At 45.0% G+C, this 72,089-nt stretch overlaps 1 protein-coding gene and 1 pseudogene across 1 annotated transcript; one reads left to right on the forward strand and one right to left on the reverse strand.

Annotated features, from left to right (window-relative positions):
• Nucleotides 1-24,650: 24,650 nt before the first annotated feature.
• AMER1 (APC membrane recruitment protein 1) lies at nt 24,651-58,696 on the reverse strand. Its single transcript, XM_075323888.1, has 4 exons — nt 58,552-58,696; nt 42,895-43,045; nt 36,470-36,544; nt 24,651-30,992 (listed from the first exon to the last, which is right to left on the reverse strand). The coding sequence occupies exon 4, from the start codon at nt 30,904-30,906 to the stop codon at nt 27,655-27,657; it is 3,252 nt and encodes a 1,083-aa protein (XP_075180003.1). The 5' UTR covers nt 30,907-30,992; nt 36,470-36,544; nt 42,895-43,045; nt 58,552-58,696; the 3' UTR covers nt 24,651-27,654.
• LOC142250511 (small ribosomal subunit protein eS1A-like) lies at nt 53,326-54,304 on the forward strand (annotated as a pseudogene).
• Nucleotides 58,697-72,089: the final 13,393 nt, after the last annotated feature.

The following is a 72,089-nucleotide window of genomic DNA, read 5'->3' on the forward strand; positions in this document are numbered from 1 at the left end:
GGGCACATTCAAGAAAATGTATCTAACATACAAATGTATATATTTGAGGGCATGTAAAATTTGTACATTTTGGCGGGATAGGTTATTAGCTTTATGCTTTGGAAGAGGAACACCGTTAGAATATGCACCAACCATACCCCTTCAAACAAGTAGGTAGCCTACTCTGGTATACATGGCATTGCTAATATTGATCTCAAAAACTGAACAAGATACGTCGTCCTTGGATTTTTTTTTTTTTTTCAGTTTAAAAACCTACCATATGATTCCAGAGATATAGGTCTTTTAATTTAGTGCGCCAAATAGGCTAATTTTTAATGATCTTTACTAATTGGGCATTTTCTCATGGAGTAATAAATTACAGCAGCCTAAGAACACACTCCCTTAAAAAGACCATAAAAAGTAGTCTATTGGGTGCACTAAATAAAAGGCTCATATCTTTGGAACCAAATAGTGGATTTTTAGACAGAAAAATGGAATATTCCTCCCCAAAAAAGCAGGAAAAAATAAAAGCATAATCTGACCACGTCTGTTCTGTTGTTGGTGACAATTCCTGTTTGAGTTTAATGCAGTGATAGGACAAGTTTACCAACCGCTGTAGATAAAAAAAATATATAATCAGAACTATGTGGATTACTGTTATATATAATTGGCCAGTTTTGTAATCTAAATCCTTTTGTGTAATAGTACGTAGATCGAGAATATTCCGACACCACATCCCTGATCGTGGGTGGTATGGTCAATACATTCAACTTCATAGCCTCATGATGGATCTGAAGGCGCTTGTTCTTCTTATTGACCCAAATCACACTAATGAATGAAATGTATGGGAAACATCATTCTTTGGGGTATAACATTTGGTTAAAATCTGCACCAATCTCTCTGTGATTAACTGCCCCCATTAATCCTTGACAGCACGGGATGATCTTTGGCCTTTTTCCTTTATCTTCATGTTCCTCATGCATTTCCCAAATTGAATTTCATTTAATCAGACTGGACCAGCCATGAAACAATTGGCTGTTGTGGTTTCCTAACCTCCAGAGGCTTAGTTCTCTTTTATTAGTGATGGGTTATTAATTTCAGTGCTGGTGGCAGGTGCTGGCTTCTACTTAATTAGCCGCTTCGATAGATCTGAACGCAAATAGCGTGACGATATGTGTATCAGAGCGACCCGGCATGCCCGTTTCTATCCTTTGTTAGTAGTCATTTATATTCTGATCCCCCACTGAGTAATCAAAGCTTAGGCCTCCAAGAAACTAACTGATACTACCGAATGTTCATGATTATAGGCATAAGACTAAGCAAATATTTTACTTAAATCTTAAGCACAAGTATATGGCTGTTTGAAGCAACATTAACGACTGCCTAAATTAAATATATTTCCAATATGCAAATATTTTGAATAACAAGATTTTGGTATTTCTTTATTACTTCTCATTGCTCTAATTGTATCCTAATCCTTGTAGTAAATATGGAGGCAAATAAGAGCTTTTCTGCTAGAGTATGATCAATATAGAGTTCTTTTCATGTTTTTAGGGCAGTTTTTCCAACAAATTGGTGCAATTTTTTTCCTACTTGACATAAAAACAATGGTTTAAATTGTATTATGCATGAGTAACAACACAAAATTCCAACTGAGCCCAATTACAGGAGCGTATATAGAAATCATGGGGCCCCATAGCAGAAGTTCTAATTGCCCCCTTTCCCTCCAAAATATTAAATATTCAGCTGGGTCAAATAAGGCTATACCTCACAATTTTACAGCTCTTACAAAGTAATTTTCTTCCTGTTGAAGCGGTTAGATTCCCCTCTCATTGCACCCATAAAGTATGAGGAAAATAAAAGTGCCCCAAAAACACTATATGATACTTCCACAGTACTTTCCACAATCAGAGAATGATGACCCTACTGTACCCTCCTCAACTACTCCAGCAAAGTATGGTGACCTCAACACAGTAAAATCCCCAACTATAACCCTTACACAGTCCTCCATGCAGTATAAGGCCCCAAGCCGGCCCTCAAATACACCTCCATAAAGAATAAAGGCTGTCTGCTAGCCTTCCAAAAATATTGAGCCTCACATAGCCCTCCAAATATTATAATGGTCCGCACATAGCCTTCAAATAGTATAATTGGCCCTACATAGTCTTGAATATAGCATTACGCACCCCCATCATCCTGCATATAGTATAATGGGCCTCACATTGGCTTTCATAAAGTATAATGTACACTCTATAGTTCTCAATAAAGTATAATGCACCCCATAATCCTCCATATATTATAATGCACAACCCATAGTCCTTCTAATAGTGTAATGCTCACCCCATAGCCCTCCACTAGGACCCTCTCCTCTTTCGCCCGCTGCTCCGGTCTCTGCAGTGGCATGTTCTACAGCTCTGCACGTCTTGGAACAGCGATGACATAGTAAACCAAGAAGTCAGCGTGTAGACACTGGGAGAATGATGAAGGAGGGAGCGTCAGTGGACCGCACACTCTTTCATCATTGCTTTTCAACTTTGCTTTCAGCATCCATGATGCAAAGTACGATGCCTGACTGGGGGGATCCAGCGCTGGCACCGGGGACACCCCAACTCACAGCTCCCATAGTGCCCGCAAGGTCTGCCACAGTATATCCTTGCCCAAATTACATGTGGATTTTGTAGCAGAACATACTTATTTTCTAAAAAAAAAAAAATTATCCATGTGAAAAAGCTGTGCGTATATACCCTTTGATTTTAATCCCAAAGCACAGAAACAAAACAAAAAAATCCTGAATACCCTATAATTACAGAGGTATTCCAGGTTCGTGAATGCTTTTGGCCCTCACAGCATTGCATTACACACAGTAGTAGAATTGCAAAAACTGCAGACACCAAATTGGTGACTTGTAATGATAAGTAAGCACTACCATGTTCAGTTGATTGTTAGTCATAATGGGCAGTTGGACACTTGGTTGGGCTCGACTTGTGTACAGAATATAATGAAAATCAAAAGGAAACTCAAGCATTTTTCTAGCAGATTTTCTGGAAAAGAAAAATGCTCACGTTTACCATAGACTTCCATTATACTCTGTACACTAGCCGATGTGAGTGCTCATTACGAGTACAGAGCACCAAAGTATTCCAGTGCTTGCTCATCACTAGTGACTTGGCATTTGGCAGAAGCATCTATTTAACACATACGCCCCAGTAAATGCATTAGGCTTCACTCAGGCTACCACTTTTCACGTACGTGTTCTGTGTTTCTCACACATGGAACGCAAACCTATCACCTAAGGAGTTGATCATACACTTGTTTGTATATATATAGATATATACTGTATATATAGATATATATATATATATGTATATATATATATATATATATATATATATATATATATACACACAGTGGATATACTGCGTGTATATATATATATACACATATATATATATATATATATATATATATATATATGTGTGTGTTTGTGTATATATATGCTATATATATATATATATATATATATATATATACACAGTTAGGTCCAGAAATATTTGGACAGTGACACAAGTTTTGTTATTTTAGCTGTTTACAAAAACATGTTCAGAAATACAATTATATATATAATATGGGCTGAAAGTGCACACTCCCAGCTGCAATATGAGAGTTTTCACATCCAAATCAGAGAAAGGGTTTAGGAATCATAGCTCTGTAATGCGTAGCCTCCTCTTTTTCAAGGGACCAAAAGTAATTGGACAAGGGACTCTAAGGGCTGCAATTAACTCTGAAGGCGTCTCCCTCTTTAACCTGTAATCAATGAAGTAGTTAAAAGGTCTGGGGTTGATTACAGGTGTGTGGTTTTGCATTTGGAAGCTGTTGCTGTGACCAGACAACATGCGGTCTAAGGAACTCTCAATTGAGGTGAAGCAGAACATCCTGAGGCTGAAAAAAAAGAAAAAATCCATCAGAGAGATAGCAGACATGCTTGGAGTAGCAAAATCAACAGTCTGGTACATTCTGAGAAAAAAGGAATTGACTGGTGAGCTTGGGAACTCAAAAACGCCTGGGCGTCCACGGATGACAACAGTGGTGGATGATCGCCGCATACTTTCTTTGGTGAAGAAGAACCCATTCACAACATCAACTGAAGTCCAGAACACTCTCAGTGAAGTAGGTGTATCTGTCTCTAAGTCAACAGTAAAGAGAAGACTCCATGAAAGTAAATACAAAGGGTTCACATCTAGATGCAAACCATTCATCAATTCCAAAAATAGACAGGCCAGAGTTAAATTTGCTGAAAAACACCTCATGAAGCCAGCTCAGTTCTGGAAAAGCATTCTATGGACAGATGAGACAAAGATCAACCTGTACCAGAATGATGGGAAGAAAAAAGTTTGGAGAAGAAAGGGATTGGCACATGATCCAAGGCACACCACATCCTCTGTAAAACATGGTGGAGGCAACGTGATGGCATGGGCATGCATGGCTTTCAATGGCACTGGGTCACTTGTGTTTATTGATGACATAACAGCAGACAAGAGTAGCCGGATGAATTCTGAAGTGTACCGGGATATACTTTCAGCCCAGATTCAGCCAAATGCCGCAAAGTTGATCGGACGGCGCTTCATAGTACAGATGGACAATGACCCCAAGCATACAGCCAAAGCTACCCAGGAGTTCATGAGTGCAAAAAAGTGGAACATTCTGCAATGGCCAAGTCAATCACCAGATCTTAACCCAATTGAGCATGCATTTCACTTGCTCAAATCCAGACTTAAGATGGAAAGACCCACAAACAAGCAAGACCTGAAGGCTGCGGCTGTAAAGGCCTGGCAAAGCATTAAGAAGGAGGAAACCCAGCGTTTGGTGATGTCCATGGGTTCCAGACTTAAGGCAGTGATTGCCTCCAAAGGATTCGCAACAAAATATTGAAAATAAAATTTTTTTTTTGGGTTTGGTTTATTTGTCCAATTACTTTTGACCTCCTAAAATGTGGAGTGTTTGTAAAGAAATGTGTACAATTCCTACAATTTCTATCAGATATTTTTGTTCAAACCTTCAAATTAAACGTTACAATCTGCACTTGAATTCTGTTGTAAAGGTTTCATTTCAAATCCAATGTGGTGGCATGCAGAGCCCAACTCGCGAAAATTGTGTCACTGTCCAAATATTTCTGGACCTAACTGTATGTGTGTGTCATGAAGTAGTTTTAGGTATATGTAAAAAAAGAATACATAAAATTAAAGATGGTGTAAAAGAAAATCAGTGATACTAGTCTCATTTTTATAAATTATCAAAATGCAAAAATGAATGAACAAGGAAGAGCGAAAGCAAATCAATATTTGGTGTGAACACACTTTGCCTTAAAAACAACATCAATTCTCCTCGGTACACACAGTGTGATAGAACTAGGCAGGGGAGGTTGTGCCAAACATCTTGGAGAACTAACTACAGATCTCCTGTGGAAGTAGGGGAAAATATTTCTGTCTCTTCATGTAATCACAGACCACAAACTCAAAAAAACAGATCAAGATTAGATGAAGCGAGACTTTGGTATAAAGTAGGGCCTGGTTGGCTTCTCCCTATCACAGTTGGTTGCCAGGTCTTTCCCAAGTACATGCATAGGAGAGACCTGTCAATCAACTGGAGTGGGGTGGGAAGAAGGTGGCTGCGCCAGACTAGTAAGATTTCTCCCTATAGCGCTAAGATGGTTTTTCCAACTAGGTTTCCTCTGAAACGCCAGAATATTTCACAGTAAAACATACCAGGTTGCAAATGAGCTGCAAGGCTGATTCATGCTACCTTTGGTTGAATCTAATGACAGGTCCCCTTTAAAGCAGATACTGTGCTTTTTCATCTCTTGAAAATTAGACGGTCGTGTGGCCAACTAAAGAAGGCTCCAACAGCATTGTGCCTAAGTGGCATGAATAAAAAGGCAGCACATTTTCAGCTTCTAACAGGAAAAAAAAATTTTGGAGGGTGTAGGTGGTCAATTATTTTTTTCTCGAGACAGGTAATCTTATAGCTGAATTGATATTTTCTGCCAAGCCCAATAGTATAAATCTATAAAAAAAAATGTTATGGCCCAAAGAATTGAGGGATTGTCACAAGGAAAAGGTAATTACTTCTGACTTCACCACAAAGAAATTCAATTTGAACGAACAATGATAATAATCCTAGCACAGGATTAATGGAAACTATGGTTATAAAATACCAATTAAAAAGGAATTTTGCAGCAGGAAAATAGTATCCCTGTTCTGCAGTCAATAATCTTTAATGTCTAATTTAGTAACTTGGGAGTCAGTTCCCAGGGGTATACTAATCTGCCTCATCAGTGACAGTTCAGATACTAATTTGGCAGCTTGTCATATGTCACAGCTAATTAAGTCTTCTTCCAATTTCGCTTGTCTTTAAGTGCGACTCTTCCTCTTCTTACCCATCTGTTTTCCCTTCTCCTGGGACAGCACAGGTTCCAATATAGTCAGCAAAAGCTCTGTAAAAGATGTAAAGCTAATAGCATTGCATGGTAGAACAGTGTATCTCAGTACCTCTTGCTCCAAACTATAAAGAAGCCACCCCAACGATCATATAAAATACAGTACTGCAAATACGGTATTCAAAGAAAAGCATGAAGACAGTGCGAGTACTCCTAAAGACATGACGTGTAAACCATACCTACCAGGCTGACAAGGTATAAAGTACCCTTGTAATTTTTTATTATATATATCTTCACCTAAGAATTTCAGAAAAAAAATCAAATTCCTATTACTAAGTTCAGTTAAGAAATGTTTTCCTCAATATTTCACATGTTGGCCAAGAATAGGCAATGTCATAAAAAAATATAAAAAACGACCCTTTGATTGTATAGGCAGTTTTGCAGTGATAATTAAGTGTTGGAAACTGCTGCCCTAATAATACTGGAAAGAGAACAATGAGAATATTTTTAGGGTTAAACGAGAATAAGTAGAGTATATTACGAGGTGGGTAACCTGTAGATTTTGAAGGTTCAGAAAACAATACACAAAACCACTAGCGTTCAACCACAGAGTTGCTTTTTATTAGTATAAAACCGCTGGTGGAGGACAGGTACGGTGTCAGAATCTGTCAACAAGAAAAGGGGGGGAAATATATATTAAATTATACCGTGTTATTCCTAATTTTAATGCCATATTTCTTGGTTCAAATGGGTGTATTGTGTATAATTAAAATGGTGTAAGATATGAATCTATAACAGACTTTCCTGGGCAGGTTGTCGAGGAGATTGGCTCGAAGGGCAGTTGTATCATTCCTTTGAGGACAATATTGAGGTCCCAAGGAGGAATTAGATTGGGTTGCCTGGGTCAAAACCTGAGGGCTGATAAGAACCTTTTAATCCATTGATGGTTAGCGAGGTTTACATAAAAAAAAGAAGCTTAAGGCTGAAACCTACATTTGAGTCCCATCTTGAGTCCAGAATCTGTGATATACTGGGGAGGAATGGATCCAGCAGTTTGGATTTACAGAAGGAAGAGAATACTTTCCATACCTTCCAATAAAAGGCGTTGGTTACAGACTTCCTGCTCTGTTCTTGCAGGGTTCTGAAGACACTGTCAGAGGGACCTCTGTTTTTCAAGATCGCAGTTTCAGTAGCCAGGCAGCCAATTTCAGTCTCTGAAGGTCTGGATGACATAAGGGACCCTAATGAAGAAGATTGCTGATCTGGGGAAGTATCAGGGGACCTTCTTGGGCCAAACTGGTCAGAGCCTCGAACCAACTTCTTTTGGGCCACATGGGGGCAATCAGAATAGTGGTGACCTCTTATGTCCTGATCTTCTGTAGTGTTTTCGCCAATATGGGAATTGTCAGAAAGGTGTAGGCTAGTTGGAAAGTCCATGGGTGAGCGAACACGTCTACTGCTAGGCATTTGTCCTTTGGATTTAAGGAAAAATAGTGTTCCAACTTGCTGTTCTGATGGCATACGAACAGCTCCACCTCTGGACGGCCCTATTTTTTGGTTAGCATCTGTAATACCTCTGGGTTTAGGCTCCTGGGTGAATCTCTTGTCTGTCTTCGTGAATCTAGCATAACTCCCAGGAATATCTTCTCGGTTGTGGGAGATAGATCTGATTTCTGTAGGTTCCCTATCCATCCTAGGGACTGTAGGATCTCAAACGTTTTCTCTATATGGATTGTCAGATGAATACAGGGAGAGACAACTAGTAAGTCATCCAGGTATGGTGTGATTCAGATGTTCAGTCTCTTGCTAAAGAAAACAACTTCCGACATAATTTTGGTGAAGACTCGAGGGGTAGATGAGATCCCAAATGGAACTATGTTGTATTGGAAAATGTTGGACCTGTTGGTCCTGAAACACTGAAAACCTCAGGAATCTCCGTTGGGATTGATGGATGGGCACATGATAATATGTGTCTTGTAGGTCTATAATTGCCCTGACGATGTTTTGACAGATTAGTGGAATTGTGGACTTGATGGACTCCAGCTTGAAGTGCCTGTAAATGACATATTGGTTTAATGGTTTTAAATTCATTATTAATTGGTGGGAACCGTTGGGGTTTCTTACCAGGAAAAGGTATGAATAGTGACCTGTACTGAGTTTTGCCACTGGTACAGAGAAGATTACCCCTGAGTTTTGAAGGTTCCGAAGACTTGAAGATAGTAACTCCCTGGAACCCTGTGTTGGAAGTGAGTTTATCTTTAGGCACTGTGGAGAGTAGGTGTAATACTTTCTCATTTATTAAATGATTTATAATACATCTAAATAATAGATCTATTGAGGCAGGGCATAGATAAATGCTGACATAGTCTTGTCTATGTATATTCATCTGTGGTTACATCATGCGTACAGAAGAAATCCTTAAATAGCCTTTTGAGCAGCTGCATTGCACATATACTGTATACCATGACATATGCTGGGAGGGGGGCTCCGAAGAGTCAAAGCTGCAGCATGTCAGATGCACAGGAAGACCCATGATGGAAACACATGCAGGCCTACAGCATATTACCATGGCCTAACCATTCAGGAACCAGGGAAAGATGAATGAAGATTTCTACTGATTTAGTAAAGAAATGGACTATTATTGAACTCATCACGTAAGCTAACGAAGAATACTATTTTACATTTCTGTAATTAATCAAGCCTTCTATTTTTGTCAAACAATTTTACTCAATATAAAATTCATCTATTTATTTTTACATTTTTAAAGTCTATCTTTCTTATATTTCATCGCGTATATAAAGAAAAATATATGCAGGACATTTATTTTTTTACAGTACGTGATAAATTCTATTTTTAGGTCCTCCTGGATGGTATTTAGGACCAACTGTCTGGATGTTATTGTCTGCCACTGGTGGAAGAATACTGAAATCCAGACCCCTACATGGTTGGTGTCATTTGTCCTGATTGGGCGAGGCAAGGATATTTTTGCCCTTTCCTCCTTTAGAATAGTTCCAGAGTCCAGTTTTCTCTTTGCCTCTGTATGACTGAAACTGTTGCTGGGGTGGTTGGTTTGTTGGGGACGAAAAAAACGTTTCTCTTTTAGAGTCTTCTACTCTGGTAATGATTTCTTCTTGTCAGCGGCCTTCTCTAGAAGCTTATCCAGGGCTGAGCAAAAGACATTCTCTTTGGAAAGGAATGAAGTACAACTTCATCTTGGATGTTGCATCCCCACTCCACAGTTTCAGCCAGAGAGCTCGCCTTGTGGAGTTCTACAGAACTGACGACCTTGCTGCGACTCAAACGGATTCAGCAGAGGCGTCAGCTAGGAAGCCTGCAGCCTTTTATAGAATTGGGAGGCAGACCAATAGATCTTTCCGGGATGTGCTCTGGGAGAGGTCCTCCTCTAACTAGCCTAGCCAGTGAGATTAAGCTCTGGCTACACAAGTGGATGCTATGTTTGCTTTATGTAAGACCGTCGCTGTCTCCGAGGACTTTTTTTTTAGCAAGCTTTCTGTTTTGCGGTGCATGGGGTCTTTAAGCATCCTCAAAGGGTAATACTGTCTTTTCTTGCCACTTTTGCAATTTGGACATCTACTTTCAGGACTCCCCATCTAGAGGATTCTCCCTCTAATGGGAATATGTTTTTTTTTAACTCTGTTGGGATGCTTAGACGCTTTTCCAGAGCTTCCCATTCCTGTAGGATCAGACTCTGGATATTTTCATGCACTGGGAACCCTGTTTTCTTTTTGTCTTTTAGTCCCCCGAACAACGTATCCTGTATGGAGTGTGTAAGGTTTTATTCTTCTACTCCAATGGTGCATCTTATGACATCCAACAGCTCCTCCACATCTTTGGAAGAGAAGAAATATTTCTTCCCTTCGGTCTTTTTGTCTGAAACAAAGGCTATGTCCTCCTCTTTCCATACATCAGAGGCTGAGTCCTCAATAGAATCTGCATCTGATTCCTCTACTGTACAAATTGTCATTTTCTTGTAGGGTGTAGCTAGTAAGTACTGAGAAAAGGAGGCTATGCACGTCTGAACTTCCTGTCGGACTATTCCTCTGAGTTCATCTATTGGGGATGGTTGTTCTTCTCTGATGATGTTGTTGGAGCATGCCTGACAGTTTTTTCTTGTGTGAGGATGGGAGTCTCCTAAAGAGAATACAGCACATTTAAGGCTGGGGTTTTTCTCCTTCTTTTGTGCAGGAACCTTGTCTTCCTAAAATGAGGGAGAAAAGGGAATCACTTACTGAAGCAGGGACAGTGCAGAGTGAGAAGACGGTTCACCTTCCAAAACGGGGATAGTTTTGGTCCTACCTCCTGGAGGTGTCTTCATGGTCGGACACTTATAGGGAAGTGCCGGGCCCTCAGCGCAGCATCATCCAGTGTAAGCCTTTCCTCCCCGGGTCACAGAAGGGTAGGCCCAGAGATCCAGAGAGCACCATGTCGACCAGGGAGCCTGCTGCCATTTCTCGGACGGAAAGTGGGGAGAGACCGGCGTGCGCTGCACAGTGGAACACAAGAGACCGGAAGAAATGTCAGCAAAGCACCGTGACCATTTCTGGATGCATGTGATCTCAGCCTCCAACACGACGTTGGGGGATATGCTGGAGAGTGTAGAGAGGTCTCCAGTGGGGCGCCCCATCCAACTTTACCATCCGAGGAGGCGCAGGAGGATGGGGAAAGGTCCCGAATCCAGGAAGATGGGAGCAGCGGTAGCGGAGGAGGGCAGAGCTGACGACCTCAGCTGCCCAGCTAAGAGAGGATAAGTAGGTACTGTGCTTGCCAGCCATAGAGGACCACAGTAACCTTTTCATGCCCCAATAGGAACAGGAAAAATACTGGAAAGGAAGGTGGAGAGGGGCCTTTTAAACCTCTTTGTGTTTCCTGTCCCTATTAGGGTGGAGAGTAAACCTCCTGTGGTGCTGTCACGGAGGGTGACTGGTAAAAAAAACGATTCATCCAAGGGCAATGTACTGAACCGGTATTTGCCCTCATCCAACTTTATACCAAACAGTTTCAATTTTTAGAGACACATAATTATCTTGATTCTGATCAGAATAGAAAGTTTTAGACTTAATGTCGTTTTACACAGGAATAACTAGAGCAAATAGACATACAAGTTGTCCGAAGCTAGATTAAGGACCTTTTTACATGGAAGCCAAGTAGTAAAAATATATAATTTTATTACATTAAATATCCAAAATACATAAACAATGGATCAGCCCAGAAGGACGGATGATATAATGGGAGGCATAAGGCACTTGTTATAGAGTACCGGATAATCCAAAAACAGGTAATGCATATTAGATTATGAGCAGTCAATTCGGCTACTGCCCCATAGAGTGACTATAATAATTGTAGATATATCTGTATATAATCTACGGGACAGCAACCAAAAGCAGCATAAATGACAAATTGTATAAAAAGCAATTACCAATAAATCCGGGAAAGTAATAGTGTCTCAGCCGCTTTACTATTACTTTCCCGGATTTATTGGTAATTGCTTTTTATACAATTTGTCATTTATGCTGCTTTTGGTTGCTGTCCCGTAGATTATATACAGATATATCTACAATTATTATAGTCACTCTATGGGGCAGTAGCCGAATTGACTGCTCATAATCTAATATGCATTACCTGTTTTTGGATTATCCGGTACTCTATAACAAGTGCCTTATGCCTCCCATTATATCATCCGTCCTTCTGGGCTGATCCATTGTTTATGTATTTTGGATATTTAATGTAATAAAATTATATATTTTTACTACTTGGCTTGCACATAATTTTTTGGTGTCATAATCGTTGTTGGTGCAATTAAGCCTCCATATATATATATATACTGTGGTTTGGTTGGTGACCTTTTTACATGGGCCAATGCATCCGTAGAGGAAGGAACACTCATGTATATGATTGTTTGGATCCTATACAGTTTTCATATTTTTCAAAGGCAAATTTGTATAGGGAGTTGCACTGCTATCACTGTTTTTTATGTAACCCATAACATCCTGCTCACCTAAAGAACAAGCGATTTGGTTGGCTTTTGACTGTTCTCTGTGAAGATTATATGAGTCAATCAGGAACGACTGTTCTCATGAAAACGCATGCAGCCTATGAAAGACTCAAGTAAAGACGCCTTTTACTGGACTGAATACGTAAATATTAAATTAATCTACATTATGAGGTTGCTATAAAAAATTGACAACTGGTTGTTACCATTCTTCTTGGGAATAGGGTTGACAGTATCAAACACTCCTCCAATTATGAACACCCAGTTGTTAATCTATTCAGAAACATTTAGCATGACTAAGAGGAACAATACAACCTAGAGTTGTATGTAATGTTCCAGAATTTACATTTATTGGGTAATATAATTATTCACTAACAGACACGTCCACAAAACTTCAACTCTAAAATTAAACAGTACAGTGGAACCTTGGTTTACGAGAACAATCAGTTTTGGAAGTGTGCTTGTAAACCAAGTTACTCGTCTAGCAAAGCAAAATTTCCCATAGGAAATAATGCAAGCTCAGACAATTTGTTCCACAACTTCCTCAATGTCCCATCCTGGGCCCCTATTGTGCCAACATACACAAACTATGCTCACCTTACCTTCCGTTCTCTCGCTGGCCTCCCGGTTCTTGTAGTCTGCCTGTACAGTATGTGTATCGTGTAACCATCGCGACCGATGTTGGAGCTTCCGCTGCCAGCGTGCTGACGTGAAAGGCAGGAGCCGCTTGCCTCTGATTGGTCAGTGCGCTGCCTTTGAGTAGCGTCTGACAGCGGAGGTTCCTCCATCGATACACATTCTGTACAGTCGGACTTCAAGAACCAGGAAGCTGGCGAGGGAACAGAAGGTAAGATGAGCATAATATATGTGTGTATGTGCGTGCTTGTGTGGACTGCAAGAGTGGGTCAGAGCCCGGTGAATGTATGGAACCTGAAGTGTGTGCGGTGAGTATTTGCTCGTACAGCAAAGATTGCTCGTAAACAGAGTTACAAATTTACAACAAGCTTTGCTCGTATAGCGAAATACTCGCACACCAAGTTATTCATAAACCGAGGTTCCACTGTATTCATGTTCAGGGCCATGGTGAGGATAATAAAGTCAGTGTTACTCAACCTTCCTGGCTGGTCAGTCACCGTCACAGCTCTGGTCTTCATAGACAGCCTGCAGTGGTGATGCCAAGACTATAGGATAAGGGACCACTGATCAGAGTCTCAGCAGCTCATGCAGTCTATATAAACAGAACCTCTGAGCCCATCAGGGCAGTGGTAGAGATGCAGAATTGGACCAGGGGAGGGTGAATAACACCCATATATTTTAAACTAGCAAAAGTTGGCGAGGAGGGTAAAGTTCTGTGAGAAAATTCCTTTTATGATCTGTGCTCTTCTCAGGACTGGAAATATAGACAGCAGTGAAAAAAGTATTGAACATGTCACCAAATTTTTTTTGTAAATCTAATATATAAAGCCGAGTGTGAGTGTGTGTGTGTGTGTGTGTGTGTGTGTGTGTGTGTGTGTGTGTGTGTGTGTCCGCTAAAAGAATCTGCACCGTTGCATTTACAATCATGAAAAATTTGCACAGACGCCTCATGTGACCCAGGGAGCGTTGTAGACTATGTTTTAACAGAAAAATGTAACCCCACGCTTTACAATTAGTCTCTAAAATCCTGCCGCCATTACACTGAATGGAGGTAGGAGCTAAAGGTTATTAATAGCAACTGTCAGTGGTTACTATAGGAACAAAATAAACTGTCAGTTCAAGCTTATGCGTGAGGTTATATGATGCAAAGAGACAGCCGGGCAAAGGGACAGGACGGGGAAAGGGACAGGACGGGGAAAGGGACAGGACGGGGAAAGGGACAGGACGGGGAAAGGGACAGGACGGGGAAAGAGACAGCCCGGGAAAGGGACAGCCCTGGAAAGGGACAGCCGGGGAAAGGGACAGCCCTGGAAAGGGACAGCCGGGGAAAGGGACAGCCCTGGAAAGGGACAGCCCTGGAAAGGGACAGACCAAGACAGCCCAGGAAAGAGACAGACCTGGAAAGAGACAGATCTGGAAAGAGACAGATCTGGAAAGAGACAGATCTGGAAAGAGACAGACCAAGACAGACAGAAAAGAGACAGACGGGGAAAGAGACAGACACAGAGATAGAGACAGACAGACAGACAGAGATGGAGACAAATAGACTGATACAAATACAGACAGAGATAGAAATAGTCAGGCAGAGACATAGACACAAACAGACAAGGAAAGAGACAAACAGAGAGACAGACAGCGACACACAGACAGAGACTGGGAGAGAGACAGAGAGACAGTTACTATCCCGGGCAACGCCTGGGTACTACAGCTAGTCTAATATATAAAGCCGTGTGTGTGTCCGGGATTGGCATCTGCATCGTCGCAGCTACAGCCACAAAATTTTGCACACTCACACGACTGGACCCAGAGAGCGTCATAGGCTATGTTGTGAGGTGAAAATTTAACCCCGCGCGTTCCAGTTTACCAATCAATTTTGCCCCTATCTACATAATGGAGAAAAAGTGAAACGAAAAGTGTATCCGCACCGTCGCATTTACAATCACGAAATTTTTCACAGACACCTTATGTGACCAAGGGAACATCGTAGACTATGTTTTGACAGGAAAATTTAACCCCTCGTTTTACATTTACGCTCCAAAAAACATGCCTCCATTAAAGTAAATGGAGCCTGGAATTACAGGTTATTAGTAGGAGCTGTGATTGGTTGCTATATGAACAAAAGACATTCATAGTATAAGAAGCTTATATGTGAGGTAATAGGATGTCGGTAGGGAGACGGATAGAGAGAGACAGAGAGAGACAGACAGGGAAAGAGAGAGACAAACGGTGAAAGAGACAGACGGGGAAAGAGACAGACAGACCTGGAAAGAGACCGACGGGGAAAGAGACAGATGGGGAAAGAGACAGACAGACATGCAGACAGGGACAGAGACGGGCAAGCAGGAGACAGCCAGAGAGACAAAGATAGATGGGGAAAGACACAGACCTTGATAGAGAAAGATGGGGAAAGAGACAAAAATAGAGACAGACAAGGAAAGAGACAGACAGGAAATGACACAGACAAAGAGACGGGGAGAGAGACGGTGAAAGAGACAGACCTGGAAAGAGACAGATGGGAGACAGACGGGGAAAGAAACAGACGGAGCACATTACTTGTCCAATTTAGTTAAATCTGTGTGGAATATCTGGGGTGTTGAAATATATGTTGTGAAATGCTTCTATTAGCTTCGGTTTTGCCTTTTAATAATTACATTTCTATTTGTTTTGTGGTTTTTGTGTGCAGAATAATTGTTAATACATTCTATTTTGTTAACAGCAGTTATTAACCCGGATGAAGCTGGGTAGTACAGCTAGTACATTTCTAAAGGTGCTGTTGACATGAATTTCTCACCAAGTGTAGGTAACAACCCCTCCAATCCACACAGGCAAAGAAATCAAACCATAGATGTTCATAAATTTAGTGATGTGTAATAATAAGAAATGACATAGGGACAAAGAGGACATCTTCAAGGTGCCTCCTGTATGAAGAAACTAGTCACATACATTGCTCAGGTGTGATTTTGGGCCATTGTTCCACACAATCTCTTCAAACCCTGAAGGTACCGTGGTGTCCTATTAACCCTAAGATTTAGTTCCTTTTATAAAATGTCTATTAAATTCAGGTCAGGTGATGGTCGGGGCCATTCTAGCAGCTCTACTTTCTCTGAAACCAATTGAGTATTTACTTGGGTGTAGGTTTGGGATTATTGTCTTGCTGAAATATCTACCCTCTTTTCATCATCATCCTGGTAGTTGATAAATTTTTATCATGCATATTTCAATGCATTTGTCCATTCCTCCTTTCATCAATGACATGAAGTTTGCCAGTGCCATATGCTGCAAACCATCCCCACACCACGACGTTCCAACTAGAGATGAGAGATCCTGATAGGCAAAGATCGGAAAATATTAAAATCGTACGATCTTTGGCCGGATCGGATCATTTACTGCAATAGTCGGCGATCTTGCCAAGGATTGGTAACTGATTGGATGGCAAAAACCATCCTCTCCCTACCCATAACAGCCATGTCATGTATTGGCATGGCTGTGATTGGCCACTGTAATACTATAATAATAATAAAAAAAAAAAGCGTTAAAGCAGTACATACTTAGCACGTCTGCTACTCTACTTCCAGGTCCGACAATTATCACAAATGCATATTCACTGCTTTCCCCTTTCAGCTACGTCTCTGGCTGCCATTAGACCATGCCTCTGCCCTCTGAGACAGTGTCTGTCTTTGCTTAAGGCTGCTTTACACCAAGCAATCTATCGTGCGATAGATCGTCGGGGTCACGGTTTTTGTGACGCACATCCGGCATCGCTGGCGATGCCGGCCTGTGTGACACCTCCTAGCGACGCAGTATCGCTCACAAATCGTGAGTCGGGTACTGCTCGTTAGGTTCCATAATATCGGTTACTTTAGTTGACCATCGTTTCCGTGGTAGCACACGTCGCTCCGTGTGACACCACGGGAACGATGAGCAGCTCACCTGCCTCCCGCGGCCGCCGCCGTCTCTATGTGGAAGGAAGGAGGTGGGCGGGATGTTTACATCCTGCTCATCTCCGCCCCTCCGCTTCTATTGGCCGGCGGCCGTGTGACGTCGCTGTGACGCCGAACGTCCCTCCCACTCCAGGAAGTGGACGTTCGCCGCCCACAGCAAGGTCGCACGAGAGGTAAGTATGTGTGACGGGGGTTACTACCTTTGTGCGACACGGGCAGCGATTTGCCCGTGACGCAAAAAAGGACGGGGGCGGGTACGATCGATTGTGAAATCGCACAATCGGTCGTACCGTGTAAAGCAGGCTTTAGAATCACATATGGTGCCTTTGTCTTTATATTGGTGATAAATAAAACTATTGGCGTGCGGTCCCCCTGTATTGATACCAGCACAGATAAAGCATACTGCTACAGGCTGCAGCCCCCAGCCATGCCATTATCTTGGCTGTGTAAAATAAGAGAAACCGTATGCGGCTTTCTTTAAAAATGTAAATAAATATTTTTTTTAAAAAAACGACACAAAGTATTCTCAGGCTGGGAAGACCCATGCTTATTGGGAGGTCTCCAGCTTAAAAATAGCAGCCTGCAGCCGCCCAAGATTGTAACATCCATTAGATGTGACGATGGCAGCACTTTACCCAGCTCTTCCCAATTGTCCTGTTGTGGTGGTAATCAGGGTAATAAGGGCTTAATGACAGCTCACAGCTGCCACTAAGCCCTGTATTAATGATGGGGAGGGTCTATGAGGCACCCTCATCACTAATCCTATAAGTAAAAAGAAAAACACAAACTCAGAAAAAAATCATTGATTTAAAAAAAAAAAAAAAAATAAAATGTAAAAAAAACCCCCCATCCTTTCACCAATTTATTAACCCCCAAAACACCCAGGTCCGATGTAATCTACACTGCGAGGTCTCACAATGCTTCCAGCTCTGCTACATCTGAATTCACATTGAGCGCCATAGAACATGACTGACCACTGTGAGCTTCAGACGAAGACTGAGCTGAACAATCAGTGGTGATGTCACTTCGGTTATTTGCAGTCACAGCTGGATGTTCCTACGGCCCTCCACCTGTGATCACAGGTAACCTAACCTCAGGGGTTTTCAATGAACTCTCACTGAGTTCACAAACCTGCATCGCCTTGCAGAAAACTGTTTGTTTTTGCCAAGAGATGCAGATTTGGAGCTAAAATTTTAACACCATATTCCTGCATCCAAACTACACCTCCTGGCAAAAACAAAATGCATTACTACCGCATGCAGTATGAAGCAGTAGTGATGCTATTTTTTTTTGCCAGGAGGTGCTGATTGGGTGCACAAATAGGGTAACAAAATATCAGCACTGAATCTGCATCTCTCGGCAACAAAAAACCAACCTGTTTTTGATGCAGTTTCGGTACAGTTTTCTTCCAGGAGATGCAAATTTAGTGCCAAAATCTGTTGCAGTCATTTCAGCACCAAATTTGCACCTCCTGAAAGAAAACTGCACCAAATTTGCGTCAAAACCATTTTTTGTGCATTTTTTTTACCAAGAGATACAGATTGGTGCTGAAATTTTTATACCATATTCCTGCACCCAATCTAAACTTCCTGGCAAAAGAAAAAAAAAAGAAAAATAAATTGCATCACTACTGCATGTGGTAGTGATGAGATTTTTTTGCCAGGAGGTGAAGATTGAATGCAGGAATATGGTGTTAAAATGTTAGCACCAAATCTGCATCTCTTAGTAAACAAAAAAGCAGTTTTCTGCCAGATGTAGGTCTGTGAACTCCGTGAGCTGTGGGAACCTCCAGCTGTGCCGCAAACAACCAGAGTGACGTCACCACTGCAGCTCAGTCTCTGCCTGAACCTCACAGCGTTTGGTCATTACAGTCAGTAATGTAGCAGAGCTAGAATCATTGTGGGACCTTGTGTGGATTACATCAAACCTGGGTGTTTTGGGGGTTAATAAATTAGTGAGAGGGTGCTTTTTTGTCTTTTACATCAAATAAACACAAAAGCTGAAAAAAATCCTTTATTTACTTTCACTTACACATTAGTAATGGGGGGGTTTCAGGCAACTCACATTACTAATCTGTGCCTTGAAAGCTGACATTAACCCCTTATTACCTTGATTGCCGGGTAAAGAGCCGGGATTGTCACATCTAATGGATACAGCATTTCCTGGTGGCTGCAGGCTGCTATTTTTAGGTTTAAAATTTAATTTAAAAAAAAAAAAAAAACACCAACACAAAACAGCAGCATGTGGTTCTGTTTCTTGTTTTGATACACAGCCAAGACAAGCGCACAGCTGGGTGCTGCAGCCTGTAGCCGTATGCTTTATCTGTGCCGGTAGCAATATAGGGGGGACCGCATGCCAATTATTTTATTTATTTATCACCAGTATAAGTACACAGACAGCATGTGATTCCAACTAATCACAGGCACTGGGGGCAAACGAGAGCCAGAGACGCCGCTGGAAGGGCAAAGCAGTGAATATGTATGTGATCGTTAGACCCAGAAGTATCCCTGCAGCCGCAGTATGTACTGCTTTAACCCTTTTTTATTTACAGCCCCCCCCCCAACACATCACTTTTGCTTCCCATTGAATTTAATAGGTTCGGCTAGGATCATCGATCCTTAACCAATTTGATTCTTGGCTGAATCGCTCATCTCTACTTCCCACCTTTAAACTTAACGGTTAGTATGGTATTTTTTTTTTTTTTAGGGGGATAAGCAGTGCCATTTAGCCTCCAAATATGGTATTATGGCATTGTAAGAGGTCAATTTTCATCTCATCTGACCAGACCATATTCTCCCAGTATTTCATACGCTTTTCTAAATGTTGAGAAAACTTTATAAGCATTTCAACATGCTTTTTATTCTTGCGTGGTGGTGAGCGTGAATACAGGCAATGGAAGTTCTTTGAAACAATTGTACCTGCTGGATTCCAGGTCTTTCTATAACTCTCCAAAGATGGATCCACTTTATGGTGAAATTATGATCTTTCCATTGCTGGATTATGACCCCAACGATGCTCAGTGGAACATTCAGTAGTTTAGAAATTCTTCTGTATCAATGCAATCAGTATATTAAGCAACAATAAAGGTTGCAAAGGTTTTGAGACAGCTCATTGGTTTTACCAATCATGAGGTTTCCTGAGTAGCACCTTGGTAATGAGACACCTTTTTATAGGCAATCAGTTGAATTATTTTTCAATAAGTGGCAGGATTGCTTTTTAATAAAGGGACAGATTTAAGCATGACTATTCATGGCTTTTTGCACCTCTTCTTGTGTTCAATACTTATTGCACATAACTTGATTTATGGACATTATGGTTTCCTTTCTTTTCCTGTCTCGATTGGATAGGTTGTACGGATGAGAAATTAATGTCAATAGCATATTTATAAATATATTTACTTAGACATTTGGTGACATGTTCAATATTTATTTTACCTGCTGTACATATATCATGTATTGCCCCAACATCAAACCTTCGGTAGCTTTAATAAGGTATAGATTAATAGGTTAAAGCCCTTTGTGCACATATGACTTAGCTTTTTTTGTTTTTTTTTTTTAAAAAGGAAGAAAAAAAAAAAACTTCCAAAGGAAAAAATTGGTATCCACATGATTAAGACTGGAAGATACTAGAATGGGATTTCAGCATGACCTTGTCGCAGACATTGTGAAAATTTAACTATAAAAGGAGAAAACATAAAAGAATTAAAAAAAAATCATAACCTGCCCATTAATACTGTTATTGAGCCAAAAGGGAGACAGACCACTTCTCCACATATGCTGAACCCAATATTGTAAAATAATCCACTGTACATATGGAAGGCTTGGGCAAAAAGAAGGGGGAGTTAAGCTACATGGGGATTAAAGCAGCATTCTAAATAAATGGTAGCGGCCTGCTGTCTAGAGAAAAACATTAATCCACCAACTATCACATATGTAGAAGAAACAAAGAGACTTAACTATGAGGAGAGCATCTGCAACTACTAAAATCACGAGAAATGGTTGTACGCAACTTTCTTTATTTTTCTGGTTTCACCATCATTGAAAAATAACAGTAATAAATTACACTTCCTTCTGTACAACCATATATATTGTATATAAAAAGACAAATGTTGTTGGCTTATGTAAAACAGGCTATCAGAAGAGAATAGACAAATGTATCCTATGGTCAATGTAATGGGAAATGCAAGTTTCATTGCCTTGAAACCAGAAGCATGCCACCGATGACAGACATAACTGGGGTCATCTCTGGGGTTAATCTTCCTTTAAAAAAAACAAAAATATGCAGATCATGTAAATAATGTGGCCTTGTGAAGTCATCCTGTTGCTGAATCGGCAGAGATCTAGGACCGTAGTGCTATATATTATAATGTATCTCCAAAATGTGGACTATGGGGCAAGGCTGGGTTTACTCACTGAAAACATGAGAAAACATGCACCCAAAGAACTATAGTGGATATGTACGACTTCAGCCACAAAGTGAATGTATGGCACAAATTCACACTGCCAAGCAGAATTGCTTTAACTGGAGAAAAAGTATCATAAAGCCCAAGGGAACAGGCTATGCTTTTAATCTCTTTTCTGTCCAATTTACAGTGTCTTGCGAAAGCATTCAGCTGCCTTGAATTTTTCAACCTTTCCCCACATTTCAGGCTTCAAATATAAAAGATAAAAATGTTAATGTTATGGTGAAGAATCAACAACAAGTGGGACACAATTGTGAAGGTGAACAATATTTATAGCCTATTTTACACTTTTATAAAAAAGAATAAACTGAAAATCGGGGCGTGTAATATTATTCGGCCCCTTTACTTTCAGTGCAGCAAACTCACTCCAGAAGTTCATTGAGGATCTCAGAATGATCCAATGTTGTCCTAAATGACTGATGATGATAAATATTAGGCTGCTTTCACACTACGTTTTTTTTAACATGCGTCATGAACGTTTTTTTGCTGCAAAAGCGGATCCTGCTTTTACAGCAAAAAAACGCATGGAAACGCATGTGTTATTTTGCAGGATCCTGTCACTTTAAGTTTATAGGCGGGTATTGGAGTCATGTGATCGGGAGTGAGGGGAATTGAACGTGACAGACTGGGAGCCGGCATCTGTGGAGGCTCGTAACCAAGGTAAGCATCGGGTAACTTGCTTGGATACGCGATATTTACATTGGTTACGAGCGTCTGCAGCTTCTAGGAGCCGGCTCCCTGCACACGTTACAAACGTAAACATCGGGTAACTAAGACCGCGGTTACCCGATGTTTACGAGCGTCCTCCGCTCTCAGGCAGGGGAGAGTGGAGAGAGAGGGAGGGGGAGGCAGGGAGGTGGAGAGAGAGAGGGAGGTAGAGAGAGACTGATCACCCGAGGCTGCTTTCTGTGCATGCTCAGTAGAGCAAGCAGGATCCTGCCTATCAGCATGCCAGCGTTCACATGCTGTTTAGTCAGGATCCAGCAATTTGCAGTATTTGGACGCAGCTCAAAAACGCTACAAGTAGCGTTTTTGAAATAAGTTAAAAAACTGCAAGTCGCTGGATCCTTACTATAACGCACGCACGCCGGATTTGGTTACAAAAAGATGTACAAAACGTTAAACATACCAAGAAGCACTATGCAAGCGATCATATTGAAATGGAAGGAGTATCATACCACTGCAAATCTACCAAGACCCGGCTGTCCCTTAAAAATTTAATTTCAAACAAGGAGAAGACTGATCAGAGATGCAGCCAGGAGGCCCATGATCACTCTGGATGAACTGCATAGATCTATAGCTGAGGTGGGAGAGTCTGTCCATAGGACAACAATCAGTCATACACTGCACAAATCTGGCCTTTATGAAAGAGTGGCAAGAAGAAAGCCATTTCTCAAAGATATCCATAAAAAGTGTTGTTTACAGTTTGCCACAAGCCACCTGAGAGACACCAGACATGTGGAAGAAGGTGCTCTGGTCAGATGAAACCAAACTTTTTGGGCACAATGCCAAACGATATGTTTGGCGTAAAAGCAACACAGCTCATCACCCTGAACACACCATCCCCACTGTCAAACAGGGTGGTGGCAGCATCATGGTTTGGGCCTGTTTTTCTTCAGCTGGGACAGGGAAGATGGTTAAAATTCATGGGAAGATGGATGGAGCCAATTACAGGACCATTCTTGGAGAAAACCTGTTGGAGTCTGCAAAAGACCTGAGACTGGGACGGAGATTTGTCTTTCAACAAGACAATGATCCAAAACATAAAGCAAAATCTACAATGGAATGGTTCACAAATAAAACGTATCCAGGTGTTAGAATGGTCAAGTCAAAATCCAGACCTAAATCCAATCAAGAATCTGTGGAAAGAGCTGAAAACTGCTGTGCACAAACGCTCTCCATCCAACCTCACTCAGCTCCAGCTGTTTGCAAAGGAAGAATGGGCAAGAATTTCAGTGTCTCGATGTGCAAAACCGATACACACATACCCCAAGAGACTTGCAGCTGTAATCGCAGCAAAAGGTGGCGCTACAAAGTAATAACTTAAAGGGGACTAATAATATTGCACGCCCCAATTTTCAGTTATTTTTTATAAAAGTTTAAGATAAGCAATAAATTCCGTTCAACTTCACAATTGTGTCCCACTTGTTGATGCTTCACCATAACATTAAAATTTTTATCTTTATATTTGAAGCCTGAAACGTGGGAAAAGGTTGAAAAACTCAAAGGGGCCGAATACTTTAGCAAGGCACGGTGTATAAAAATAAGACAGAAGAAAACTGCAAAATGACTTTATATGAAGTCACAAGTAAAACAGTTACCGGAGGCTCCAAGATCATAAGCAGGCACCCATTGTCAACTTCTCAGGCAGATGCCAATAATCCCTTCATACTGTTTAACACCTTTAATATGGAGAACTCAACTGATGTGGTGACGGTAAAAGGGGTATATGATAAATTTAATCAACAAGCATCAGTGAATTACATTAGGGTATTTCACTCATCCAAAATTAGAGTTTCCAGGGTGCTCTGCAAATATAAGATCATTAGCAGTAGAGGCAATAAATACTGGTCCACAGAAATGGGGTTGTACAGCAGAAGTGGCAAAATTACAGCCAGTGAAATTGTGAAACAAAAATGCAACTCTGCTATTTTTTGCGGGGGTTCGTTCAGCTTTATTGTTATAAAGGAAACCTGTCAAACACTACTAACCTGCAAATATGGGGTTAATTTGCAGGTTAATCGCATTTGGACACCGTACAGCCACCTCGCTCTGGGCCCCGCTGTCAGGAGGAAATTACAACATTTTCAAGATTATAAGATGCCCTTTTTTCCTCCCAAAACTGGGAGTAAAATGGAGACGAGTCTTACATCCGGATATGGCTTATCAGGTCGGCGGAGCGGGGTCATAGGAGATAAGGTCAGCGATACTGAGGGCTCGGAGAAGCAGTGGAGCTGCTCAGAAGGGTCACAGGACAGGATGTCTCGGCAACGGGTGCAATGATCTGACTGTGGGCTCCATTGAATCGCCTGCGGTTGACACGACGAACTTCAAGAAAATGGCCATGTATGTGCGCATGCACCACCTCCACGGCCATTTTCTTGAAGTCCATCCTGTTAACCACAGGTGATTCAAAGGCGCCCACAGTCAGATCAATGGCACCCGGCCCAAAGACCCCCCCCCCCCTTCCGCAGCCCATTGGCAGATCAATGGCGCCCACTGCCATGGCACCCCCAAGCCTGCAGCATCACCGACCCTCCTGAGTCACAACACAGCCTCCTCTGAGCCCGAAGCATTGCTGATCCTGCCTCCTGTGACCTCCCTGAGCTGTTCCACCACTGCCATTTCTACCTGGTGAGCATTGGATTAAGACCTCATTTTAACGTTAACATTTTTTTCTATTTTCCTTCTCTTAATTTGGGGTGCATCTTATAATCCAGTGTATCTTATAAAACAAAAAAATACAGTAACTTTACTCCCTCCAGTTTTCAGTCACAGAGGCACGACTGACCCAGATTCAGTCACCGCTCAGTACACAATGCCTGCACCCAGTCACTGACTGACAACAGGCTGTGTACTGACACAATACTGAGCCGGGAGGGATTAAGTACAACCCGGACTTTTTGTGTGTGTAACAAGCAGATGTGGTTTTTTTATTGTTTTTTTTTTTTTATACCACCTTGGGTAATTGTGACATTCAAATTGCTTCTTATTGCATTTTCTTAGGTGTAGCTGTGTGTGTGGGGGATCTATTTTGAATTGCAATAACAAATATGTATATTTTTTTACCCTTCCTATATATCTAAGGCCTAAGACACACGGCGAGAAAAATGGTGCGAGTGGAATGCGATAAATCATCGCATTCCACTCGACCAATATTAGCCTGTGTGTCAGCACCCACGAGCGATTATTTTCTTAGCCCTAATCGGACCGAGAAAACAATGGCAGCATGCTGCGAGTGTAATGCGAGTCTTTTTCTCTAGCACCCATTCAAGTATATGGGGCGAGAGAAAAATCACACTGCAGTCACGGTACAACAGTGTACCGCGAATGCAGTGTGAGAATGGCAATAGCCAGCTACGGAGGAGAGAGGGAGATAAATCTCATCCTCCCCTCCTCAGCGTCCGCTCGCACAGTCAGACCTCAGTCGCAGGGACACTCGCACGACACTCGGCTCTGCCGTACTGCCAGCGTGAGCCGAGTGTCATGCGAGGAAATCGCAGTAATCCCCGTGTGGCCCCGGCCTAACTGTACTGATTCCAATTTTTTAATGTTTTTCAAAACTTTTTTTCAGTCCCCTAGTAGGCTTAAACCTTTGATCGCTGGTACCTATATACAGTAATGATTTAGTATTCTAGTATATAAATAGGACAGTCATGACGTCACAGGAGAATTAACACCACAGAGTGGGGGCTTAAGCCGCCCACTAGAGATAGATTGAACTGATCAGATTAAATCTCTTGTGCAGGATTTCTACATGATTGACAGTTTCAGGATCCTGCAAGAAAAACTGCAGACAAAAAAAAAGTGCCAAAATATATAGATCATTTTACTGTTTTTTGTTTAATTTTGACATTTATGTCTAAGTTTAGCATTAGTCCCCGTGCACAGATCAGTGTCTAGCAAAGTTTGAAATACAATTTCACTTACCTGCTGCAGTTGTACGGACATTATTTTGTCACATTCTGCTCTACAGCTACTAACATACAGTAGTAATTACCTGTTTTATCAAAGCGTTGTAGAAAAAGCACCTTGGAAACTCATGTGAGGGACGTAAAATAATGTCATCGATATATAAAATATCCTAATTGTGCTATTTTACCTATTAAAGGGAATAGGTCACCAGATTTTTGCTCCCCCATCTGAGAGCAGCATAATGAAGAGACCCCAATTCCAGCGATGAGTCACTTATTGAGTTTCTTGCTGTCATTTTGATATAATCAATCTTTTATCAGCTACAGATCTAGCAGATATTTGAATGTTGAGCTCTATAACTCCTCCCACAACACTGATTGACAGCTTTCTGTGTACACTTTATATGGGCAGATAGTTGTCAATCAGTACTGGGGGTCGGGTTAATCAGCGGCATAAATATGCTGGACCACCTGCAGTATGACGAGTAGTCCTGTAATGATTTCCTGCTGATTAAACAAATGATTTTAATCAAAATTACACTAAGCAGCCCAGTAAGTGACACATCGCTAGAATCAGGATGTGTCTCTACATTACAGTGCTCTCATATTTGGTGGCAAAAACCTGGTGACAGATTTTTAAGAAATATTTTGAATGTGTGTGGGAAGGGAGGAGGGGGGAATCTGTCTAGAATTACAATTTGCACAATTTCGGCTTTTTTCTGTGGCTTAGCCTGGGCTTTTACTGATTGGGTGCAAATCTGTCTATTGCCATATATTACGGTACTTTTCAAAGCCTGCACCTGACCATGTCCTTAATAAATTCAAAACTGGAGTACACTGAAGCGGAAAGATATGCATGCCTATGAATTAATGTGGTGCATTTTAATCCATCGCACCCTTCATCCACTAGCTTGTGTAGATTAATCATGGCCAAATCTTCATTTTAAAACCACATCTATAGAGAATTTGGAAGAAGAATACAATTTGGAAGGTTGGGGGTGGGGGGTGGGGGGGGAATTGGCAATGTTCACCCAGAAATGTTTCATTCTCTTCCATGGACTGTCTGGAACAATAACATGGCAGAGTAGTGTTGTCCAACAACCATAGTTTATCGTTTTGTAATCTCATGCAATAAAAAGTTTAGGACCATGTGGCTTGGTATTCTCTGATCAGCCTGGTTGATGCCATATTTTCTTTCCTTACTATTAACAAGTCACAATGTAAAGTTTAAAGCACTGTGGTGTGGTAAAAATTGCATTAGAAGTTAGAAGACTAAAGTAGTGAAACAATCAATGCATATGAGCCCTGACCCACCTCGGTACTAGTTCAAATCTAGACAACCTGATAAAATAAATAACCACAAAATTAAAAAAAAAAAAAAAATGTGACATGGATGTGGTTAAATACTAAGTAAAATAAATAGAAAAAAAAAATATTGCATTTGCAAAATGTATACCAGATGCTTCCATTTTGTTTTGGCCTGGCTATTTAAGCCATGTCAGAAGCATGTATCCATTAGGACATAGCTTAAAAGCATAAAAGTTTGCTTATAAAATAAATTAGCCATTTGGACATTCGCTGCAGCCGTTACGCCAGTCATCTTCTGATGTTCCTCTATGGTCAAAGCGCTCCTTTATTGGCCCAGACCTCTTCAGATAATCTTTTAATGAATTCAAGTCTTCTTGCTTGTGTTGTTGGGGCATCGCTTGTGTAATGCCCACTGGTTTGACCCTTATTTGTTTTTGAGGGGTGTGATAATCATAATTGTAATCTACATCTACTCCCCTCTGCTCTTCCAGTGGTGAGACACGAGCAAGTTTCTTTGTAGTGTTTTCTCTGGGATTTCGAAAGGATATGGCGCCCTCCTGGGACTGGCTAGTGTTACACTGTAAGAGGTCTGTAGTGTTTGCCATCTGTCTGGTGTTCACTGGCAGCTGGCTACTTGAACTAGAACCCGAAGGCTCACTGGTATAACATTGCTTTGAAGGCTGAACTGGTGCATAGCTTTCAAACTGTTCATTTGTTGGCATAATCTGCTCTAAAATGGGACATCTATTAAAAGCTGACCCTTCTCCAGGTAAGCAGGAATCTTCACACTGCCAAGAATTCTTTCCCTCCACCCAAGGGACAAGATTATCATAGGATTTCAGGCCACTCTTGGGCAAATGCAAAGTGCCAAGTTCTAGTTCTAAAATCTCTGTGTCAAGCGACTTGCTTCTTCTATTAAGAGAAAGTGGAACTGGACTTGAGGGACTTAACTTATATTGGTCCAAGTGACGAGGAAGACTTGTGACTCCCCAGTTATAACTTTGGAAAGAATGATGAGAGTCCATCTGCATGAGTTGTTCATCGCACTCAGCCAATGACTCTTGTACATAGCTGTGATCAAAGCCCTCAAACGATGAAACAACATCCTCATCTGGACTTAGGTCTAGTTGTTCTTCACACTCGCCTTCATTTTCTACATCTACAATATCAAAGGTCACCATAGTAGGAAGAGCGTCAAGATTGTGATGGAATGAGGAGCTTGAACCAGCACTTCCAAGCCTTTCAGAAATACTTGAAAATAACATACCATTACTGGCAAACTCAACAAGCGTCTGAGAAAAGTTTACAGCTTGCTCACAATCATTTTCCTGACTATATCCAGAAATGGAATCAGAGTCAAATACATTCTTAATATGGTCCATAGGGGTAACATTCGGGTTGGAAAGCTTAGTAGCATTTGTCATTGTGGCATTCTGATTTTGTGTTTCAAGGCTATCAACATTCAACTCAAAACCAGAATCTTCTACTAGGCCATTTCCCTTAAGGTCCTGTCCCTTTATATAGTCTGTATCCTTGAAGTCTTTCCAGACAAGTTTCTCAGGTTGGGCATGTAGTATTCCTTTGTCAGCTCCATCTCTGCTCACATTTGGTAGTAAATATTGTTCTCTAGAATGACAGCTTTTGTTTTTAAGAGCTGAGCTGGCACTTCTAATTTCACATTCAGCATTTTGGTTTTCTTTGGAAAATATATCGTTACTTAGATGATCCATTCCTTTCATTGCCGCTTCTCGCTGCCTCTCCCAGAACAATAACTGTTTCTGAATCATGGCCAAGCGTTCCTCTTCAGTCTCAGTTGCTCCTTTACTGTGTTCAACATTCTGAATTAAACCGCTGTCTATGGGAAGACTAAAGTCAAAAAACTGATCGAATATTTTTGGGCACACTGTTTTCCTGTCGTAGAGGGTCTCTCCACCAGATGCAGGGCTCATTAAACTGTCATCCGGTTCATAAAATTCATAAAGTGCATCTCCACTGTAGCTGTCTCTAGGAAGACGTTCTTTTTGGGAAAAGCCCTCTGCACCATCGTCATCAGGACCAGGAGTGGTAGAGTCATAATATCCTTCATCACTATTCGGAGCAGACTCTTGCTGATCGCTTTGAGGTGTTAATAATTCTGTGTTACTAAGGACGCTCCTGTCGACAAATGCATCTTCAGCCGCCATAGCATAAGCAGTAGGTTCCAATTCAGTAAAGCTTTTAGACATACTGTCATGCTCCTTTTCATCTTCCAGTTCATAGCTAGCACCTCCTTCATGGCCATTTTCTAACAGCTGCTGTAAGTACTCTTCCTCCATATCATCGGGTGTTGCCATCTCCTCACCGCCTCCCTGATAAGTAACAAGACAAGAACTTCTCTTTGTTGCCTCTCGACTTCTTTCAACGGAAACTGAATTATCACTGATGTTGTCCATGTCCTGTTCAGCAATGATATCCCCACAACCTGTAAAGGAGTCAAAACTCTTCAGGGATGAAACATCCTCAAACATCAGGCTTAGCTGGTCACCAACGGAATTAAGAGGCTCCCGGTCTACAGATACAGATTTTCCACCATCCGTAAATTCACCTTTAGGATCCAAACAATCAATATGACCATCAGGCTTAGAGTCAGTGGCATGATTTTGGTCGAAAGAAGGTACCTCATTGGTTTGTGTAAGCAATTCATCGGTTTTATGTGGTGCAACATCAGACGTGCTTACTGAGCACATTGGCATCTCCTCCTTCTCACATTCAGCAGTTACATTCAATGAAGACTCTGTTGATACATCAGAGTGCAGGCTGCTGATCTTTGGTTGCTCACTGTGGTCTTGCAGACCATCTTCCGATGAATATTTATTTAGCTGTTCTAATATAACACTCTGCGTTATATGATCATATCGCTCGCACTTTTCAGGATCAGGGGTTTTGTTTTTCTTATGACGCCGGATGCTACTAAATAATCCCTTCAGCCCTTTCTTTGGTCTGGGAAAAGAGAACGATTTATCGCCATTAAGTTTTTTGTCAAAGCATTCTGTGCTTCCCATTGGGGATACATCATGGAAATTAAAGTCAAGCTTAACTGGTGATGTAATGCCAGAGTCCGCACTAAGGGAACTGGGAAGAGTACTTGAAGTGGAAAGATCATTTCCATGATATTTGCTGGTATCTGAATACCCTTCCTTATTTTCAGCATGCACATCACTGAGGCCATCGTGGGTCTTGCTTTTACTCACGGACTTCCTTGAGTTACCTTTCCCTAAACCCTTGTGCTTTCCCCCAAAGAAGCTGGGCAGTGTACAAATACTTTTTCTCCCTCCAAAGAATTTGAAGGGATTTTTTTTCTGCTTTCCAGTAGCTTGTTGGTCAGTGCATGATCCCGTCGGTATTGAAAGGACATCTACTTTGGCAGGTTCTCCAATATGAGGAACCTCAACCAGTGTTTCAGAGACCGAAGAGGATGGCTTTATACAAGAACTTTCCTCTCGGCAACTATGGCCAGCTTCCATGACAACTCATATGCTGATCTGAAGCGTGAAACTGCAAAAGGTGCTGGAGGCCAGCTAGTACAGGCGGAGAAACATTCCTTTTATTCCTGCAAGACAAAAAATTAAAAAACAACAACAACATGATAAGTTGGTTGTACAGTCATATGGTTGAATCAAACAAAAACATAGCTTGTAAAGATTACTTAAGATTACTTGGAAAGGTGCTACTTTTTTAGTTGGATGTTTTTATGGTTACTGAAGTACAATTATAAGCATTAAAAAAATATAAAATTTTTAAACTTTTGAAAAATACATCAAATTTATGTGAAGACAAAGTTCCCTGTTGCCTCCCCTCCTCCATCCCAAAGGCTTTGAAAATTCTTCCATACATACTGGATATCGACTTCAATCCTCAATCATTGGGTGGGTAAACCCCTCAAAAATTGTAATAAACTCCAAGCCCTGATTAAACAAGAATGGGTTGTCAGGATTTGGCCCATGACCTAATATTCAGAATCCCAGGAAGAATGGCAAATGTCTTGAAAAGCAAGGGACAATACTACATTTTGAGAATTTACATGAATTATATAGAGTTTGTTGTGAGAATACATTCCATTTTATTCTTAGAGAAACCATCTTGTCTTATAAGTGAATGATGTCCTAGAGCTTAGCTAACACTGATGGGTGGGGAAGTTTCACCTTTCTATACACACCACTGCGGCTCTCATTGGTGTTTAGTTCTGAGGAGTTATTTCTTGGTTTGGGATACTATATAAACTGGTCACATGATGTAATAACGCAGATACTTTCAGTACACCACAAAGCAAGAGTGCTGCAATAATTTCCCGAGCGCTTGTAAAACAAATCTTACTCATTTGGAGTTCCAATGGCATTGAAGGAGTGTATTTCACTCACATTGTCAATAAAAGTTTAAAAACTTCTGAAAGGCTGATAATTGTACTTCAGTGACCATAGGAACATCTGACAAAAAGACCTAAACATACTGAAGCAGCAAACTGTGAAAAACAAAATTTGTCAGTCTCAAAACTTTTGGCCACAACTTTAAATGCATAAATTTGCTGTAGATTATGAAAGCATTTCCCGACATATACTACATATGCAATCTCAAATATAATAGGCACTGTGCCTGAGACAAGTAGGTTTTTGTGTTTTTTTTAAATGCATGTGTATTAATTATAATACACTACAATACAATTAATACACTGTGTATTAATTAGATGGTGAATGAGATGGGGTTTTTTTTGTTTTGTTTTTTATTTCATCCATTAAGATTAGTTTTTGCACAATAAAGAAATATAATTTAAGAACAAGCAGTGTTCCATCATGCTACAAAGCACTCTAACCATGGTGCTATTCGATGTATAATCAATGCTTTAAACAGTAGGACAAAAGCAATCACTTGAAAATCTATTTTCTTTTAAAAGGTTTGTCTATGTTTGGTACAAAAGCAGAGCGTACGGTTAGGATTCTCCGGTGACAGCAGCGCACGGCCTAGCTCAATTCACTCTGGCACTGAGGAATCGTGACAAGCATGTCATCTGCAGACTGCGGGTATTCACAAGTCTGCAGTCAGAGTGACTGTAGACTTCCATGCACAACCTGGACCGCTTTAATTGCTTCAGTTCATCCTTTAAATACAACAATCATGTAGGATTGTAAAAATTAAGCATCTAAGACCAGCCATCCAGCCAGTTGCCTTATGGCAGGTTACAAGGACCCCACATATGCAAAAGCTGGTACAGAAGATCCATTTGCAATAAAGACAGACAGATATATTTGCTAAAGGTTTGCTAAATGTTGCCCTTATCCTAAGTGCTAGTCAACTATCTTATGTGTATGGGGCCATCCAACTTCTTCCCCACCTGATGACAAATGTCCAGGTCAACCTAAAGTTGGACATGTTTTCAATAGAAATGAGCAGAAATCAGATGTCTGACAATAGTCTATTGCCCTCTCCGTATAGAAAACCTGTGCACCCTCAGATGGGCAAGTATATGGGAATCAGGTCAGAAGGATAGCTGACAACTCAACCAGCATTTCGTCCTCTTAAACTAGGCTTTTCACTACACCAATACTGATAATCTAAACAATACATGTCATCAATTTCAGATCAGTGGAGTGAGACACCCAAAACCCCACGGATCTATTGCTGGCAGCCTCAATAGATGTAAGCAGTGCGACAAAGCAGAAGATGACCACTACCTCACATTGCTTAGTGGCCATTCTGTGGTACTGCAGATTAGCGCCAACATTTTATTTAAGTATTTGTCCTATTTATTTAATTAGCAGCTGATCTGCAGTAAATAAGTACAGTCACCTAATCAACTTGATAGGGTGGAGGCAGGGCTGTATTTTGCCTTCATGCTGCCCTAGGCACTTTAAGTGGTCGCGCCCCTTAGTGACAACGTAAAACTGAGTTTTCGCACACGACATCTGTTTAAGGCTAAGTTCACATTTCCGCTAAAATCTATCAGTCACAATCTGCTGCTCTTGTAAACAGCGGAATCCGTTTAGCGGATTCCGCTGCTCCCATAGACTTGTATGAGCAGCGGATTGTGACTGATGATGCTGCGTTGCACCCTCCGCCCGACTGATCAGTCGTGGAACGACTGACCGCCGGGCGGGAGGAACGCAGCATGTAACGTTTTTTGAGCAGCGAGATCCGTCGGATTTCGCTGCGCATGCTCTCTGGCTCCCTGCACACGTCACCAGCTTTGGTTGGTTACCCGATATTTACCCTGGTTACGGTGCAAGGAGCCAGCGCTAAGCGGTGTAGGCCCGTAACCAAGGTAAATATCGGGTAACCAAGGTAAACATCGGGTGCTTTGCGGTTACCCGATATTTAGGCTGGTTACATGTGCAGGGAGGCCGACACTTCCCCGCTCGGCCCCGCCCCCTCCCGCACTCCGCACATGTATGTACACACACACACACACATACACTCACCTGTCCCCAGCCATGCAGACCGCAGCACTTCCACTGACATCCTCAGCGCCTGGCCCCGCCCCCCGCTCGGCTCCGCCCCCTCCCGCACTTTGCATGTGCACACACATACATACATACATACATACATGCACATACACACACTCACTCACTCACACATACACTCACCTGTCCCCAGCCATGCAGACCGCAGCACTTCTACTGACATCCTCAGCGCCTGGCCCCGCCCCCCGCTCGGCTCTGCCCCCGAACTCCGCCCCCCCCGCACACAACGGAATCCGACAAAGAATTCTGTTCTTTGTCATCCGTTGTACAGCGTTGAACAGCGCATCAGTCACATGCGTCAAGCGACGCATGTGACTGATACAAATCAACGGAAATGTGAACTTAGCCTAAGGCAGATCTACTCTGTAAAAACACTTTTAAAAGTATCAATGAGAAACAAAAGGGCACTAACCCCCCCAATGGGGATCACCACGGGCACATCAAAACATAGCATGAGTATAACATATTCCCACTACACCATCCCCACTTATATACTGTGACTGTCACACTGCCCCTAATAAACTAAAACACCACACTGTCCTCACTTATAAACTACTATATACCCACCACACCTTCCTCGATTATGAAATATGATCTGTACGTTGTGAGGAGGGAGCGGCATGATGTGAGGACAGTGTCCCAATGCATGCTGCCCCCTCCTCACAGTGTCCCAATGCATGCTGCCCCCTCCTCACAGTGTCCCAATGCATGCTGCCCCCTCCTCACAGTGTCCCAATGCATGCTGCCCCCTCCTCACAGTGTCCCAATGCATGCTGCCCCCTCCTCACAGTGTCCCAATGCATGCTGCCCCCTCCTCACAGTGTCCCATGCATGCTGCCTTCCTCTTTTCCATAATGACACCTCCATTTTGCCCCACTCATGCTAAGACCACCACACTAGAGCTTATGCTGAGACACCCCCCTACACACACTACCCCACTCTTGATATTGACTCCCTTACATTGCTCCACTCCATACTGAGCCCACACATGCTGCCCCTTCTCCATAATGAGCTCCCAATGCTGCCCCCCCTCTTATTCTGAGTCCTTACACTCCCCCCACCCAATCGATTTTGTCATTGCACTATCCCTCAACCCCTGTCCTCTGTCTCTAGCATTGGCCCCTCTCTCCCATTCCCCCAGCAGCAGCCTCTCTACCCCCGCCTCCAGCAGCAGCCTCTCCCTCAGCATCAGCCTCACTCCCCATCCTCCGCCAGCATCAGCCTCACCCACCCATCCTCCGCCAGCATCAGCCTCACCCACCCATCCTCCGCCAGCATCAGCCTCACCCACCCATCCTCCGCCAGCATCAGCCTCACCCACCCATCCTCCGCCAGCATCAGCCTCCGCCAGCATCAGCCTCTCTCCAGCCAGCCTCCGCCAGCATCAGCCTCTCTCCAGCCAGCCTCTCTCCAGCCAGCCTCAGCCTCCCCCCAGGCCTCAGCCTCCCCCCAGGCCTCAGCCTCCCCCCAGGCCTCAGCCTCCCCCCAGGCCTCAGCCTCCCCCCAGGCCTCAGCCTCCCCCCAGGCCTCAGCCTCAGCCCAGGCCTCAGCCTCAGCCTCCCCCCAGCCTCAGCCTCAGCCTCCCCCCAGCCTCAGCCTCCGCCTCCCCCCAGCCTCAGCCTCCGCCTCCCCCCAGCCTCTCCCCAGTCTCAGCCTCTGCCTCCTCCCAGCCTCCCCCCAGTCTCAGCCTCTGCCTCCCTCCCCACAGTCTCAGCCTCTGCCTCCCTCCCCACAGTCTCAGCCTCTGCCTCCCTCCCCACAGTCTCAGCCTCTGCCTCCCTCCCCACAGTCTCAGCCTCTGCCTCCCTCCAGCCTCCCCACAGTCTCAGCCTCTGCCTCCCTCCAGCCTCCCCACAGTCTCAGCCTCTGCCTCCCTCCAGCCTCAGCCTCTGCCTGCCCCTCGTCCACTATCCTCATATTGCAGCCTCTGCCTGTCCCTCGTCCACTATCCTCACATTGCAGCCTCTGCCTGTCCCTCGTCCACTATCCTCACATTGTAGCCTCTGCCTGTCCACTATACTCACATTGTAGCCTGCCTGCCCCTCCCCCAGAATCCTCACTTCACAGCACTGGAACTTTGCCAGCGGTTACCTGCTCTTGTGCCTCCCGTCTCCTCTCGCTGCTGCCGCTCCTCCTACGGTGTCAGTCATCCTCCTACTGCTGCTGGCTCCGGTGAGTGTGCTGTCCTCCGCGGCATCTGCAGCATTGGATGCCACAGCACGGAGCGGATTGGCGCGCCTCTGACCCGGAAGTGCAGGCACTTCCGGGGTCAATCAGTTCTCTGTGCCCGGCGGCGCCCACAGTTTATCTGTATTCGCGTCTTAAAGACGCAGATACAGATAAATGAAAGTGCCAGCACCCCACAGTTGAGCTATTGATGGCCTGACCTAGGGATAGGTAATTTTTTTTTTCACTATACTAATATAGAATGCAAAGTCAAAACTCGGTCAAAACGGAGCAATCACATGCTGTTGCAATCCATCGGGGATAGCTCTGTTGCAATCCATCGGGGATAGCTCTGTTGCAATCCACTAGAAATGAAAACCACAAAGCAGATGGCAGATCTATACCATACCTGGTCTCCTAGAGCAGAAGCAGCAGTGGGCGCTGTGTGTAGTAAGTGGTCTTATAGCCCCCGCTCCTCAGCTGCCTGCAAAACAAATAACGGAAGAGGTAAGGAAATTGTGTGCTCCCTGCAAAACTGCACTGACACTGTGAATGTATATAGTTAAAGGCACATTCATACATCAGTTTTTCTCAGCCTATGGGCCTGTTAACATGTTCACAATTTTTTTTCCTTGGATCCGTGCAAAATAATTGCAAATATGTCGAGTCAAAATTGGCAATGCAATAAGTCAGTGGAAAAAATAAATAAAATCATATAGCACTGATGTCATCCATCTGCTGCTCATTTTTTAAACTCTCCAACACAATTCGGTTTATTTTTCCTCATATGTTAAAAAATAAACACAATAATAATAAATAAAATATAATACCTAACTTTTAGCGTTTTCACTAATTTCATGCAACAGAACTTGTAAACAACATTAAAAAAAAAAGGAAAAAAAAAAACAAACAAAAAAACTATTGAGTGATAGTTTGATGTTCTAGACCTGTCTGTGGAAGGGTAAATTCAAGGTATTACACAATTTATCGTATCGCACTCGAACATGAAAATCGCAAGTGGACATGAGCCCTAAAGGCCGCTTGACAGGCTGCGATATCGTGCGCCAGCGTGGGTACCCGCCCCCATCGGTTGTGCGATATGGGCAAATCGCTGCCCGTGGCGCACAACATCGCCCAGATCCACCACACTACTTACCTGCCCTGCGACGTCGCTGTGACCGGCGAACCTCCTCCTTTCTAAGGGGGCGGTTCGTTTAGCGTCACAGCGACGTCACAGCTGCGTCACTGAACTGCCGCCCAGTAGAAGCGGAGGGGCGGAGATTAGCGGGACGAACATCCCGCCCACCTCCTTCCTTCCGCATTGCGGGCGGGAGGCAGGTAAGGAGAGGTTCCTCGTTCCTGTGGTGTCACACGTACCGATGTATGCTGCCGCAGGAACGAGGAACAACTTCGTTACTGCTGCAGCAACGATATTTGAGAATGGACCCCCATGTCACCGATGAGCGATTTTGCAACGATGCAAAAATCGCTCAAAGGTGTCACACGCAACGGCATCGCTAAAGCGACCGGATGTGCGTCACAAATTCCGTGACCCCAACGAGATCGCTTGAGCGATGTCGCAGCGTGTAAAGCGGCCTTAAGGCTGATATCTGCACCCTGAGATTGCTAGTGGATAATCCAAAGACTAACCCTTTCTGAAGAAACCCTAGGATGAACCCCATCGTAACCCCATCCTCACCAGGTTTACCCAAGTGTTTGGATAGGAACTTTTTTCCAGGTTCTACCATATATCATAGTTATTAGTTTCCTATTCTTAAGTAAGGTAGATATTAAGCTTGGGGAAAACCCTTTCTGAATCAGAAGTGACCTCAAATTCCAGACTGTCAAATGCAGTCTGGTCGCTTGTGGATGCCAGACCAGACCCTGGATTAGAAGATCTGGAATTTTCGGTAGGATCCATCAATTGGTGAAAGACATCAGACTCATCCATGAAATCCATGGCCTTTTTGGCCAGAACGTGGCAATCAGGATTATTCTCACCCTGTCCTCACAGATTTTCCTTAGTAATGCTGAAACCAGCATTATTTGGAAAAAAAGGCATAAGCCAGGTCAAAGTCCCAAACAATTTGAAAGGCATCTACTATGCAAAAAATCTCCCTGAGACTTAAAAAGCCAAACTTTTTACGGTCCTTTTCTGCCCGTTTGCAAATAGGTCAATACTCGGAAGGCTCTATAGGTCCACTATCTGTTCAAAGACCATCATATGCCACAGCGCTTTACAGAGATCATCACTGTTCCCATTCAGTATGTCCATTATCAGTATGTTTTTGGAGTGTGGAAGGAATTGGTAGTTCCTGGAGGAACCAAAGTACCCAGAGGAAACCCATGCAAACACGGGGATAACATACAAACTCCTTGCAGACATTTTCCTTGGTGGTATATGACCCCGGTGCTGCAAAGCAACAGTGCTAACCACTGAGCCACCGTGTTGCCCATAGATAGCCTTCCCATCTAAAGGATCTTTCAGGAATCCCATGTCTTCGAAAGGTAGTGATGATCTTTTAGAAGATTTAGCCACTCGGTACTTTACCACAAAGTGCGGTTTTCTTTTCCTCAAGGGGAACCAACCCTCTTTGATGCTTGCGTCATTCCTTTTCAATGAGAGCCTGTAACTTCTCATTGATCAAGGAGGTTGACCACTTCCTCTGAACTAATCGTCTAAACATAAGATCTTGTACCAATCCAAAGGGTTTTAAACTTCTGTGATGCCCATAGTGGCCCTTAACGCTTTAACTAAAGTGTGTCTTAAATAGGGAGGGAAGGCCTGCCCCCCCGTACCATCCTCTTCTGCCACGAATTGGGCAATTTATCCCTGCAGAGGACACACGTCTTGGTTCTTTCCAAGCAATTAATAACCAAAAAGAAAGTAATCTGTGATGTTTTTTGATATTAAATCACCCCCAATGTGTTTTAAATGACAGAGAATATATTATAGATATATAATGTGTGTTGCTTAGGTGAATGCAGTACATACCATATGTTTCAGTCATTGGGGTGGCGCTTTTCCTTGGTTTAGTCACTGTCAGTCTAGTTCAGTCACTAATTAAAATATATATTTATTTTTTTTTAAACTTAGTCACGCCCCCTGCACTGTAACTGATTACACCGGTCCATCATCAGTTCTTCATTGCTGAGCTCCGCCCATAACAGTCACATGGACGTGACATCACTACAGGTCTTCACCACCACTTCTCTAATGCTGAGCTTCGCCCATTGTCACAGCTCCAGGGTTTTGCACAGGGCTGTGGAGTCGGTAAGCCAAACCTTCGACTCAGACTCCTCAATTTCTCTTGCACAGACTCCGACTCCTACATGCCGTATTTTTCGGACTATAAGACGCACCAGACTATAAGACGCACCCTGGTTTTAGAGGAGGAAAATAGGAAAATAAAAAAATGTGGTCATGACACACTTATGGGGCGAGGATCTGCTGCTGACACTCTTATGGGGGTAATGTCCCCAAATTCTCTACTAAGGTACCCCATCCTGGTAATGATCCTCCTGCCTTGTATATGATCCTGCTATAAACCCCCATCCTGCTTATATACCAGCATCCTGCTCATATTCCCCCATCCTGTTGATATACCCCCCCATCCATCCTGTTCATATTCCCCCATCCATCCTGCTCATATACTCCCATCCTGCTCATATACTCCCATCCTGCTCATATACTCCCATCCTGCTCATATACTCCCATCCTGCTCATATACCCCCCATCCATCCTGCTCATATACTGCCATCCTGTTCATATACCCCCGATCCTGTTCATATACTCCCATCCTGTTCATATACTGCCATCCTGTTCATATACCCATATCCTGCTCATATACTCCCATCCATCCTGCTCATATACTGCCATCCTGTTCATATACCCATATCCTGCTCATATACTCCCAACCTGCTATATGCCCCCATCATGCTCATATACTATCCTGGTATATGGCCTGTATCCTATAGCACAGAGGAAAAAAAACAAACGTTTATACTCACCTTTTCCTCACTCCCTCCAGCACCGATCATCTTCCTCTCTGCACCACTGACCTGTGTGTGTGGAGCCGTTCCCCTGCAGCACGCGATGTCTTCCTGTCTGTGCCGATCAGCTGACCGGCACAGACAGGAAGACATAGCGTGCTGCAAGGGGACGGCTCCACACATGGGGACGGGTGAGTGTACTGATTCACTGCACCCCGCGCTGATGATGACGCGCGGGGAGCAGTGAATACAGCCGCACATGATCACTCCAGGCTGTAATTGCCAGGGGTGATCATGCGGACCGGCTCTTTACTATGTGCGCGTCCCCGCTCATCCTCCCGCCCACCTGTCAGCGCCGGCTTCTGCGCTGAGAAATGGGCGGGAGGATGGGTGTGCATATGTAATGAGCGGGCCCACGTGGTCACAGCACGCTGCTCTAGCCTGCTCGTGCCCCCGATGACCCGCTCCACCGCAGCACCTCATTCCCCGCAGCCACAGTCAGACCATAAGACGCACCCCCCAACTTTCCCCCAACATTTGGGGGGAAAAAAAAAGTGCGTCTTATGGTCCGAAAAATACGGTATATTGCTTATAGTTAGGTGAAAAATGTATTTTAGTACATGAACATTTGTATGTGAACATCAGACATTTAATAATTTTTATGATACAATAATCAATATATTTGGATAGAACATAAAATATATTTATTGGATACAACTTTAGAACACAAACTGTAATAAATTGTAAATATGTAATACACAGTAGATTACATACAAATCTTGTGTGTATTTATCTTGTGTATAATTATATATATATATATATATATATATATATATATATATAATTTTATTACATATTTACAATTTATTAGTTTTTTGTGTTCTAGAGTTGTATTCTAATAAGTATATTTTATGTTCTATCCAAATATATTGATTATTGTATCATTAAAATGATTCAATGTCTGATGTTCACACTGTACTACAATACATTTTTTACTTAAATATAAGCATTATACTAAATATTATTTAGTAAAATATTCAGCACATTCTGCATTGCACTACTGTCCCCAATTTATTATATTTTTTAGGATTCGGAGTCGGTGCATTTTATACCGACTCCACCAAAATGAGCTCCGACTCCACAGCCCTGGTTTTGCATGTCTTCTTTGGAGCGCTGTGACCATGCTACCATATTGGACGGAGCTCAGAACTTGAGTGACAGTGACTGAACAAAGGAAAAGCGCCACTCCTATGACTAAAACCTAAGATATGTAATGCATTCACCTAAGCGTATAAAGTCTTTTTAGTCAAGTGATGCACATTGCATCATTTAAAAACACATGGGGGGGGGGGGGGGGGGTTTAATATAAACCCCCCCCCCCCCAAAAAAAAAAAAAACATGACCGGTTCCCTTTAATACCCTGGTGAACTTTAACAAAGATCACTCAAGATCAGCTGCTTTAATAATGTTACCGATAGGGAGGCAGGATCAAATCAGCCAAGTGTTGCTCCCTGGAGGACGTGGTTCCATCCCAAACTATTCTGCTTTGCAGATGGGCCTTACTGTTGCTCCCAGTGATCCTCTTGTCACTCGAGCGATTGTCACTGCTGCCGCGGATCATGCTCCTTCTGCAGCTCCTCCATAGACGTACTAGTGAGAACAACTGGAGCACAAGACCCGCTCTCAGGCAGACAGACCTCATTTTAAATTAGGGACCAGCCACCAGCTGATTGTTCCAGTTGGCACCTCCTCCGGACTCCCTAGAAGTGAAGATTGTCATGTTCAGACCCGGTTATGAAGTCGCCAGTGTGTTTGTTATTTGGGCACACCTTTCCCAGCACATGCGCAGACCCAGCTATGATGCACGTCTCTGCCAATGTGCCACGAACATGGGACGACCCAACCAATGCAGTGGCTGGCAGAGAAGTGGAGACTGCAGCTGCTACTCACGTCTGCCCATCAGCCAGAGCCCCTACTGGACCCACTAAGGCTACTTTCACACATCCGGTTTGAGCTCTGCGGCTCAATCCGGCTGTGAAAACTATGCAACGGATGCGGCGAAAACACCGCATCCTTTGCATAAGTTTTTACATGCGGCCCATCCGTTTTTTTCCGGTTGCGGCATGCTACTGAGCATGCGCAGTGGAAAAAAACGCATGCGGCGAGCGGATGCGTTTTTTTTGCCGCATCCGGCCTCCATAGGTATGCATTGAAAAATGCGCCGCAGCGGCCGGATGCGGCGCGATGCGGTGTTTTTTGCCGGAGCAAAAAACGTTGCAGGGAACGTTCAATCCGGCCGCGGCATCGGCTAAATCTGCCGCATGCGGCAAAAACCGGACCGAACGCAAGCCCCTGCGGCACAATACGGCACTAATGTAAGTCTATGCAAAAAAAAAAAAAAAAAAAAAAACGCAACCGGCAGAGCAAAAATCCGGATGTGTGAAAGTACCCTTAGGCACCTCCAAGACCTGAATCTACGCTGCTACACGCCACTGCTCCCGCCAGCTAGGCCAGTGAAAAAAGAGAATCTTCATCCATCTTTCTTGTGTAGGGTCCCTACAAGGACAGGAAACAAACTGAAGCAGGGCTAGAGGTTCTGCCCTTATATTTAGTATCTCTCCCTTCCTTGTGGGGTCACTGCAATGTTAAAAACCAGACAACACAGATGAAATGTGCGCTGTCAGATTTTTCACAAACACACAGGCATTCTATCCATAACTAGGACCAACCATGAACATTGATTTTTTTGGGCAGACAGACGGTAAAGCACTATCAATTATAATGGGTGCGTATCCCATGCAAAACAGGAGTCCTATAGGGATTTCTCAATTAAATACTTACTGTGTAAAATGCAAGTCAAAGTACGTGTGCGTTGTGAACGCAGAGGAGCCAATAATCCGGATGGTCATCATCTTTCCCAACAAATAGTTGATACATTGCAAATAATCGGTGTCAACACAGAGCTGTCATTTACTTTGCACATGTCCTGTACCTAGTATAAAGACAAAAAAATAATAAAATAAAGATATAGAAATATGGTTAGTGAGAAAGTTCATAAACACATTTACTTGGAGTCTCTGTAAGCACTGAATATCTACACAGATCTTTCCCAAGATAATGTCGTAAAAACGTCTGAGCAACTCAGTTTGCAAGGATTTGGAAGTTCTATCTTAACATTTGCAACCCGTGAACGCTTTTAATACTCAAATTAAACAGACAACATAGTTTATAGATTGCACAGCCTCAGCAATTATCACTGAAGGACTAATCTCCAGTATATATAGAAACCCAATTCCACACAGTGATGAGTTCCCACTGACAGGTGAGGCCACATGTGAAGCGGATATTGGAGACATATCTGTGGAAGGAGGTGTTTGAAATTCACAGAGAGGTCAAGTTCTGACTCTCGCAGTTGTAGCCAATACTTCTTGTATCAATCAATTGGGGGGGCCCAATACAGAATTGCAATGGTGTGATAAAAAAAAAAAAAAAAAAAAAAGAAGTGTACCCTATCAAGCATACATGATCAGACTTCTAGCAGACCCTATAAGGGTATTTTCACACATCCGGCTTGAGCTCTGCGGCTCAATTCGGCTGTGCAAGCTATGCAACGGATGCGGTGAAAACACCGCATCCTTTGCATAAGTTTTTCCTTTGCGGCCAGTCCGGTTTTTGCCGCTTGCGGCATACTACTGAGCATGCGCAGTGGCAAAAACCGCATGCGGCGGCCGGATGCGGTTATTGCCGCATCGCGCCGCATCCGGCCGCCATAGGCATGCATTGAAAAATGCGCCGCATCGGTCGAATGCGGCGCGATGCGGTTTTTTTTGCCGCACGAAAAAACGTGCCAGGCAACGTTCCATCCGGCCGCCGCATCGGCTAAATCTGCCGCATGCGGCAAAAACCGGACGGAACGCAAGGCAATGTGGCACTAATTAAAGTCTATGCAGGAAAATCGCAACCGGCAGAAAAAAAAAACGGTTGCGATTTTCCTGCAAAGTGCCGGATTGTGCCGCATAGCAAAAACCGGAGGTGTGAAAGCAGCCTAAAAGGAAAGGCTTGCTAAAATTTGCCAGTTTTCATTCCTAGGCTGAGCTTTATTACAGTATACTATATGGAATGGATATTTTTCAGGGCTTCTCACCTATAATTATAGTTTATATTTCTTACATGCAGTTTTTTGGGTTTTGTTTTTTTTTTTTAATCCCAGCAATGGACACTGATGTTTGGTGTTGAAGAGACAGAACCTTAGGCTGGGGCCACACAGGGATTACTGAGATCCCCTCGTATGACACTCGGCTCACGCTGGCAGTACAGCACAACCGAGTGTCATGTGAGTGTCCCTGCAACTGAGGTCTGACAATGCGAGCGGACCTCAGCTGCGGGGGGCCGGCCGGCACAGAGGAGGAGAGGGAGAGATTTATCTCCCTCTCTCCTCCGTTGCCGGCTATTCTCATTCTCACACTGCACTCGCAATACACTGGTGTACCGCGAGTGCAGTGCAATTTTTCTCTCGCCCCATAGACTTGAATGGGTGCGAGAGAAACAATGATCACACTACAATCGCAGCATGCTGCGATTGTTAACTCAGTCCGATTAAGGCTGAGAAAATAATCACTCATGGGTGCTGACACAGGCTAAAATTGGTCCGAGTGGAATGGATGTTTTATCACACTCCACTCGCACAGATTTTCATGCCGTGTGTCTTAAGCCTGCTTTACACCTTCCAATTCTGCATATGATATCGTATGCGATGTGACCCGCCCCCATCGAATGTGCGACACATTAAATTTTTTGACCATGTCGCACAAACGATTAAAAGCTGTCACACGTACTTACCCTTCCATACGACCTCGATGTGGGCGGCGAACATCCACTTCCTGGAGTGGGAGGGACATTCGGCGTCACAGCGACGTCACGCGGCAGCCGGCCAATAGAAGTGGAGGGGCGGAGATCAGTGGGACGTAAACATCCCGCCCACCTCTTTCCTTCCGCATTACCAGTGGGAGCCGCGGGACGTAGGTAAGATCTGTTCATCGTTCCCGGGGTGTCACACACAGCAATGTGTGGTACCTCGGGAACATTGAAAAACCCGACGTGCAATTTTATGGAAATGAACGATGTGTATGCGATGAATGGTTTTACGTTCAATTGCACGTAGCTGTCACACGCTACAACAACACTAACGATGCCGGATGTGCGTCACTTACGACGTGACCCCGCCGACACATCGTAAGATTTGTTGTAGCATGTAAAGCCCGCTTTAGGCCTTACAGTTAGTCTAGGCATGTGTGGGTACGGGCTTACCATCTGGTCCTTTAGGTATTCACTACATAGCACTTGGCTAGTCGCTTAGACAATGAATGATGGAGAGGCAGTGTCTGCAATCCTCCTCTGCATTCTGGGATGCAGGGTCCTCTATGATTCTAAAGCTCCGATCTCAAGATTTCTGGGAGCACCCCGCGGTCTGAATCCCTGCAATCAGCAGGTTATCCTCCATCCCATATACACAGGATAACATGTTTTTGGGGAATAACCATTTAAAGCACCACTCCAGAGTTTTTTCAGCGCTGGTGTAGCACTTTAAATCTAAGTCCCCTGGCCAGTCTTATACTCTCTTTCCGGCATTTTCATACTCTTTGAGCATCACTCCAGTCCCGCGGCGCCATCTGACTGTCCACGAGTCACAAGTTACATCACAAGCACCCAATACATGTCTAGGAGAGCCAGAACAAGGGTCTCATCTAGTAGTGAGTTGTGACTTCCAGTGAGCTTCATGAAACACTTGACCTGCCGGCAGGTCACAAAGTGCCCAAGACTAACTGTAAGGCCTTGTGCGCACTAGGCGTTTTTGACGCGTTTTTTACCGCGTTTTTGTGCTGAAAACGCAAGTGACATTGCTTCCCCAGCAATGTCAATGGGTTTTCATAAGTGCTGTCCGCACACAGCGGTTTTTTTTAGCTGCGTTTTTGTGGTCACCACAAAAACGCAGCATGTCAATTATTTCTGCGTTTTCCACTGCGTTTTTCGCTCATTGAATTCAATGAGATGTTAAAAACGCAATGAAAAACGCATATAGCCGCGTTTCTATGACTAAAAACGCAGCTATAAACGCAAGGGGTGGGTACTACAGTGACGTGTACAGGAAGAGGATTCCTTCTGTTAGTAAACACAGAAGCAGGAATCCTCCCGGTACCGTCACCGCTGCGTCCACCTCCCGTCCTGTGCATGTCAGCTCCGTGCGGCGCCATGTCTGGGCGGGAGGTGGAGGCAGCGGCGAAAACCAAAGTGAACAGTAGAAAAAAAAAAATGTCATATATACTCCTGTCTGCAGGGTCCCGGTGCCATGCCCGCTCCCATCTCCTCCCGGTACCGCCGCTCTGGCTGTGTGCAGTCTCCCCGGGACAGGACCTTGCTTGCAGGACCTGGAGGTGGATCACCTGATGCAGTCACCTGACGCATCAGCTGATCGTAGTCTCGCCGGCTTTTTCGCGCCCGGCCGGCTATCAGCTGATCCTGCCGTCAGGGGACTTCATCCCTGATTACCGGCAGCTCCTGCAGCGATCGGACGGGATCAGACTCCTGTCCAATCGATCGCTGCAGGAGCTGCCGGTAATCAGCACAGCACATAAGTGAGTATTATTTTTTTTTTTTTTTCTACTGATGCATCAGCTGATTGTATAACCAGCTTTTATACAATCAGCTGATGTGTGATGTGATTCAGGCACTTGATCCTGACACATCATCTGATCGCTTTGCCTTCCAGCAAGCCGATCAGATGATATTGGATCCTGATTGGACGGCGCGGGACCCTTGACCCAGGATTACTGCGGAGGGGGGGGTTCTTTATTTCAATAAAGATGGAGTCACTAATTGTGTTGTGTTTTATTTCTAATAAAAATATTTTTCTGTGTGTTTTTTTTTTTTTATCATTACTAGAAATTCATGGTGGCCATGTCTAATATTGGCGTGACACCATGAATTTCGGGCTTAGGGCCAGCTGATAATATACAGCTAGCCCTAACTCCATTATTACCTAGCTAGCCACCTGGCTTCAGGGCAGCTGGAAGAGTTGGATACAGCGCCAGAAGATGGCGCTTCTATGAAAGCGCCATTTTCTGGGGTAGCTGCGGACTGCAATTCGCAGTGGGGGTGCCCAGAAATCTTGGGCACCCTGCACTGTGGATTCCAAGCCCCAGCTGCCTAGTTGTACCCGGCTGGACTCAAAAATTAGGCGAAGCCCACGTCTTTTTTTTTTTTTTTAATTATTTCATGAAATTCATGAAATAATTAAAAAAAAAAAGGGCTTCTCTATATTTTTGGTTCCCAGCCGGGTACAAATAGGCAGCTGGGGGTTGGGGGCAGCCCGTACCTGCCTGCTGTACCCGGCTAGCATACAAAAATATGGCGAAGCCCGTGTAATTTTTTTTTTCTTTTTGGGCAAAAAACTGCATACAGTCCTGGATGGAGGATGCTGAGCCTTCTAGTTCGGCAGCTGCTGTCTGCTCTCCTGCATACACTAGTGAATGGAGGATGCTGAGCCTTGTAGTTCGGCAGCTGCTGTCTGCTCTCCTGCATACACTAGTGAATGGAGGATGATGAGCCTTGTAGTTCTGCAGCTGCTGTCTGCTCTCCTGCATACACTAGTGAATGGAGGATGATGAGCCTTGTAGTTCTGCAGCTGCTGTCTGCTCTCCTGCATACACTAGTGAATGGAGGATGATGAGCCTTGTAGTTCTGCAGCTGCTGTCTGCTCTCCTGCATACAATGAACATTTTGAAGAAGGAAATGACAGACTTTTTTTTTCATCAACAATCTTTAATGGCATTGTGCACTGATTAAAAACGCAGTGAGCAAAAACGCATCAAAAACGCACCAAATCGCGGCAAAAACGCATGCGTTTTTGCCGCGGGTGCGTTTTTTGAGACAAAAACGCACATAAAAACGCAGCGTGAAAAAAACGCCTAGTGCGCACATACCCTAATAGAAGATGAAGACGGCAGCAGATGAGTATAAAACAAAGAACTTATATTAAAAAGAAACGCCACTCCAGTGGGGAGATAGAAAAAAACAAACAAACAAACGCTGAAGTGGTGCTTTAAGAACAACATCAAAATCAACATGTATGTCTCCTTTCCTACGTACTGATTGTTCTGCTTCACGTCACTTGTCTTATTTACTACTCTATTCTATGTCATGTATATGTGACTCTTCAGATTTTGTGTTGCACCATGCTTGATGGAGACCTGAGTAGTCTCAAATGCTTGCTGTTACTATCATTTCATTTAGCCATTAAAAAAGGTAGCAACCATTGAGGATTGTTTTTAAAAACTTTTTTCTACAAGTAAAGCCCCCTTCAGCAGCAGCAACCGAGACAGGTGAGTAAATTACAGTGTGCCAAAATCACAGTACATGGATGGCCATATGCAACTTCAACCCAGGCCATGAAAAATAATTGTGTGTTTTTATCATGTACGTGATAAAAAACACACAATTTTTCATGGTCTGGGTTGAAGTTGCATATGGCCATCCATGTACTGTGATTTTGGCACACTGTAATTCACTCACCTGTCTCGGTTGCTGCTGCTTCTGGCACTGCTGCTTCTGATGAATATTCATGAGCATAATGAGTGGGACCTGAAGGAAGTAACAGCAGGGCCGAAGACAGCAGTGGTGGAAATGGGAGGGGGGGGGGGGGGGGGGGGGGGGGGGGAGTGTATAGAAAATCATTTTATTTCAATGACACTTGTTTTCTCCGACACGTGACACATGGATCTCAGTGTGCGGTCCGTGTGACACCCGTGGTGCCGGAGAAGAATAGACACACGTCCATAAGAAAACACGGATGTGTGCGCAGACCCATTGATTTTAATGGGTCTGCGTATGTCCGTGTCTCTGGTACATATGAAAACTGACGACATACGTACCAGAATCACTGACGTGTGAAGACGGCCTAACAGGGTACAAAGATATATTGTGTCCATTCCTACATACACTCAAGCATTGCCAGTATACAGATCTATATGTGTTCATGTGAGACACTGTGCATGGTTTATATGACTGTGGGCAGAGTATAAGGGTATGTGCACACGTTGCTTTTTTTTCCGCGCGGAAAAAAACGCACCCTCTGGCAGAGGGGAGAATTGTAAACAATGCTTTTTGAGAAACAACGCATCGAAAACGCATGCGTTTTTCATGCGTTTTTCATGCGTTTTTTTAGGTGCGTTTTTTAAGACTTGTCAGTGATAATAAAGTTGGTTGAACACAGACCTTTGGAAAAAAAAACCTGTGATGTCATTTCCTTCTCCACATTCTGTTTGGATAAATGGGAGGGCTTGGAATGGAAGGAGCACCATTTGAATTTTGGAAAAGTTGAAATAAACTTCGCGCACCAAGCCCCTTAGGTACCTATACGTCAGAAAACCCCCCACAAGTGACCCCATTTTGGAATCTGCACCCATCAAGGATTTTATTCAGGAGTATATTAAGCATTTTGAATCCACAGCTACTTCACCCAAAATGTTGCTGTAGCAACAATATTCTCACTTTTAGGCCCGCTTCACATGTCAGTGAAAAACACTGACGTTTTTCACTGGCGTGTAAAACACGCACATGTCCCTCCGTGTGCCGTGAATCACGGCACACGTGGGTTGTCTAAGTGCAATCCGGGCTCCGTTCTCCGTGGCCCGTGATTGCACTTAGAGATTAACTCACCTGTGCCCGCTCCCGCTCTCCATGGTGCTGATCGCTCCCGCGGTGCAGCATCCAGCCGGCGCTGACCCCCGCAGCAGCTGCTTCCGGGTCGGCTGTGTCGTGCATCATGAATATGCGCGACAATAATGAGCCGGCACAGAAGGAACAGGGAGGACGGGCTGCAGAGGACATCGCTGGAGCCGGGTGAGTTAAAATGTTTTTTATTTTAAAAGCACGTTTTTTTTCTGGCACGTGTTTCACGGATCACACCACTGCGTGGTCCGTGGAACATCAGTGATGCCAGAAAAAAAATGGACATGTCTCCGTGCAGCAATCACGCACACGCGGGTACGCCGCATGGAGAAACGTGCAGTGATAAATCACTGACGTGTGAGCAGACCCATTCATTATAATGGGTCTGCGTATGTCAGTGATTCTGGTACGTTTAAAAAAAAGCACAAACGTCCCAGAATCACTGACGTGTGAAAGGGGCCTAAGGCTATGTGGCCATGATCCAGCGACACGGCGTCTAGTACACAGTGCCAGCCTTCCTGCAGCTGCCCATGCCCACGATTTGGGTTCAGGCTGCTGTGGAGCTCTATGCTACCTGCAGAGAACACTCTCGTCTCCGCAGCATAAATTGACATGCTGAGGCTCGGGAAGCCACGCTACCGGTCAGTTTATGCTGCGGAGAAAAGAAGCACAGTGGGCATGGGATCTCCAAAAATCCTTCCACTGTGCTTCTACTGCACAACGCAGCGTTATGGACGCAGGGAAAACACTCAGCGCCCATAACGCTGCAAACCCTGATTGTGGACACACAGCCTAAAAAGCGTCAATGGATGAAGGGATGTCAAATATATAGAACGTCCTACCCCCGCCTGCATATTCTAAGCTGGCACCTTTAGTACCTTTCATGTGGCACTAAAGGGTGCCTAGCTTAGTATTTATCCAATAAAAAAAAAAAAAAAAAATGAAAAAAATGGCGTGGGGTCCCCCCTATTTTTGATAGCCAGTCAGGGTAAAGCAGACAGCTGTAGCCTGCAAACCACAGCTGGCAGCTTCATCTTGGCTGGTGATCAATTTGGAGGGCTCCCCATGTTTTTTTTTTATTTTTAAATAAAGAATAAAAAAAAAAAATAACGTGGGGTCCCCCCAAATTAGATCACCAGCCAAGGTGAAGCTGACAGCTGGGGTCTGGTATTCTCAGGGTGGGAAGAGCCATGGTTATTGGACTCTTCCCAGCCTAAAAATAGCAGGCCGCAGCCGCCCCAGAAGTGGCGCATCCATTAGATGCGCCAATCCTGGCGCTTCGCCCCAACTCATCCCGCGCCCTGGTGCGTTGGCTAACGGGGTAATAAATGGGGTTGATACCAGATGTGTAATGTCACCTGGCATCAAGCCCAGCAATTAGTGATGTCACGGCGTCTATCAGACACCCGACATAACTAATTGACAGTAAACAAAAGCAAAAAAAGACAACAAAAAATGTTTTATTAGAAAAAACACTCCCCAAATCATTCCCTTGTTCTCCAATTTAATAAAAAAAAATGGGTCCGCAGAAATCCATATGGATGTCCCACGTCGCCTCTGGACCTTCTAGAATATGGGGGCACGTTCAGGAAACGTATCCCCCATTTTCTAGGAGGGCAGACCCTCCATTTGAGGAGAGTGGGTGCAAAGAATCTGCACCCACTCTCCCCGGGTCACAGCTGCAGAGTGCGAGCAGCCAGCACAGCTCACACTGAACACTGTGCTGGCTGTCAGCTGCTCTGCTCATGTGACCGGCCAGCGTGCACTGAAGGAGGAGGAGGGAGCCGCGGGGGATCAGCGCTGCGACCGGACAGGTATGTATGACACCGGGGGGAATAGGGGGTGAACGGGCAGGGCCTGGGGAACAGTTTTCTGTCGCATGTGTTATTGCACATGCGACAGAAATCATAGGAGCAGGGCGGCCGGTGCGCTACTGTGCGCGCGGCCATGTTGGATTTTCGGGAGGGGGGGTCGGGGGTCGGGGCGGGCACTTTGGCGACACCGGGGGCTTTGCCAGGAAGTGAGGTCAACAGGAAGCCTCTTGACCTCACTTCCAGGTAAATGCCTGCGTTCTGGCGTGCCGGCAAAGGCCGCGGACCGCAACAAAAAAGCAGGTCCATGCGTTGTGGCTGCGTTCTGACCCCACATCATTGATTTCAATGGGGGAGAGAACGCAGCCACAACGCACAAAAGAAGTGACATGCTGCTTTTCTTTCCGCACCGATTTTTGCCATCCAAAACGCTGCGGAAAGAAACGCAGCATGTGCACTGATTTTTCAGCTTTCCCATACACTTTGCTGGGAAAGCTGAACGCATGCAATTTGCCACTGAAACGCTGCGGTTCAAAACGCAGCGTTTCCGCGGTAAAAAACGCATCGTGTGCACACAGCCTCAAACTAGAAAGACAGAAGAGGCTTATAACTGACAACAGGGATAAGAAAGCAACTAGTGACATTGTAACTTGTGATATACAAACATCTGGTCGTCCTTGACTCTGGCGGTCACTGTGCTCAGGGTGTGATTTGCATTTCCCAAATTAGATAGTGAAAGGAACATGTCAGGGACATTAATAATAGTGGCGATTCTTTCACAAGGTCTAACCGAAAACCAAAAAAGTTCTGCAGACTAAAAGGGTGAGATGGCACATGGAGGCGGTCTGTGAAGCCAGAGAGGAACACTCTGTGAAGCCAGAGAGGAACACGAGAAATTCTTCATGTATTTTAGTCGAGGTTCAGGATCTCATAAAACTACAATCAGCAGCTGTTTTTAGAAGAGGGCTGCTGCAGCCGTAACAGACCGATCTGATAAGGAGACGTGGGAAGAAGCGCCACAAGGTCCAGACGTGCAAAGCCCTCGTCCCAAAAAGCTTTATGTCAGGAAGAGTCTGGCCAACAAACATCAAATTATACAGCAGAAGACATCAAGCAGATCTACCATCACATCAGACCTAGGGCCCCTTACACAGACGTTGATTGAAGCCACAGATTTTGGTTGCACCTATCGACCAGCTCAAGTGTATGGAGGGGTCCTCAAAAGCAGATATTAGGGGGAATGAACAATTAAGTTGAATCTCCACATCTTAGGGCTTGTTCACACCCTTATTTTCCACAGGGGGAAAAATGCATTGTTTTAGAGTCCTAGAAAAGTGAGTGATATTTCTGAAATTTCAAGGACATGCTCCTTTTTTCCTTGAGGATTTAAACAATCAAAGCATTGTTTTTTGTTTAATTCTGAGGGAGGTCAATTATTTTAGCATTTTTCACCCTTTCAAATAAATAAGTGGAAAAAAAATGCATCAAGACTGCCCATCAGAGCACACTGCTTTTTGCTGCATTATAAAACGTGGCATATACTCTTTGTTCGCCCCCTCACCAGGGGTGTCTGCTCCCTATTGTGTAGGAGAAGTCCTCAGGTGGTTGGTGAATTTTAATGGCTAACTGAAAAGATGGTAATAAATAGCAGCTTTCGAGGCTACTCTGGTCTCTTCATCAGGCATGGTATAACACACATGGCATGGTATAGCTCCTTCTCTCCCAGCTCGGCAAGATGGCAGTCGACAAGAACAGGCGGCTGACCAAAGGCGGCAAAAAGAAGATTGTGGACCCTTTCTCCAAGCAGGACTGGTATGATGTCAAGGGACCTGCCAAGTTCAATGTTCGCAATCTTGTGAAGACGCTGGTCACAAGGACTCTGGGAACAAAAATCGCTTCTGATGGACTGAAGGGTCATGTGTTTGAGGTGAGCCTGGCTGACCTACAGAACGATGAAGTGGCCTTCCATAAATTCAAGCTGATTACAGAGGATGTATAGGGCAAGAACTGTCTCCCCAACTTCAACGGCATGGATCTGACGTGACAAGAAATGCTCCATGTCCAAGAAATGGCAGACCATGATTGAAGCACATGTTGATGTGAAGACTACAGATGGCTAACTTCTCCACCTCTTCTGTGTTGGATTCACAAGGAAGCTCAACAATCGGGTCAAAAAGACTTCCTATGCCCAGCATCAACAAGTCCGTCAAATTCGTAAGGCCGGTTTCACACATCCGGCTTTTTGCCGTTTTGCCGGATGCGGCGCTCTCCCGTACAGTTAATACAGTACAATGACAGCGCTGTAACGTCCGGGTCAAATGCGCCGATCACATGACAGCATGTGACCGGCGCTTGTTGCGCTGTCATTGTACTGTATTAACTGTACGGGAGAGCGCCGCATCCGGCAAAACGGCAAAAAGCCGGATGTGTGAAACCGGCCTAAGATGATAGAAATCATGACCTGGGAAATGCAGACTAATGACCTGAAGAAGTTGTTAAACTTATCCCAGACAGCATAGGAAGGCCTGCCTATCTATCTCCTCCAAGATGTCTATGTTCATAAAGTCAAGATTTTGAAGCCAAAATCTGAGTTGGGTAAATTTAAGGAGCTCCATGGAGAAAGCAGTAGTACTGGAAAACCTTCCAGGGATGACACAGGCGCCAACATTGGCCGGGCTGATGGGTATGAGCCTCCTGTGCAGGAGGCTGTCTGAGATGCTTGTGTTAGGCTACTTTCACACATCAGGTTTTTTCCATCAGGCACAATCCGGAAAAAAACGGGTAAAACAGATCCGGTACCGCATCAGTTTTATCCCCATAGATTTGCATTGTTACCAGATTGTGCCTGATGGCTTTGCATTGCATCCGTTTTTTTTCCGGATGCGGCAAAATTAAAGCGGCGGCCGGAGGCAACGTATCTTGTAACGTTTTTTTGTCCGGCAAAAAAACCGCATCGCGACGCATCATGCGCGTTTTACAATGGAAGCCTATGGACACCGGATCCGGCGTAATGCGGCAAAAAACTGATGCGGCTGCCGGATCCGTTTTTGTAAACTGAACATGCTCCAATGTTTTGAAAAAAACGGATCTAGCAAAAAATACGGACAAAACGGATGCAAAACGGATCCGTTTTTTTTACGCATCCGGCATAACTGATCCATTTAAAAACGGATCCGGTTTTTACATTTTTTGCCGGATCCGTAGGATCAGGAAAAAAAAAGGATTGTGCCTGAATGCAGAAAACTGATGTGTGAAAGTAGCCTTATACCATGCCCGATGGAGACCTGATTAGTCTTGAAAGCTTTTATTACCATCTTTTCAGTTAGCCATTAAAAGGAATCAACCACTGAGGACTCTCAGCTCTTCTAAACAATTTATTTTTTATCTACTGGCTAACACTGTACAAAAAAATATACTTGCTCCCTATTGAAATCTCATGCATTTGTAGTGAAGCATGAATGTGAAAGGAGAGGGCATACATGGTCATCAGCCGACACAGCGATTGTAAGCTCAGGTGTATGGGTAACTTTACAAAGGCTGCAACCTCACACAATTTGTAATTTGGGGTTTACCGCAGAGAAAAAGGGTCATGTAAATAAAAGGGCATTTATGAATGCAGTCACAACGCCAGTGTATCAAAGCTGTCACAGTAAAGCCCTTCTTCATAGGAATAACTCTGTACAACTTTCATTCTCTAAACTGAAAATCTGGGCTGTTATGGACACTACGGTTCCCTTACTGCTGACACCCCAAAGTTAGTACTGTACTACACTTAGTGAATATTCCACGAGGGTATGTTCACATGTCCACACTGCAGGCAGAGGGTCTCATGACCCTAATGTCATATATATTGCTGAATAAGAAGCATCAGTGTGGGATGGAGAAGGCCCCTTTTTCCCCCAGGATGGATTCCGTCAGGACTAGAAAGAACAGAGCTGTGTGCTTCTGTATACAAGTGGTGAGAGGGGTGTAGTTGGTGCCCGTGGCTGCTCCAGGTGCCAAATTACAGGTTAGCCAAGCAAGGAGCCAGAACATGTCTGGAGGACACAGAGGACACTGCTCCACAGTGTGACCTCCTCATACAGCAGATACATACTGAGGGCTCTCATCCAAGGGACGTCCAGTAACATAACTTATCACATAACCGAAAACCGCCCCATACGGCAACTTCTGTCACAACTTACTGTGCTTTACCCTAAAACAAAAATATTGCCTACACGGAGCACTGAGAAAAGTGTTAGTGGTCGCTCCTATTGGGCTAAGAACTTACAATCAGGAGAAGTGGAGGCAGTGAGAGCGCAGCAGCCACATCACTATAAGGCTATGTGCGCACGTTGCGTACAAGCCCTGCAGAAATTTCTGCAGCGATCTGAAGAGCACATGTGCGCTTTAGATCGCTGCAGAAATGTCCGTAGTGAGCGCCGATTCCATGCGCTCCGCCTGCAGCTCCTGCCATAGACAGAGCAGGAGCTGCCGGCAAAGCGCAGGAAAGAAGTGACATGTCACTTCTTTTTGCGCAGCGCTTCGGCAGTAGCCGAAGCGCTGCGCTCTTAGACGCCACGTGCGCACGGCCCCTGCACAATCTCCATAGACTGTGCAGGGGCCGCAGGACGCATGCAGTTACGCTGCGCTACAAAGCGCAGCGTAACTGCATGTTTTTACGCAACGTGCGCACATAGCCTAAAGGGGAGAGTACGGGGGATTCTTATCTTACAAGGGGAACAAAAAGATTTTTTGTAGACCAGCTGAATCCAATGAATGGTGAAGATTCCACCCATCCCCACCAGCAACCCCCCCCCCCCGAGCCGCACACACACACACACACACACACACACGAGCCGCGCGGCACACCCCAACACGCACACCCCCCGCCGCGCGGCCCCCCCCCAACACGCACACACCCCCCCCCCACACGCACACACCCCCCCCCCCCAACACGCACACACACCCCCCCCCCAACACGCACACCCCCCCCCCCCAACACGCACACCCCCCCCCCCCAACACGCACACCCCCCCCCCCCAACACGCACACCCCCCCCCCCCAACACGCACACCCCCCCCCCCAACACGCACACCCCCCCCCCCAACACGCACACCCCCCCCCCCCCCAACACGCACACACCCCCCCCCCAACACGCACACACCCCCCCCCCAACACGCACACCCCCCCCCCCAACACGCACACCCCCCCCCCCAACACGCACACACCCCCCCCCCCCCCAACACGCACACACCCCCCCCCCAACACGCACACACCCCCCCCCCCCAACACGCACACACCCCCCCCCCAACACGCACACACCCCCCCCCCAACACGCACACACCCCCCCCCCCCAACACGCACACACCCCCCCCCCCAACACGCACACACCCCCCCCCCCCCAACACGCACACACCCCCCCCCCCCCAACACGCACACACCCCCCCCCCCCCAACACGCACACACCCCCCCCCCCCCAACACGCACACACCCCCCCCCCCCAACACGCACACCCCCCCCCCCCCCAACACGCACACACCCCCCCCCCCAACACGCACACACCCCCCCCCCCAACACGCACACACCCCCCCCCCAACACGCACACACCCCCCCCCCCAACACGCACACACCCCCCCCCCCAACACGCACACACCCCCCCCCCCAACACGCACACACCCCCCCCCCCCAACACGCACACACCCCCCCCCCCAACACGCACACACCCCCCCCCCCAACACGCACACACCCCCCCCCCCAACACGCACACACCCCCCCCCCCAACACGCACACACCCCCCCCCCCAACACGCACACCCCCCCCCCCAACACGCACACCCCCCCCCCAACACGCACACCCCCCCCCCAACACGCACACACCCCCCCCCCCCCAACACGCACACACCCCCCCCCCAACACGCACACACCCCCCCCCCAACACGCACACACCCCCCCCCCCCAACACGCACACACCCCCCCCCCAACACGCACACACCCCCCCCCAACACGCACACACCCCCCCCCCAACACGCACACACCCCCCCCCCAACACGCACACACCCCCCCCCAACACGCACACACCCCCCCCCCCAACACGCACACCCCCCCCCCAACACGCACACCCCCCCCCCAACACGCACACCCCCCCCCAACACGCACACCCCCCCCCAACACGCACACACCCCCCCAACACGCACACACCCCCCCCCCCCCAACACGCACACACCCCCCCCCCCCCAACACGCACACACCCCCCCCCCCCCAACACGCACACACCCCCCCCCCCAACACGCACACCCCCCCCCCCCCAACACGCACACCCCCCCCCCAACACGCACACACACCCCCCCAACACGCACACACGCCGCGAGGCACACACCCCAACACACGCACACACCCCAACACACGCACACACCCCAACACACGCACACACCCCAACACACGCACACACCCCAACACACGCACACACCCCAACACACCCCAACACACGCACACACCCCAACACACGCACACGCCGCGAGGCACACCCCAACACGCACACACCCCAACATGCACACGAGCCGCGCGGCACACCCCAACACGCACACGAGCCGCATGGCACACCCCAACACGCACACGAGCCGCGCGGAACACCCCAACACGCATACACCCCAACACGCACACGAGCCGCGCGGAACACCCCAACACGCATACACCCCAACACGCACAAAATGACCCCCTGTGCAAGAATATTAGATAGGCCCTTTGCAGTGCAATAGTTCATGGGGCCAGAGGCCAGGTGTCACCTCATATCACTGCACGGGTAGGCTCTGGTGTCGGCGGCACTGGCTGCCTCTGCTGGACGGGGAGGCCGGCGGCGCGCATTGTACACCAGTGGCCTCATCACTGCGCCCAGGAGCCGCACACAGGCGGTGAGCGCTGCACATATCAGCTCCCCTTCCCCCGTACACAGGTGCGCTACACACCCGGCCCGGTGCGCTTACCAGGCACGTTCCGCTGCAGGCCTCGGTACCTCCGCGGTGTCCCGCTCTCACTGCCCGGACTCCTGTGTCCCAGCGCCGCACACTGATGCTCCTGTACCAGTGCGGCCTCTACCTGACCACCACCACCGGCCTGCGCTGAGTGACGTGCACGTGAACCAATCAGCACACTCGAAAACATCAACAGCTTATCCAATTACCTACAAACCGTAGAGTCACAAACACTCCGCTGATTTGTCGTTCATATGATTGATAACAGTAACAGCCAATCGGAAAGGAGACAGAGTGAGCCGAAACGGGTGTGACTAAACTGTGTTATTGTAGTGGTAAAGTCAGTGTGTACTGTGTAGACGGCTGTGCTGAAGAGAGGACGGAGTGAGCGCCTGTCCGAGACCAGAAAAAACTACACTGGCAAACGCTATTTACCCCCACGCCTCAGGGGTTTACCAATGATAGCGAAAGACCGCTGTGTATGTGTGTGTGTACATACACTATGTGTATACATTATTGTATACAGTATTGTATACATTATCAAATATACAATATACATTAGATATTTACAATATAATATATTCCATTTTACATATATATATATATATATATATATATATATATATATATACATATACACTAGCTGTACTACCCGGGTTAATAACTGCTGTTAACAAAATAGAATGTATTAACAAAAATTTATTGTGCACACAAAAACCACAAAACAAGTAGAAATGTAATTATTAAAAGGCAAAAACTAAGCTAATAGAAGCATTTCACAACATATATTTCAACACCACAGATATTCCACACAGATTTAACTAAATTGGCCAAGTAATGTGCCCTGTTTGCCTCTTTTCCCGTTTGCCTCTTTCCCCGTCTGCCTCTTTCCCCGTCTGCCTCTTTCCCCATCTGCCTGTCTCTTTTTTTGTATGTCTCTATCTCTCTGTATCTTTCCCCATCTGTCTCTTTCCCCGTCTGTCTCTTTCCCCGTCTGCCTCTTTCCCCGTCTGTCTCTTTCCCCGTCTGTCTCTTTCCCCGTCTGCCTCTTTCCCAGTCTGTCTCTTTCCCCGTCTGCCTCTTTCCCCGTCTGCCTCTTTCCCCATCTGCCTGTCTCTTTTTTTGTATGTCTCTATCTCTCTGTATCTTTCCCCATCTGTCTCTTTCCCCGTCTGTCTCTTTCCCCGTCTGCCTCTTTCCCCGTCTGTCTCTTTCCCCGTCTGTCTCTTTCCCCGTCTGCCTCTTTCCCAGTCTGTCTCTTTCCCCGTCTGCCTCTTTCCCCATCTGCCTGTCTCTATCTCTCTGTTTCTTTCCCCATCTGTCTCTTTTCAGGTCTGTCTCTTTCCCCGTCTGTCTCCCCGTCTCTTCGTCTGTGTTTTTTCCTGTCTGTCTCTTTCCGTGTCTGCCTGTCTCTGTCTGTCTCTTTCCTTGTCTGTCTCTATTTCTCTGTCTCTTTCCCCGTTTGTCTATATCAAGGTCTGTGTCTTTCCCCATCTATCTTTGTCTGTCTCTCTGGCTGTCTCCTCCGTCCCTGTCTGCCTGTCTCTGTCCCTGTCTGCATATCTGTCTGTCTCTTTCCCCATCTGTCTCTTTCCAGGTCTGTCTCTTTCCAGGTCTGTTTCTTTCCAGGTCTGTCTCTGTCTGTCTCTTTCCCATGTGTCTCTATCTCTCTGTCTCTTTCCCTTTCTGTCTCTCTGTCTGTCTGTCTGTCTCTGTCTGTCTCTCTCTATCTGTCTCCCCACCGACATCTTATTACCTCACATATAAGCTTCTTATACTATGAATTTCTTTTGTTCCTATAGTAACCAATCACAGCTCCTACTAATAACCCGTAGTTCCAGGCTCCATTTACTTTAATGGAGGCATGTTTTTTGGAGAGTCACTGTAAAGCGCGGGGTTAAATTTTCCTGTAAAAAAAAACATATGCAGTATGACCGAACTGAGTTCAAATATGCAGAAACGAAAAAACCTCAAGTTCAATTAAAAATATCTCCTTTATTGATATGTATTAAAATTGAAAAACCACCCAGTGGTTATAAACACACACGAGGACATATGAGAGGAGGAGCTAAATATATGGGATCCCTGTAGTACCCTAAGGGACCTTGCTCCTACCTGCCAACGGAGGGTGTGACACCGTAAATGTTTTGGGCGCCCCCATTCCACGTCGGCTTACCCTCACTGTGCCCTATATAGTTAGTGAATTAAGATTATAATCACACTATAGATGGCCATATATAAATGTTAGAATGTATAAAGTACAAAGTGTTGATTAATCACAATGTAAACAAAAAATGATAACTTCCAATCAGAGAAAAAACCATACAGGACAGAAAAATCATGTTCTGAGCCCCAATATAGTCAAACAACTGGGACAAGAATAGTACATGGTACATGATATACAATCTGCATAAATGTAGTGGAGGATCACATTAATATAGTGGAAAACAATGGTTCCATCAATCAGTTACTCCTCCCCTGTCCTAATGGGATATAATATGGCAATCATACATGGATAAACCTAATCACAAAGAAGATTGCAAAGAGAACACTGCATGACCCTAATGGAACAATGTACATACATGTAATGCAGTGCTTAAAAGCAATCATAAAAATGATTATGGAGCAAAAAAGGGGTGGAAGATACACCCAGGGAAGATAGAAGGAATTAGTTACTTCCGTTTAGAAGAATGCTTTGCATCGCCTCGACGCGTTTCCCCTTTACTCCTCCTTTGAAATCTGACATCCATAATCCTCCAGCCTCCTGATGATCCTTATATCTTGGAAAGGGGAAACGCGTCGAGGCGATGCAGAGCATTCTTCTAAAGGGAAGTAACAAATTCCTTCTATCTTCCCTGGGTGTATCTTCCACCCTTTTTTTGCTCCATAATCATTTTTATGATTGCTTTTAAGCACTGCATTACATGTATGTACATTGTTCCATTAGGGTCATGCAGTGTTCTCTTTGCAATCTTCTTTGTGATGAAGTTTATCCATGTATGATTGCCATATTATATCCCATTAGGACAGGGGAGGAGTAACTGATTGATGGAACCATTGTTTTCCACTTTATTAATGTGACCCTCCATTACATTAATGCAGATTGTATATCATGAACCATGTACTATTCTTGTCCCAGTTATTTGACTATATTGGGGCTCAGCACATGATATTTCTGTCCTGTATGGTTTTTTGGAAGTTATCATTTTTTGTTTACATTGTGATTAATCAACACTTTGTACTTTATACATTTCAACATTTATATATGGTCATCTATAGTGTGATTATAATCTTAATTCACTATATAGGGCACAGTGAGGGAAAGCCGACGTGGAAGGGGGGCGCCCAAAACATTTACGGTGTCACACCCTCCGTTGGCAGGTAGGAGCAAGGTCCCTTAGAGTACTACAGGGATCCCATATGTTTAGCTCCTCCTCTCATATGTCCTTGTGTGTGTTTAAAACCACTGGGTGTTTTTTCAATTTTAATACATATCAATAAAGGTGATATTTTTAATTGGACTTGAGTTTTTTTCGTTTCTTTAAATTTTTCTGTCCAAACATAGTCTACGGCGTTCCCTGGGTCACATGAGGTGTCTGTGCAAAATTTCGTGATTGTAAATGCGACGGTGCGGATACACGTTTTGTTTCACTTTTTCCCCATTATGTAGATAGGGGCAAAATTAATTGGTAAATTGGAACGCGCGGGATTAAAATTTCGCCTCACAACATAGCCTATGACGCTCTTGGGGTCCAGACGTGTGAGTGTGCAAAATTTTGGGGCTGTACCTGCGACGGTGCAGATGCCAATCACGGACATACATACATACATACATACACATATACATACACACATTCAGCTTTATATATTTGTAGCACTCCCTGAAGAAAAGCACGCTAGAAACGCGCGTCGGGGCATGCGGCACGCAGGACTTCACTGACCATTTATAAAGTATATTTGACTCAGAAACACTTTTTGCTTTGTTAAGGCACTTTAATGCAACAAGTCACTTTCCTTATACCTTTCTTTATTGCCATTGCATATAATCATATACATAGTAGCACTTTGCACTTTATTACTATATGTTATATTTTTAGTGATGGATTACATTAATGGTCTTCATACCAGTTATGCACTTTACCTGCTATACCGCTGCTAATCTACTTTGGTTTTGATCCTGTCCCATATTGATTTTGAATATATCCTGGATTTAAATAAACCTAAGCACTGCCACACTGGATTTAATCTCTGCAGACACATTTAGTGTTTCATTGTTTTTAAACCACCATATTTGTTTAATAAAAGATTCTTAGGCTATGTGCGCATGTTGCATTTTTTCCCCGCGTTTACGCAGCATTTAAAACAGCAGTGTAAATGCATGCGTTCTGCTTCCCCAACAAAGTCTAGGAGAAGTCATCAAATTCCATGTGCATGATGCTTTTTTAACCCCTTAGTGACGGAGCTAATTTTCACCTTAATGACCAGACCAAATTTTGCAATTCTGACCAGTGTCACTTCATGAGGTTATAGCTCTGGAATGCTTCAATGGATCCCGGTGATTCTGATATTGTTTTTTCGTCACATATTGGACTTCATGTTAGTACCAAATTTAGGACAATATTTTTTGCGTTTATTTATGAAAAAAATTGAATTTTGGCAACAATTTTGAAAATTTAGCAATTTTCAACTTTTGAATTTTTATATTGTTAAACCAGAGATTTCTGTGACACAAAATAGTTAATAAATAACATTTCCCACATGTCTACTTTATATCAGCACAATTTTGGAAACAAAATTTTTTTTTTGTTAGGAAGTTAGAAGAGTTCAAAGTTTATCAGCGATTTCTCATTTTTACATCAAAATTTACAAAACCATTTTTTTAGGGACCACATCATATTTGAAGTTACTTTGAGAGGCCTAGATGAAGAAAATACCCAAAAGTGACACCATTCTAAAAACTGCACCCCCCAAAGTACTCAAAACCACATTCAAGAAGTTTATTAACCCTTCAGGTGCTTCACATGAACAAAAGCAATGTGGAATGAAAAAAAGCAAAAATTAAATTTTACCTAAAAATGTTGCTCTAACCCAAATTTATTCACTTTTAGAAGAAATAACACAACAAAATGGACCCCAAAACTTGTTCCCCACTTTCTTATAAACGCACTGATACACCACATGTGGTCAGAAACCTCTGTCTGGACAAATGGGAGGGCTCAGAACAGAAGGAGCAATATTTGAATTTTGGAAAGCAAATTTGGCTGAAATAGATTGCGGGCACTATGTTGCATTTACATGTCTGCTAAGGTACCTAAACAGAAGAAACCCCTCACAAGTGGCGCCATTTTGGAAACTAGAACCCTCAAGGCTTCTATCTAGGGGTATAGTGAGCATTTTGGATCCACAGATACTTCACAGATTTTGTTAACGTTACGTTGTCATATTGAAAATTTTAATAATTTTCTCAAAAATGTTGCTTTAGCATCAATTTTCTCACTTTTTCAAGAGGTAATTCCAAAAATTTGACCTCAATGTTTGTTACCCACGTTTTTGTGAGCGCGGTGATACCTCACATGTGGTCTGAAACCTTTGTTTGGACAAATGGGAGGGCTTGGAACGGAAGGAAGGAACAATATTTGAATTTTGGAATGGAAATTTGGCTGAAAAAGATTGCGGGCACCATGTCGCATTTGGAGGTCCCCTAAGGCAGGGTTCCCCAACACTAGTCCTCAAGGCCCACCAACAGTGCATGTTTTCAGGATTTCCTTAGCATTGCACTGCTGTTGGAACCAGCACCTGGGCAGGTAATTACATTAACACCTGTGCAATACTAAGGAAATCCCAAAAACCTGCACTGTTGGTGGGCCTTGAGGACTGGAGTTGGGGAACTCTGCTCTAAGGTACCTAAACAGCAGAAACCCCGCACAAGTGACCCCATTTTGGAAACTAGGCCCCTCAAGGAATTTATCTAGCTGTTTGGTGAGTACCCTGAACCCCCAGGTGCTTCACAGAATTTTATATCGTTGAGCCATGAAAATAAAAAAATAAAATTTTACCACAAACTTGTTATTTCAACCAGGTAGCTTTTTTTTCACAAGGGTAACAGGAAAAAAATCACCATGAAATTTATTGTGCAATTTCTCCTGAGTTTGGCGATACCTTATATGTGGTGGAAATCAACTGTTTGGGCACACGGCGGGGCTCGGAAGGGAAGGAGTGCCATTTGACTGCAAAATTGTCTGGAATCAATAGCGGATGCCATGTTGCATTAGGAGAGCCCCTGAGGTGCCTAAACAGTGAAGCTCCTCAACATGTGGCCACATTTTGGAAAATAGACCCCACAAGGAATTTATCTAGATGTTTGGTGAGTACCCTGAACCCCCAGGTGCTTCACAGAAGTTTATAATGTTGAGCTGTGAAAATAAAAAAATACATTTTTACCACAAAATTGTTACTTCAACCAGGTAGCTTTTTTTTTTTACAAGTGTAAAAGTAAAAAAAATTCAGCATAAAATTTATTGTGCAATTTCTCCTGAGTATGCTGATACCTTATGTGTGATGAAAATCAACTGCTTGGGTGCACAGCAGGGCTTGGAAGGGAAGGAGTGCCATTTGACTGCACAATTGGCTGGAATCATTAGCGGACGCTATGTTGCATTTGGAAAGCCCCTAAGGTGCCTAAACAGTGGAGGTCCCCCACAAGTGACCCCATTCTGGAAACAAGACACCTCAAGAATTTTATCTAGGTGTATAGTGAGCAGTTTGAATCCAAGAGTACTTCACAGAATTTGATAAGCTTAGGTTGCCATATTGAAAATTTTCATTTTTTTCACAAAAATGTTGCTTTAGAATCAAATTTCTTACTTTTTCAAGAGGCAACAACAAACCGTGGACCAAACAGGTTGTTATCCAATGTCTTATGAGCACAGGGATACCCCACATGTGGCGAAAAACCTCTGTTTGGATAAATGGGAGGGCTTGGAATGGAAGGAGCACTATTTGAATTCTGGAAAAGTTGAAATAAATTGCGGGCACCATGTCACATTTGCAGGGCCCCTTGGGTACCTATACAGCAGAAACCCCCCACAAGTGACCCCATTTTGGAAACTATTTTATTCAGGAGTATAGTAAGTATTTTGAATCCACAGGTACTTCACAAAAATGTTGCTGTAGCAACAAATTTCTCACTTTTAGGCTATGTGGCCATGATCCAGCGACATGGCGTTTAGTACACAGTGTCAGCCTTCCTGCAGAGATGTGAGTATTGTCCACGGGAGAACGCAGCTGCCCATGCCCACGATTTGGGTTCAGGCTGCTGTGGAGCTCTATGCTACCTGCAGAGAACACTCTTGTCTCCGCAGCATAAATTGACATGCTGAGGCTCGGGAAGCTGCACCACAGGTCGGTTTATGCTGCGGAGAAGAGAAGCACAGTGGGCACGGGATTTCTAAAAATCCTTCCACTGTGCTTCTACTGCACAATGCAGCGTTATGGATGCAGGGAAAACACTCTGCGCCCAAAACGCTGCAAACCCCGATTGTGGGCGTACAGCCTAAAATGCTACAATGGATGAATGGATAGATGTCAAACAAATATAACGTCCCACCCCCTGCATATTCTAAGCTGGCGCCCTTTAGTGCCTTTCATGTGGCACTAAAGGGTGCCTAGCCTTGTATTTAGCCCCCCCAAAAAATTAATAATTAAAATAAACGACGTGAGGTCCCCCCTATTTTTGATAGACAGCTAGGGTAAAGCAAACAGCTGTAGCCTGCAAACCACAGCTGTCAGCTTCACCTTGGCTGGTGATCAATTTGGAGGGCTCCCCAGGCGTTTTTTTTAAAAAAAAACAAACAAACGTGGGGTCCCCCCAAATTAGATCACCAGCCAAGGTGAAGCGGACAGCTGGGGTCTGGTATTCTCAGGGTGGGAAGAGCCATGGTTATTGGACTCTTCCCAGCCTAAAAATAGCAGGCCCCAACCGCCCCAGAAGTGGCGCATCCATTAGATGCGCCAATCCTGGCGCTTCGCCCCTGCTCATTCCGTGCCCTGGTGCGGTGGCAAACGGGGTAATATACGGGGTTGATACCAGCTGTAATGTCACCTGGCATCAAGCCCTGGGGTTTGTGATGTCACAGCATCTAAACAGATACCCAACATCACTAACCCAGTCAGTAATAGAAAAAAATACAGACAAAAAAAAAATTATTTGAAAAAACACTCCCCGAAAAATTCCCTCTTTCACCAATTTATTGAAAATAAACAAATTCCGGTTGCTGTAATCCATTTTGGAGATCCCACGACAACTCTGGACCTTCTAGAATATGGGGAACACGTTCAGGGAACGTATCCCCCATTATCTGGAAGAGCAAGCTCTCCATGAGCAGTGTGGGTGCAGTAATCTGAGAATATTGCACTCACACTGCCCCGGTCCAACCTAGGGCAGAGTGACCTGCAGTAACCTCATTCCAGAATATGAGGGGCACGCTCACAGAACGTACCCCACATTTTCTAGAACAGCAGGCTCTCCATGTGAGGAGTGTGGCTGCAGATTACTGCACTCACTCTCCCCCGGTCCACAGTGCAGCAGCATGTGCAGCAGTGAGGTCAGCGTCCCTGCTTTCAAGGATCCAGCTGACAGCCGCTGTCTGCACATGCACTTCCAGCTTTCCAGAAGGAGGAGGAGTGATCACGGGACGGAGCAGCAACCAGGTAACGGGGAAGACCGGGGGCTGACGGCGGGAGACCTGGCGGGACCTGGGGACAACTTTTCTGTCGCATGTGACGTGTCACATGTGGCAGAAAGAGCAGGATGAATGCGGCTGCGCGCTACTGTGCGCTGCGCGCCGCCATCTTGCATGCTCCGGAGGGGGAAGGGGGGCGGCTCTGGAGAACCGGAGGGGGCTCCGGGGGACCAGAGAGCTCCGGTGTCCCGGAGGAGGGGTCAGGGGGAGGACATTTCCCTGCGATCTGAAATGTTTGATCATTTCAGATCGGAGGGAAATTAATGCAGAACCAGCGTTGGCACCATTTTGGATGTTCCGGAGGGGGTGGGGGTGGTGGGGGTTGATTTCTTCGGTACCGGGGGCTTTGGGGGCACTAGGGGCTTATATTTCTTTCTCATCTGACATGTTTGCTCATGTCAGATAAGAAAGAAATCAGTATTATTTGCCATTTTTTTTTATGTGATTGGCGGTATACGGTGTATACCCGCGATCACATTATGGGGGTCCAAAAAAAACACCCTGATTCATAATCTTGGGGGTCTCAGCTACCTCCGATAGCTGAAACCCCTGAGATTTTCCGTCACTGGGGGGCGCTACAAGCTTTTTCCGGGCTGACGTCTCAAGACGTCGGAACAGAATAAGTACCCTGTTTTTCCGACGTCTTGAGACGTTAGGCCGTCGCTATGGGGTTAAACGCAGCGTTTTGGATGCCAAATACTTTACAAAATCAATGCGTTTAAAAAAAGCAGCATGTCACTTCTTTTGTGCGTTTTGGTTGTATTTTCCACCCATTGAAATCAATGAGGTGTGTCAAAGTGCGCTTGCACTGCATTTTTGTTGCGTTCTGCATGCTTTTTTTGACAAACAGAACGCAAGTCTCTCTCTTTCTCTGTCTGTATCGGTCTCTCTGTCCGTCGCTTGGTCTCTCCCTGTCTCATACTCACCGATCACCGGCGCTGCGCTGCACAGCTGTCACAAATCTTCGCCGGCTTCTCCTGCTTTTGAAAATGTCGGCCGCACATTATTCCATCTCATATTCACTGCTTCCCCCGCCCACCAGTGCCTATAATTGGTTGCATTCAGACACGCCCCCACGCTGGGTGACAGCTGTCTCACTGCAACCAATCACAGCCACCGGTGGGCGGGTCTAAGGTCATGTGCGCACGTTGCATTTTTTCAGGCGTTTCCGCAGCGTTTTGAGCTGCAGCGTTTTAAAGCCAAAATGCATGCGTTTTGATTTCCAGGCAAAGTCTATGGGAAATATGGCTTTCTTGTGCGCACGATGCTTTTAAAAACGCAGCGTTTTAGTTGCCTAAAATTTGTCAAAAACTCTGCGTTTGAGAACCAACATGTCAATTGTTTTTGCCATTTTGGCAGCGTTTTAATAACATTGATGTCAATGAGAATTATCAAAACGCATCCTAAAAGAAATTTATAGCGTTTTACATGCTTTTTTGACAAAATCAAAGCATGCGTTTTTGGCATTATTGTGAGGTCAGAGGTTTCCATTTGCCCTCACATCCATTCCGACTTTAAAAAATAAGTCAAACAATACTTTTACTTTATTTTGAAAATAATTATTAAATCTCAATAATCATTTTCGGTAAATTATCATTATAGTGTTTGATTTAAAATGTATTTATTTTATTTTTTTTTTTTTCATTTTTTTTCCTACTGTTCAAACTTTATTTAGTAGTGTATTTGTATTGAAAACGCATCTTATTTTAAGCACTGAAAATGCATGTAAAACGCAGTCAAAACGCGGAAAAAACGCTATAAAAACGCTTGCATATTTCCAGCATTTATGTGGTCAAAACCAAATTTGACTGACAAATTCTGCCAGAGGATCCGTTCATTTCTGCAAGGTACAGAACGCAACGTGCGCACATGACCTTAATATTACAGTAAAATAAATAAATAATTTAAAAAAACGGTGTGCGGTCTCCCCAAATTTGATACCAGGCAAGATAAAGCCACACGGCTGATGGCTGGTATTCTCAGGATGGGGAGCCCCACATTATGGGGAGCCCCCAGCCTAAAAATATCAGACAGCAGCCGCCTAGAAACGCTGCATCCATTAGATGCGACAGTCCCAGGATTCTACCCGGCTCATCCCGAATAGCCCTGGTGCGGTGGCAATCGGGGTAATAAGGAGTTAATAGCAGCACATGGCTGCCACTAAGTCCTAGGTTAATCATGGCAGGCGCATATGAGATAACCCCCATGATTAACCTGTAAGTGAAAGTAAATAAACACACCCGAAAAAAAGAATTTTGTTACTTACCGTAAATTCTTTTTCTTATAGTTCCGACATGGGAGACCCAGACCATGGGTGTATAGCTTCTGCCTCCGGAGGACACACAAAGTACTACACTCAAACGTGTAGCTCCTCCCTCCTAGCATATACACCCCCTGGTAGCCAGTCCTAGCCAGTTTAGTGCAAAAGCTGAAGGAAGACATCCACCCACAAGTAGAGAGAGCAAAACCCGGAACAACCGGAACCTCTGTCTACAACAACAACAGCCGGTGAAAACACACGGAACAAGAAAACTGCCAACAGGCAACAGGGAGGGTGCTGGGTCTCCCATGTCGGAACTATAAGAAAAAGAATTTACGGTAAGTAACAAAATTCTCTTTTTCTTCATCGTTCCTTATGGGAGACCCAGACCATGGGACGTTCCAAAGCAGTCCATGGGTGGGAATAAACAGAAAAACTGAGAAGTAGGCGAAACCTAACTTCACAAATGGGCGACAGCCGCCTGAAGGATGCGTCTGCCCAAGCTCGCATCTGCCGAAGCATGAGCATGCACTTGGTAGTGCTTCGCAAAGGTATGCAGACTAGTCCAAGTGGCAGTCTGACAGACCTGCTGAGCCGTAGCCTGGGCCTGAAAGCCTAAGAGGCACCGACAGCTCTGGTCAAGTGTGCCTTGATCCCCGGCGGGAGAGGCACTTGAGTACACTGGTAGGTATCGGAAATGGCCGACCTAATCCAACGAGCCAGGGTCGGCTTAGATGCCGAGAGGCCCTTATGCTGACCAGTGGTCAGCACAAAAGAGAGGTGCACCGCCTAAGAACAGCAGTGCGAGACACATAGATCAGGAGCGCCCGCACCAGATCCAGAGTATGCAACGCCTTTTCAAAGCGATGAACAGGTGCCGGACAAAAGGAAGGCAGGGAAATGACCGGTTAAGGTGGAAGCAGCAACCACCTTAGGGAGAAAGTCCGGAGTCGGACGGAGAACCACCTTGTCTTGATGAAAAACCAAAAAAGGGGTGACTCCGAAGAGAGTGCAGCCAAAACAGAGACTCTCTTGAGGGAAGTTATGGCCACTAGAAAGACCACTTTCTGTGAAAGACGAAACAAAGAAACCTCCCTAAGAGGCTCAAAGGGGGGTTTCCGGAAGCCGTGAGGACCGGATTAAGGTCCCAGGGCTCCAAAGGCCGCCGGTAAGGCGGAATGATGTGAGATGCGCCCTGCATGAAGGAGCGCACCTGAGCCAGCCGGGCGATACGCCGCTGGCACAACACTGACAGAGCCGAGACCTGTCCCTTGAGGGAAATGAGGGATAGTCCTAGCTGCAGACCGGACTGTAGAAGGGACAGGAGGGTCGGCAAGGCAAAAAGGCCAAAGGATACTTCCGAGCCCGAGTCATAGTGGAGATGACTTCAGGAGGGATACCAGAAGTCGTCAAGATCCAGGACTCAAAAGCCACGCCGTCAATCTGAGAGCCGCAGGATTCTGGCGGAAAGACGGACCTCGTGAGAGAGGGTCTGGACAGTCCGGGAGATGCCATGGCACCTCTACGGACAGATGGAGCAGGTCAGGGTACCAATCTCGCATGGGTCAGTCTGGAGCAATGAGAATGACCCGACGGCCCTCCATTCTGATCTTGCGCAGGACTCTGGGCAAGAGCTAGAGGGTGAAACACGTAAGACAGACGAAGCTGGGACCAATCTTGAACCAGTGCGTCTGCTGCAAAAGCCTGAGGATCGTGGAGCGAAGATCCACATCCGGAGAGCCCTACTTGCGGCAGATTGACCGAAACACTGCCGAATGCAGAGCCCACTCGCCGCTGTCCTCGGTTTGACGGCTGAGATAATCTGCCTCCCAGTTTTCCACGTCTGGGATGTGGACTGCGGATATGGTGGACTAAGAGTCCTCCGTCCACTGAAGAATGCGTTGAACCTCCAACATTGCCAGGCGGCTAAGTGTCCCGCCCTGGAGGTTGATGTAGGCAAACGCTGTTGCGTTGTCTGACTGGACTCGAATGTGCCTGGCCGCCAACAGATGGTGAAAGGCTAAGAGAGCTAGAAACACAGCTCTGATTTCCAGCACATTGATCCAGAGGGCTGATTCAGACGGAGTCCAAGTGCCCTGCGCTCCATGGTCGAGATATACTGCTCCCCAGCCGGATAGACTAGCATCCTGGTGAGGATCACCCGGGACGGGGCCAGGAAGGAGCGTCCCTGAGAGAGGGGCCGAAGCCACCACTGAAACGAGCCCCTGGTCTGTGGCGAAGCCACCACCCCATGGAAGGAGGAAGTCCGCTTGTTCCAACAGCGGAAAATGTCCAGCTGCAGAGGACGCAGATGGAACTGGGCAAGGGAATCGCTTCCATTGACGCCACCATCTGATCCAGCACCTGCATTAGGTGCCTGATGGAATGACGTCGGGGCCTCAGGAAAGAGCGCACCGCCAGAGGAGGGACTGCTGTTTGACTAAGGGCAGCTTCACAAGTGCCGGCAGAGTCTCGAATTGCATCCCTGGGTACGTGAACTTCTGGGTCGAAGTCAGAGTGGACTTGGACAGAATGACAAGCCACCCGAA

Source organism: Anomaloglossus baeobatrachus, chromosome 9, assembly GCF_048569485.1.
Source record: "Anomaloglossus baeobatrachus isolate aAnoBae1 chromosome 9, aAnoBae1.hap1, whole genome shotgun sequence".
NCBI lineage: Eukaryota > Metazoa > Chordata > Amphibia > Anura > Aromobatidae > Anomaloglossus > Anomaloglossus baeobatrachus.

Bases quoted from the DNA above. Each gene is read 5' to 3' on its own strand.
- AMER1 (XM_075323888.1), bottom strand. From the start codon at position 30,906: ATGGAAGCTGGCCATAGTTGCCGAGAGGAAAGTTCTTGTATAAAGCCA.